General features: G+C 38.0%; 1 non-coding gene across 1 annotated transcript; it reads right to left on the reverse strand.

The window, feature by feature from the left end:
• Positions 1-32,910: 32,910 nt before the first annotated feature.
• On the reverse strand, positions 32,911-33,018 carry LOC112752173 (small nucleolar RNA R71). The gene has a single exon (XR_003176620.1). It is a non-coding gene; the product is annotated as a small nucleolar RNA R71 (small nucleolar RNA).
• Positions 33,019-72,089: the final 39,071 nt, after the last annotated feature.

The following is a 72,089-nucleotide window of genomic DNA, read 5'->3' on the forward strand; positions in this document are numbered from 1 at the left end:
TTGTTCATTACTATCTTCCAATAACTTATAAAATTATGCATTTTTTCATTGTGCTCTTCATTTTGAATTCCATCTTCATCTTCTGCATTGTCACCATCTCCATCTATTGGATCAAAGAGTGAACATGTTCATTCAAGTTAGGACCAGCAACCCTAAATGCGTCATTGAGCATTGTTACCATTGAATACTGAGATGTCAAGTCATCTTGTACAATGACTAGTTTGATGAACTTGTGACCCAACTCCAATTGCCTCTTTACCATGCCAATACCAAATTTTGTAGTTTTCTAAAAATGGCTTGATTATTAAATGTTAAAGAATCTTCTCTCTTGTTTTCCACTTGTCAAAACCACACACCAGACAAGAGAATTTAATTTGGCAACTCCGAAAGATTAATGCTCAAAAGCAAAATCCAAAAACTTGTTTAAACCATTTTTATACTCATGCATAGTTCCTAATTTTTCAATTCATGACTTATCAATTGACATGACTAAGAAAAAATACAATTAGTTATTATAAAAATATATTCATTAACAATTTATATATTTTAAAGATAATAAAATTATTTTTGTATGTGAAAATTAAAAATAAAAAATATTTAAATAGTATTCTAAAAAAAACTATAAAAAATTATAATTACCTCTTTTAACAGATAATTTTTTAATTGGAGTAGTAGATTTGTAATTTTTTTCTTATCAAATAATTGTGTATACACAAATTATATTCTCCGTGCAAAGTAAAAGGAGAAAAAGCAACTTTAGACAGTGACGGACCTAGAAAATTTTAAGAATGGGGGCAAAAATATATATCCTAAAATAATTTTTTTGAACATTGCCCATTATACTAAAAATATAATAGAGATATAAAAATTAAAGAGAGTTAGTGAACACTTTTATTTTTAAAATACTTTAATTTAATTTTGATATACTGTCATCAGATTAAAGATTTTATGGATCTATTTAATTATGTATTATAATTAAAAAACTACATTTTACAATCATCACCTAAATAATTATCTAAAAAATATACATATTTTAACATATTAAAATTAACTTCTATTCTTTTAAACAATTGTTCTTGTAACACCCTACCACACAGAGCTTTACGTTTAAGTCGTAAAATAGAGGTGGTGAGGTATTACGACCTTTAAAATAAAAGATATATATGTATAATACTTGAAAGAATATAATATACGATGAGCCTTGAAGGATTGGTAAAACAAAATTGCAAAATTTAAAAGCGCAACGTTCAAGAATAAGGATTACTTGCATACGAAGAAAGATAAGATTTATATATATATATATATATATATATATATATATATATATATATATATATATATATATATATATATATATATAAAACAAGAGTAGAGGGTCAAGAGTACAAAATAACAAGCTCCTAACTCAGCCTGCGAAGCTAGGGTTGGCCAGAGAATATTTACATACATATATATATAACCCATGACCCAAAATACATATATGAAACCCTAGTTCTCCATAGACTTCTAAGAGGTACAAAAGTAAAACAAGTCATTCGGAGAGTTCTATACATATGGTCATGTACAAGCAGTATACAAAACAGTGTCCCAAAAGATCTACTTCACTGTAGAACTCCAGACGCCTAACGAGGTGCCTCTCGACCTACATATGAAAAACACAAATATCTGTATGGAATGAGAACCGGGGATTCTCAACATGGTAAAGGTGCCGCATACATAAGATATATGGTCCCGAGAAAGCCAGAGGCAATCCTAGAACTCCGACACTTAGATTATAAAACTTAAGGAACTAAAACAGAAACCATAAACAGGTGGTTCTCTAAGGTTTTAAACTCATACAAAACCTAACTAAAACCCTCAGTCTCTCCGTCTTTCCTCCGATCGTCTCAACTCTGGTGAAACCACATAGACAAATAAGCAGGCAATGGCAAACACAGGTAGATTACAAGTATTACAGTTAGCAAGTATCACAATAAGCATATTAAATTCACTTAGGCATTCCCAGTTAATGCACAAGCAAGCAATTCAAATAATATGCATATGATATATGCCTGTCTTATGGATGATGAGTCTCATCTGTCAGTTATCAAGCCATCCCAACAAGTCCGGCTGCTAAACCCTGAACTGCCCCCCGTCACGCATCCCAAGAGTCTATGCATAGCTTTTTCTCATATATCAAATCTGCTTATTGGGGGTATCCTTCCCAGGAATTTATACGTGCCCGGTCACCCTTACGAAGTAGGGCCAACAGAGTATCGAGTCTTGACCTGGAACACGTGGTGGCAAGCTACGGTACTTTACCCAGGAAAACTCGTATCTCAGATAAATAAAGAGGATAAGCCTAAAAAACATTCATATTCATTCATACTTATTGCACAATCATTCATAATAGCCATGGCCTTACATATACTTCATTTCTTTAAACTTTTCATACATAATTCATCATTTTTCAACCTTAATTCACCTCCAAGTTACCACCTTTTCTTAACTTCATCTCATTACTAGGTATACCACTAAGGTCTAAGGCTAAAAGAGTAAAAATAGAGGTTTAGAGGTTCAAAATTAGGTTTTAAAACACAAAAGTCATTTTGCTATGGGCTTGCATTTTTCCTTCCTCGCGTATGCAAGCAACTTGCTCGCGTACGCGAGATCCCTAACCCGAAAAGGTTGGTCGCGTCGCGTGCAGGTGGTTGCGTACGCAACCCCTCAAAAATCACTGCTCGCATACGCAAGATGCCAAACACGAAAGGGTTGGTCGCGTTGCGTGTAGTGGTCGTGTACGCAAGACATGCAGGATGGCAAAAATGTTGAATGCTCCAGAATTTTTTGTTTTGCACTCCAAACTTCCGATGCAAATAACTTTTTTGTTTCAAAATATTTTTCATCTGTTCTTTCAACGGCATAAACTTCACGGATCCAATATTCATATGAAACAATTTTGAACAATTTGGGTGTCTAGAAGCCGAGTTATGGCTCACCGAAATTCGGCTAAAAATAAGGTTTTCACAAAAGTTCTTAAACCTCTATTCTTACCAAAACCAAACTCAAAATCAACCTGCCATACACAAAAGCAGCACCACAACACATCATTTATAGCACCACAATCTACAATTTCTACCACAATCAATCATACCTCAATATCACACAATCTCATACCTAAATTCCTCAATATAACTAACAAAATCATCAACAATCCATCATCTATGCATATTCAATATTATCAACTTGTCAATCATCATTCAATAACCATTTATCATTCTATTTCCATCATAAATAATAATCACCAATAATTACTCAATCCATATCAACAATCATTATCAAAAGTACTAAGTACTTAACATACTCTATCATTCCAACCTATCCTATGGTCATCTAGCTTAAGTTTTCACAAGACATTATATATTAAATACGAGAAACCAAAATCATACCTTGACCGATTTTCTCATATAACCCAAGGCAACCTACTTAGACAAGATTGCAAGACTTCAACATAAAAAATCAGCAACCAAGATCCAAACCAATCTTCCAATTTCCACAAATAAGCTCCACTTTACATATTTACACACCTAATTCATATTACTACATATATATGTATTCAAAATTTTATATCCAACACACATAATCAATGAATTATCTAGGGTTCTAGGATTCTCACCTTACTCAAACACCAATGAAGCAAGGTTAAGTGTTTTCCTCAAGCTAATCGGATCCTATAACATAAAAGGATCAAAATCTCAACACCGACCTATAAAATTTTCAAATATTTGGGGGAAGGAAGAACTAAGATTAAAACTAAGACTTCCTTACCAAATTAGGCTCTGGGCTTTGTAGAGCTCGTCACTGCGGATACGCGGCCGCAAACGGTGCGGCGATCAGAGCTCGGTGTGAGAAGATATGATGGTTTGAAATCAAAGCCAAGGGTTTGTTCTTGCTCCCCTTGTCTTGAGCTTGCTTCAGCGTGATTTTGCTGAATGGAGGAAGAAGAATAATTCTTCTTTAAGTATATTGGGCTGATGGGTTGGGCCTTGGGCCCAATAGGGCCCGGTTTGCCTGGTTCGGCCCATTCGGCCCAATCTTGGGCCAAATTCTTTAAAATTAGTGTCAAAATTATTATTTTAATTAGCTCTATCTTATTAAACTATAAAATTCACATTTCTAATTTCTTTTATTAAAAATTTATTTGTTGATTAATTATTCGCTAATTTTACGGAGTTTACATCCTACCCACCTAATTAAGAATTTTGCCCTCAATATTCAGATTCAGTTACCTGAAAAGAGGCGTGGGTAATCCTTCCGCATATCTGATTCAAGTTCCCAAGTATGTTTTTCGATTCCAGCTCGACTCCAAGCTACTTTCACCAATGATACTTCCTTTTCGTGCAATCGTTTGATGCTGGTGTCATCAATCCTAACCGGGATTACTGGAAGCGTCAGATATTCTCTTACTTGAACTGATTCTGGTTCCAGAATATGACTTGCATAAGGAGTATACTTCCGAAGCTGCAACACGTGAAACACGTCGTGTAGGTTCAAAAGATGCGGCGATAAGGCAATTTTATAGGCTACCGGCCCAATCCTCTTCAGAATTTGAAATGGACCGATGTAACGGGAATTCAGTTTCTTTGTTTTGATTACTCTACCCACTCCAGTTGTTGAAGTAACCTTCAGAAACACATGATCTCCTTCCTCAAACTCTAAAGGCTTCCGCCTTTGATCAGCATAGCTCTTCTGACAGCTTTGAGCGACAAGCATTCAAATTCGAATTTTCTTTATCTGCTCAGTAGTTTCTTCTATCATTTCAAGCCCTAACAAGCTCTTCTCTCCAGCTTCATACCAGCATAGCGAAGATTGACAATTTCTTCCATACAGAGCCTCATACGGAGCCATTCCAATGCTCGCATGGTAGCTATTGTTATATGCAAACTCCACTAGCAGCATATACCAATCCCAGCTTGCCGACTGGTCCAGAACACAAGCCCTCAGCATATCCTCTAGGGTTTGAATTGTTTGTTCCGATTTACCATCTATTTGAGGGTAATACGCCGTACTTAAACTCAACTGAGTTTCAAATGCTCGCTAGAAAGCCCCCCAGAACCTAGAGGTAAAACGAGGATCTCTGTTGGATATAATTGTAGTAGGCACGCCATGCAGCCTCACAATCTCTTTGATGTACAAGCGTGCCACCTCCTCCAACTTACAACTCATCTGAATGGGGAGACAATGTGCCGATTTTGTCAGTCAATCCACAATCACCCAAACAGCATCATATCCAACTCGAGTTCTTGGTAATCCTGACACAAAGTCCATCGCGGTGCTCTCCCATTTCCACTGGGGAATTTCTAAGGGCTGAAGGATTCCTGATGGTTTCTGATGTTTAATTTTGACTTTTAGACAAGTCAGACACTTAGATACATGCAATGCTACATCGTTCTTCATTCCCGGCCACCAGAACATTGTTTTCAGATCTTGGTACATTTTAGTGCTTCCCGGATGAATAGAGAATCCGCTTTTCTGCACTTCCTTTAAGATATCCTGCCGTAAAGTTCCAACATCAGGCACACAATCCCACCCTTAAATCTCCATATCCTGTCATCGTCTCATGATACTCTCCACTGTTTCCCTTGCTCAATTACCGGCCACACCTTCTGCAATTCCTTTTCGTCTTGTTGAGCTTTCTCGATCTTGGATTTAAACTCACTTGAAATTTACAACTGGCTTAGACATAGAGTACCAGACTCTTTTCTAACCCCCCAGTTTTAGACTTTCGAATGCTTTTAGCAATTCTTCCTGTCTTAGCATCATCCAAGCAGCACATAGAGACTTTCGACCCAAAGCGTCCGCCACAACATTTGCTTTCCCAGGGTGATAATTCAACTCAAAGTCATAGTCCTTTAATAGCTCAATTCACCTCCTTTGACGCATATTCAGTTCTTTCTACTCAAAAAGGCACTTCAAGCTCTTGTGATATGAGAAAATTGAAACTTGATGCCATAGAGATAATTCTTCCAAACCTTTAAAGCAAACACGACGGTAGCAAGCTCTAAGTCATGAGTTGGGTAATTCATCTCGTGCAGCTTTAACTGCTGTGAGGCATATGCCACGATATTACGGTGTTGCATCAGCACGCACCCCAGACCCTTTAGTGAGGCATCACAATATACCTCAAATGGTTCATTTGGCTCAGGCAACACCAATACAAGTGCAGTGGTCAGTTTTTAATTTAACGCTCGAAAACTCTCCTCGCACTCAGAAGTCCAGACAAATGGCGCATCCTTCCCGGTCAATTTGGTCAAAGGCAAAGCGAGTTGCGAAAACCCTTTGATGAACCTTCGGTAATAACCTGCCAATCCAAGAAAACTCCTAATCTCTGTCACAGAAGTTAGTCGCCCCCAGTCCATTACTGCCTCAACTTTAGTAGGATCTACAATAATCCCTTGTTGACTTATCACATGACCAAGAAACTTCACCTCACTCTTCCAGAATTCACATTTAGATAACTTAGCATACAATTTTGTGTCCTTCAAGATTTGTGGCATAGTCCTCAAGTGATCCGCATGCTCCTCATTGTTCTTAGAATAATTCAGTATGTCATCAATGAAGACGACTACAAACTTATCCAGATACTGTCGGGGCATTGGTTCACCTGAAAGACATTACTCTGTATTCGTAGTGACCATATCACATTCTGAAAGTAGTCTTTGGAATGTCCTCCTCTCTAACCCTTATCTGATGATAACCGGATCGCAAGTCAATTTTGGAAAATACTCCTGCTCCCTGAAGTTGGTCCATTAGATCGTCGATCCTTGGTAATGGATACTTATTCTTCACGGTAACCTTGTTCAGTGGCTGATAGTCAACACATAGGCGCATGCTTCCATCCTTCTTCTTTACCAGTAACACTGGCGCTCTCCATGGAGAAATACTCGGCCGAATGAAACTCTTACTCATTAGTTCTTCTAACTGAGATTTGAGTTCATTTAATTCCAGTGGTGACATTCGATAAGGATCAATTGAGATTGGCCCGACTCCAGGTACCAGCTCAATCGCAAACTCGATTTCTCGAGCAGGAGGGAATTCAAGAATGTCGTCTGGAAATACTTTAGGAAATTCACATACAACCGAAATTTGCTCTAAGCTCTGTTCCTCACCCGACACATTTGCCGCCAATGGCACAACACCCTCGCATTCACACCCACTACAGTTCACAACTACTGAGTTCAGATAATAATCCTTCGCCACAACCGGCCCTTCCGACCCTTTCGTCATAAAGTGCAACGTCCTTTCAGAACAGTTTAACAACACGCGATTCTTAGACAACCAATCCCATCCCAAGATGAGATCAAGACCAGTCATCGGCAGACAAATCATATCATAAACAAAATCACGCTGTTTAACTCGGAATGACACTTGTGGACATCCTAATCTAGTTAAAACGGCTTCAGAAGTGGCATTATGTACCTTCAGATCATAACCCAAGACTACAATCTTCAACCCTAGTTCACTAGCCTTGTCAAATGCTATAAATGAATGCGTCGCTCCAGAATCAAACAAAGCAATTAAAGATTTATCAGCTACTTCACAATTACCTCTAATCAGTGTCTCGGATTCCTCAGCAACTGCTGTAGAAGAAGTAAACACTCTTCCCGGTTGATGTACTCTGCCGGTCTTATACTTCTTCTTCTCTGGACAATTCTAGGCCAAGTGCCTGGGTCATCCACAAAAGTAGCATACCACTGATCCCAATCTGCATGAAACTCCAGGATGATACTTCCCAAACCTCTGACAACTTAGATCGGTTTGTGGCTGCTTTCCATACGTTCTCCCTTGATTAGCAATGTTATTCGGCCTCCTGAAGCTGTTCGGACCCTGATTGTACCGTGGGACGAAGCCTCCAAGCTTAAAGTTTCTACCTCTCGGTGCGAAACTCCTTCTTTGAGCCCTTTGAAAAGGCATCCTCTGACTTTTTCTTTCCACTACTACCTTCCTCAAACACTCCTCAGCCACCCAGCTTTTGTTTACAAGCTCAGAGAGTACTCTAATTTCCATTGGCCCAACAGAGCTCAGAATATCACTCTGGAGTTCTCCCTCATATTTTATGCACTTTCATTCAGCAAAATCCTCTGGAGCACCTTGACAAATGCAGAAAAATCGGCACAGTTCTTTGAACTTGTTAGTATACTCAGTAACAATCATCTGTCCTTATTTTAATTGCAGCAAATCAAGCTCCTCGGCATTCCTAACTAAACTAGGAAAGTAATTTCTATAGAACTCTGTTCGGAACACTTTCCACGGTACCACAACACCATCTAGTTTCAGGATACGTCGTGTTTCCTGCCACTAGTACTGAGCCTCACCTTGTAACTGATAGGTCCCGAACTCGATCCACTGTTCCTCAGGAACTTGCTAAGCCTGCAGTGCCCGCTCCATTGCCTGAAGCCAGTTATTCACTTCAGTAGGGTTTTAGGTCGGAGGGTGCACTTTCAGAAAAGAAGCTAGCGTCATTGGCCCCTCATCACCGTTGTTCCCATTATTCCCGTTGTTCATCTAATTTTCCAATGCCTCAGCTGTTGCCTGCATAGCCGCAACCATGTTTCCCAAGGCAGCCATAAAGTTATAGGGTTATTCCCTGCTGGTTTAGAGTTTGCATTGCCTAATCTACCTCTTCCTCGCCTGCGACCGTGTCCGTGAGTCGACATCTAGTTCCTATACACACCAAACAAGTGATATCAAGTTGTTGAGTCTCAATATCGCAGGTCTAGTATTTCAAGTCCCAAATGCACACTCATGAACATTTATGCCACATATATCAGTTAGATATCCTAATAGCACATAAACACACACACAGAGAATGCACAGAAGCATAGTCAGTCCGTCCTTCAGGCTCCACAGGAACAAATTTCTCTGATACCATAATATAACATCCTACCACACAGAGCTTTACGCTTAAGTCATAAAACAGAGGTACTGAGGTATTACGATCTCTAAGGTAAAAATTATATATACGTATAATACTTGAAAGAATATAATATACGAAGATTCTTGAAGGACTGGTAAAAAAATTGCAAAATTTAAAAGTGTAACGCTCAAGAATAAGGATTACTTGCGTACGAAGAAAGATAAGGTTCATAACATATATATACAGAAAACAAGAGTAAAGGCTCAAGAGTATAAAATAATAAGCTCCTAACTCAGCCAGCAAAGCTAAGGCTGGCCGGAGAATATTTACATACATATATATATAAACCATGACCCAAAATACATATATGAAACCCTAGTTCTTCATACACTTCTAAGAGGTACAAAAGTAAAACAAGTCATTAGGAGAGTTCTATACATATGGTCATATACAAGTAGTACACAAAATAGTGTCCCAAAAGATCCACTTCACTGCAGAACTCCAGATGCCTAGCGAGGTGCCTCTCGACCTGCATATGAAAAACACAAATATCCGTATGGAATGAGAACTGGGGGTTCTCAGCATGGTAAAGGTGCCACGTACATAATATATAAGGTCCTGGAAAAGCCAGAGGCAATCCTAGAACTCCGACACTTAGATTATAAAACTTAAGGAACTAAAACGGAAACCATAAACAGGTGGTCCTCTAAGGTTCTAAACTTATACAAAACCTAACTAAAACCCTCAATGTCTCCGCCTTTCCCCCGATCCTTCCAACTTCGGTGAAACTACATAGACAAACCACCAGGCAATGGCAAGCACAGGTAGATTACAAGTATTACAGTTAGCAAGTATCACAATAAGCATATTAAATTCACTTAGGCATTCCCAATTAATGCACAAGAAAGTAATTCAAACAATATGCATATGATGTATGCCTTTCCTATGGCTGATGAGTCTCATCTATCGGTTATCAAGCCAACCCGACAAGTCCGGCTACTAAACCCTGGACTGTCCCCCATCGCGCATCCCCAAGAGTCTATACATAGGTTTTTCTCATATATCAAATATGCTCATTGGGGGTATCCTTCCCAAAAATTTATACGTGTCTGGTCACCCTTACGATGTAGGGTCAACAAAGTATCGAGTCTTGACTTGGAACACGTGGTGGCAAGCCACGGTACTTTACCCAGGAAAATATGTATCTCAGATAAATAAAAAGCATAAGCCTAAAAAAACATTCATATTCATTCATAATTATTTCACAATCATTCATAATAGCCATGGCATCACATATACTTCATTTCTTTACAATTTGCATACATAATTCATCATTTTTCAACCTTACTTCACCCGCAAGTTTCCACCTTTTCTTAGCTTCATCTTATTACTAGGTATACTGATGCGTGAGCATCTTTCCTACCTTTTTCTAGTGAAATTGCATTTAATTTGTTGAGTTTAATTAAGAATTAATTATCTTTTAGCCACTATGGATGCTACTTTGAGTCTTGTGCAATTCTGTTTATTTTAGGAAATATTCGGATGGATTTTGATGGAGTTTCTGCAGAAAAAAAAGAAGAAGGCTATATAGGGCAAGAATGGCTTAGAGGATGGAGAGGAAGCTTGCACAAATGGAAGGAGCACAAGAATTAAAGGAGATGACCAGCGAGGAGCGACGCGTGCACGTACCTAATGCGTGCGCGTGATTTGGAGATTTGTACAGCGACGCGTGCGCGTACCTGACGCGTACGCGTGACACGCGAAGAAGACCGTCGACGCGTACGCGTGATTGACGCGTACGCGTGACATGCGCCACATGCAGAAAATGCAGAAAACGCTTATTGCTATAATTAATTCTGATTTAAACTTTAATTTTTAAAAATAGGATAAGATATTATATTAGTTTTAGAAAATAGATTTTAAATTAATTAGGATTAGATATAAAAGAGAAAAGGAACTTCTCTTCTGGGGATTCCCTTTTCATTCCACCTCAGCCCAATTTACAGTTTACCAGAATCCTAGTTTTCACTTTTTTCCATGAGCAACTAAACCTCCACTATTAAGGTTAGGAGCTCTGTCTATTGTATGGATTGATTCTATTGTTTTTCTATTTTAATTCATGTACTGATTTATAATTTAAGAATTGTTTTCGTTCTTTATCTTATGAATTTGGGTGGAAAGGAAGTATGACCTTCTTTCTAATTGAGTTCTTGTATAACTTGGAAAAGCTCTTTACTTGAACAACAGCTTGAAAACAATTTCTCCTAAATTCTAATTATCTGGACTTAACGGGATACTGACATATAATCCTCTTATATTTGGATAATTAGAATTTTTGTGGCATAATAACTAGAATTAAACTTCACCCCCTAATTGGAATTAATTGACCAAGGAATTGGCAGTTGATGAAAGTAAGAGGAGACTAGAAAGGTCTAAGGAATTAGGGTCTAGTCACATATAGTTTGCCATGAATTAAATCTTGCATGATTAAAATAAATTAATAAGAAAAGTCAATCTGAAAAATAGATAACTCTGAAGCCTTAACTGCCTTCTCCATATTGTTTTTCCAACTTATTTACTTGCCTGTCTTCTGATATTCTGAATTTACTATTTAATGATTTTGAACTCTCAAAACACTATTTTCTACTTGTATAACTAAGCAAATTAATCAACCATCATTGCTTACTCCATCAATCCTCGTGGGATCGACTCTCACTCACCTGAGGTATTGCTTGGTACGACTCGGTGCACTTGCCGGTTAGTTTGTGGTTATAAATTCTGCACCATATACCACTAAAGTCTAAGGCTAAAAGAGTAAAAATAGAGGTTTAGAGATTCAAAATTAGGTTTCAAAATTATCGAGTGGATGGAGGTCAGAATCCAACAGCATCTGCAGTCCTTTCTCAGCCTCTGAATCAGATTTTTGCTCAGGTCCCTCAATTTCAGCCAGAAAATACCTGAAATTACAGGAAAACACACAAACTCATAGTAAAGTCTAGAAATGTGATTTTTGCATAAAAACTAATAAAAATATAATAAAAAGTAACTAAAACATACTAAAAACTACATGAAAATATCACCAAAAAGCGTATAAAATATCCGCTCATCACAACACCAAACTTAAACTGTTGCTTGTCCTCAAGCAACTAGACAAATAAAATAGGATAAAAAGAGGATCAAGTTGCAATAGAATCCCAGTGTTTTAAGTGAAGCTCAAATTCTAATCAGATGAGTGGGGCTAGTAGCTTTTTGCTTCTGAATAGTTTTGGCATCTCACTTTATCCTTTGAAGTTCAGAATGATTGGCATCTATAGGAACTCAGAATTCAGATAGTGTTATTGATTCTCCTAGTTTAATATGTTGATTCTTGAACACAGCTACTTTATGAGTCTTGACTGTGACTCTAAGCATCTTGTTTTCCAGTAATACTACAGGATACATAAATGCCACAGACACATAACTGGGTGAACCTTTTCAGATTGTGACTCAGCTTTGCTAAAGTCCCCAGTTAGAGGTGTCCAGAGTTCTTAAGCACACTCTTTTGCTTTGGATCACGACTTTAATCACTCAGTCTCAAGCTTTTCACTTAGACCTGCATGCCACAAGCACATGGTTAGGGACAGCTTGATTCAGCCGTTTAGGCCAGGATTTTATGCCTTTAGGCCCTCCTATCCATTAATGCTCAAAGCCTTGGATCCTTTTTACCCTTGCCTTTTGGTTTAAAGGGCTATTGGCTTTTTCTGCTTGCTTTTTCTTTTTCTTTTATATTTTTTTCTCCATTTTCTTTTCGCAAGCTTTGTTCTTCACTGCTTTTTCTTGCTTCAAGAATCAATTTCATGATTTTTCAGATTATCAATAACATTTCTCTTTTTTTCATCATTCTTTCAAGAGCCAACAATTTTAACATTCATAAACTTCATTATCAAAAATATGCATTGTTCAAGCATTCATTCAGGAAACAAAAAGTATTGCCACCACAATTAAATAATTTTGAATTCTTCTCTTAAAAACTCGAAATAATTGCATCTTTACTCAAAGGATCCACTATTTTATTCATGTTTAATGATGAAGAGAAAAATAAATTATAGCTTACTTGGAGATAAAAATAAAATTAAAAATAAAGACCCTAATTACTAATATTCATATAATTCTTAAGATAGGTTTCTAATAATAAAAGTTATCACAGAGTTAAGATTAGGACTCAACAACCTTTATTTTGGGAGATGGATGCTCCTTCAATCTGTGGGGTGTCTGGTCCCTCAAGGGAGAGCCTCTGGCGCTTTAGCTTCTGTAGCTCACGCCCTTGCTTTTCTTGCTCCTTAAGCAGTTTGCAGAGCATGCTATTTTGATTTTGCTGTTATTCCTTAAGTTGATCCATAGCTTCTTGTAGCTTGGTGACAGATACTTCTAGGCGGGTCCAGTAGTCAATCTGAGGAATTTCTGGGAGGAACTCCTGCGCCCTCCTTTTGATGGAGTTATCTTGCACTTGTTGTCCTTCCATTGACTTCTTGGTGATTGGGTGCTCGACTGGGATGAACTCATCTACTCCCATCTTCACCCCACCATCTTTACATAGCAGAGAGATTAAGCTTGGGTAAGCCAATTTGGCTTCAGTGGAGTTCTTGTTTGCAATTGTGTAGATCTCACAAGAAATCAGATGATGAATCTCCACTTCGTTTTCCAGCATAATGCAATGAATCATCACTGCTCTTTTGACAGTGACCTCAGAGTGGTTGCTAGTGGGCAGTATAGAATGCCCAATGAAGTCCAACCCCTAGCGACTGGTTTGAGATCTCCTCTCTTGAGTTGGTTTGGGACACCTTTTGAGTTGGTTATCCACTTAGTTCCAGGGAGGCATATGTCCTCTAGAACTTGGTCCAACCGCTTATCTACTTTCACCATTCTCCTATTAAAGGATTCTGGATCATCTTGCAGTTGAAGCAGCTTGAATACCTTTCTTATTTTGTCAAGGTGGAAGTAAATAATCCTCCCTCTGACCATAGTTTGAAAGGTATGGAAGGCAGTTCTAGTCATTCTCTGCTTGTCTGTCAGCCACAGATTTGAGTAGAATTCTTGAACCATGTTTCTTCCCACCTTTGTCTCAGGATTAGCTAGAATTTCTCAGCCTCTGTTTCGAATCTGCTCTTGGATCTCCGGATATTCGTCTTCTTTCAGATCGAATTTAACTTCCGGGATCACTGACCTCAGACCCATTATTTTGTGGTAATGGTCTGCATGTTCCTTGGTTAAGAACCTCTCTTGATTCCAAAGTGGCTTTGGAGTATTCTCTTTCTTACCTCTTGAAGTGGTTTATTTTCTCTTAGGAGCCATGATCTTAATGAGTCTTAGCTCGATGATCACAGAAAAATACACCAAACTTAGGGGTTTGCTTGTCCTCAAACAAAAGAAAGGAAAGGAGAGGAATAGGAGGAGAGTCTAATTCGAGGTGTGGGGGAGAGGGATGGCCGAACGTGTATTTAAAAGTGGAGGGGTGGGGTTTCGAAAATTTTGAAAAAGATATGATAGAAAGATCTGATTGATAAAAAATGAATCATGATATGAAAAAGATGAGATTTTAAAATTCAAAAGATATGAAAAAGATATAAAGAAGTTAAATCTGAACATTTGTTGATGCATCTAAGAATTAAGAGAATATATGATGAGTTGGAAAAGATTTGGAAAGAAATTGAAAAGATAAATGAGTTTTTAAAAAAGATTTGGAAAGGATTTGAAAGAAAATTGAAAAAGAATTTAGAAGATTATTAAATTTTTGAAAATTGAGTGTGAGTGATGAAAATTTGTAACATGTTTATGCAGAAAATTATGAATTAAAATATGAAAGTTTGAAAAATTTTGTAGTGGAAACAAAATCTCCTCCCCCTGCCTTTTCTGGCGTTAAACGCCCATATGTTGGCCATTGTGGGCGTTTAACGCCCAGCCAGGTACCCTGGCTGGCGTTAAACGCCAGAAATCTTTTGTCACTGGGCATTTTTCTGAACGCCCGGGATGCTGCAATTCTGGCGTTAAACGCCCAGAATGGTACCCATTTTGGCGTTTAACACCCAGAATGGTATCTTTACTGGCGTTAAATGCCCAAAATACCCCTTACTGGCGTTTTCGTGCCAGTGAACTCCTTTTCTCTGCTTTATGCTCTGAATCCTTTTGTAACTCTGTAAACTTCTGCATTTGGACAAATAACCTTAAAGATAATTGATATCAAACTCTTATAATTATTATTTAAATAATAAGAACCTATGCTAATGACTGGGTTGCCTCCCAACAAGCGCTTCTTTATTGTCTTTACCTGGACCTTTACTGAGCTTTAGTCTAGTATCAGTTTTGAGCATTCTTGCTCAACATTGCTTTCAAGATAATGTTTGACTCTCTGTCCATTAACAATGAAATTTTTGTGAGAGTCAGCATCCTAAAGCTCTACATATCCATATGGTGACACACTTGTGATCACATATGGTCCCCTCCATCGGGATTTTAATTTTCTAGGGAATAATCTGAGCCTAGAGTTAAACAGAAGAACCTTCTGTCCTGGCTCAAAGACTCTGGATGATAGTTTCTTGTCATGCCACCTTTTTTCTTTCTCCTTGTAAATTTTTGCATTTTCGAAAGCATTGAGTCTGAATTCCTCTAGCTCATTCAACTGGAGCAATCTTTTCTCTCCATCTAACTTGGCATCAAGGTTTAGGAATCTGGTTGCCCAATAGGCCTTGTGTTTCAATTCCACTGGCAGGTGACAGGCTTTTCCATACACAAGCTGGTATAGAGAGGTCCCTATAGGAGTTTTGAATGCAGTTCTGTATGCCCATAGAGCATCATCCAGACTCCTTGCCCAATCCTTTCTACGGGTACTTACAGTCCGTTCCAAGATTCATTTTAGTTCTCTATTTGAGACTTCAGCCTGTCCATTTGTTTATGGATGATATGGAGTTGCCACTTTATGGTTAATTCCATATTGGATCAGAGCAGAGTCAAGCTGTTTATTGCAGAAATGAGTCCCTCCATCACTGATTAGTATTCTAGGGACACCAAATCTGTTGAAGATATGCTTCTGGAGGAACTTCAGCACTGTCTTAGTATCATTAGTGGGTGTGGCAATTGCCTCTACCCATTTAGATACATAGTCTACTGCCACCAGAATAGAAGTGTTTGAGTATGATGGTGGGAAAGGCCCCATGAAGTCAATACCCCATACATCAAACAACTCAATCTCTAAGATCCCTTGCTAAGGCATGGCATAACCATGAGGCAGATTACCAGCTCTCTGGCAACTGTCACAGTTACGTACAAACTCTCGGGAGTCTCTATAGAGGGTAGGCCAGTAGAAGCCACATTGGAGAACTTTTGTAGCTGTTCGCTCACCTCCGAAATGTCCTCCATATTGTGATCCATGGCTATGCCATAGATCTTCTGTGCCTCTTCTCTAGGCACGCATCTATAGATCATTCCATCTGCACATCTCTTAAAGAGATATGGTTCATCCCACAAGTAGTACTTTGCATCAGAAATTAATTTTTTCGTTTCTTGTCTACTGTACTCTTTGGGTATGAATCTCACAGCCTTATAGTTTGCAATGTCTGCAAACCATGGTATTTCCTTAATGGCAAAGAGTTGCTCATCCGAAAAGGTTTCAGATATCTCAGTTAGGGGAAGAGACACCCCTGCTACTGGTTCTATCCGGGACAGGTGATCAGCTACTTGGTTCTCTGTCTCTTTTTTGTCTCTTATTTCTATATCAAACTCTTGTAGAAGCAACACCCATCTTATGAGCCTGGGTTTTGAATCTTGCTTTGTGAGTAGATATTTGAGAGCAGCATGGTCAGTGTACACAATCACTTTTGATCCTACTAAATAGGATATAAACTTGTCAATGGCATAAACCACTACAAGCAGCTCTTTTTCTGTGGTTGTGTAATTCTTCTATGCGTCATTTAGAACATGGCTGGCATAGTAAATAACGTGCAGGAGCTTGTTATGCCTTTGTCCCAATACTGCACCAATAGCATGGTCACTAGCATCACACATTAGTTCGAATGGTAATGTCCAGTCTGGTGCAGAAATAACTAGTGCTGTGACCAGCTTAGCTTTCAGAGTCTCAAACGCCTGCAGACACTCCGTGTCAAAGATAAATGGTGTGTCAGCAGCTAACAAATTGCTCAGAGGTTTTGCAATTTTTGAAAAATCTTTTATAAACCTCCTATAGAATCTTGCATGTCCCAGAAAGCTTATGATTGCCATAACATTGGTGGGTGGTGGTAATTTTTCAATTACCTCTACCTTAGCTTGATCCACCTCTATTCCTTTGTTCAAAATTTTATGCCCAAGGACAATTCCTTCAGTCACCATAAAGTGACATTTTTCCCAGTTTAAAACCAGGTTAGTCTCTTGGCACCTTTTCAGAACAAGTGCTAGATGATCAAGACAGGAGTTGAATGAGTCTCCAAATACTGAGAAGTCATCCATGAAGACTTCTAGAAATTTTTCTACCATATTAGAGAAAATAGAGAGCATGCATCTCTGAAAGGTTGCAGGTGCATTGCACAGACCAAAAGGCATCCTTCTGTAGGCAAATACTCCAGATAGACATGTGAATGCTGTCTTTTCTTGATCCTGAGGATCTACTACAATTTGGTTATAACCTAAATAGCCATCCAAAAAGCAGTAATAGTCATGACCTGCTAGTCTTTCTAGCATCTGGTCTATGAATGGTAAAGGAAAATGATCCTTTCTGGTGACTGTATTGAGCCTTCTGTAGTCAATACACATACGCCACCCTGTAACTGTTCTTGTAGGAACCAGTTCATTCTTTTCATTGTGAACCACTGTCATGCCTCCCTTTTTGGGTACAACTTGGATAGGGCTCACCCAGGGGCTATCAGAAATAGGATAAATAATCCCAGCCTCTAGTAACTTAGTGACCTCTTTCTGCACCACCTCCTTCATGGCTGGATTTAGTCGCCTCTGTGGTTGAACCACTGGCTTAGCATCATCCTCTAATAGGATCTTGTGTATGCATCTTGCTGGGCTAATGCCCTTAAGATCACTTATGGACCACCCAAGAGCTGTCTTGTGTGTCCTTAGCACATGAATTAGTGCTCTCTCTTCCTGTGGATTTAAGGCAGAGCTTATGATCACCGAAAAAGTGTTACCTTCTCCCAGAAATGCATATTTCAGGGATGGTGGTAGTAGTTTGAGCTCGGGTTTATGAGGCTTATCCTCTTCCTGAGGAGTTTTCAGAGGTTCTTCTGTTCTCTCTGGTTCCTCCAGATCAGGATGAACATCCTTAAAAATGTCCTCTAGCTCTGATTCGAGACTCTCAGTCATATTGACCTCTTCCACCAAGGAGTCAATAACATCTGCGCTCAGGCAGTCTTTTGGTGTGTCTGGATGCTGCATAGCTTTGATAGCATTCAACTTAAACTCATCCTCATTGACTCTCAGAGTTATCTCTCCTCTTTGGACATCAATGAGGGTTCGTCCAGTTGCTAGGAAAGGTCTTCCTAGAATGAGAGTTGCACTCTTATGCTCCTCCATTTCCAGCACTACAAAGTCAGTGGGGAAGGCAAATGGCCCAACCTTGACAATCATGTCCTCAATTATGCCTGATGGATATTTAATAGAGCCATCAGCAAGTTAGAGGCATATTCGGGTTGGTTTGACTTCTTCAGTCAAGCCAAGCTTTCTGATAGTAGATGCAGGTATTAGGTTGATACTTGCTCCAAGATCACATAGAGCTGTTTTGGTACAAGTGCCCTCTAATGTGCATGGTATCATAAAGCTTCCGGGATCTTTAAGCTTCTCTGGTAAGGTTTTCAGAATGACTGCACTGCATTCTTCAGTGAGGAGAACTTTTTCAGTTTTCCACCAATCCTTCTTATGACTTAAGATCTCTTTCATAAACTTAGCATAAGAGGGTATTTGCTCAAGTGCCTCTGCAAACGAGATCTTTATTTCAAGAGTCTTGAGATAGTCTGCAAAGCGGGAAAATTATTTATCCTGTTCTACTTGGTGGAGTTTCTGAGGATAAGGCATCTTGGCTTTGTACTCCTCAACCTTGGTTGCTGCAGGTTTATTTCCTACAGAAGTGGTTAGAGAAGCTTGCTTAAGGGAGTTGTTATCAGCACTTGCAGGTGTCTGATCCTCTATTGGCGTTTGAACGCCAGGATTGGGTGCTTTGTGGGCGTTTAACGCCAGATTGCCACCCTTTTCTGGCATTTGAACGCCAGATTTGGCTGCCCATTGGGCGTTTAACAGCCACTTTCTTATCCTTTTCTGGCGTTTAAACGCCATAATCATTTCTCTCTGGGCTCTTACTGTCCTCAAAAGGATTTTGGGCAGTGGGTTGGTTATCCTCTGTCAGTTGTTCCTTTCTTGGCTTTCTGCTGCTTTGAGTTGAGACATTCAATGTCTTCCCACTCCTTAATTAAATAGCTTGGCATTCTTCTGTTATCTATTTAGATAGCTATTGTCTTGTCTGATCCAATTGTGCTTTCATATTCTGGTTGGTATTTTTAGTGTCTTGGAGCATCTCTTTGAATTCTGTGAACTCTTTTGTTATAATAAGCAATTGCTGATTGAGTTCAACAACTTGTTCTTGAGGACTAAGTTCAGTGGATACTGCTTTGGCCTCTTCTTTCAGGGAGGACTCACTGCTCAAGTACAGATGCTGATTTCTAGCAACTGTATCAATGAGCTCTTGAGCCTCTTCAATTGTCTTTCTCATGTGTATAGATCCACTAGCTAAGTGATCTAGAGATATTTGAGCTTTTTCTGTAAGCCCAGAGTAAAAGATGTCTAACTGCACCCACTCTAAAAATATTTCAGAGGGGCATTTCCTTAGCATCCCCATGTACCTCTCCCATGCATTGTAAAGAGATTCATTATCCTCTTGTTTAAAGCCTTGGATGTCCAGCCTTAGCTATGTCATCCTTTTTGGAGGGAAGTATTGATTCAGGAATTTGTCTGACAACTGTTTCTATGTTCTTATACTTGCTGTGGGTTGGTTATTTAACCACCTCTTAGCTTGATCTTTTACAACAAATGAAAACAGTAATAATCTGTAGACATCCTGATCCACTTCTTTATCACGTACTGTGTCAGCAATTTGTAAGAATTGTGCCAGAAACTCAGTAGGTTCTTCTTGTGGAAGACTGAAATACTGGCAATTTTGCTGCACCATGATAATGAGCTGAGGATTTAGCTCAAAACTGCTTGCTTTGATGGGAGGTATACAGATGCTACTCCCATATGTAGCCGTAATGGGGTTAGCATATGACCCCAGAGTCCTTCTAGACTGTTCATTTCCACTTAGATCCATGATGGAGAAAAGAGAATTGATGTGAATTGCAAATAAAATATATTTTTATTTTTTATTTTATTTAATTAAAAACAAACTGAATAAATAAAAAAAGAAATAAGATAAAATAAAATAATTAGAAATTAAAATATAAAATTCGAAAACTAGAAAAAAGAAAAATAAATTCAAAAACTAAAATAATTACTTAATTAAGAAGATTTGAAAAACTTTGGATATGAATTTTGAAAGGGATTTTGAATTTAATGAGGAAAGAGAAAAATCATAAAATGACACCAAACTTAGAATTTTTAGATCAAAATAAGGAAAACAAACAGGAAAACCTTGAATATCAAGATGAACACTGAGGGCAACTTTTGAAAAATTTTTAAGAGAACAGAAACACAAAGGACACCAAACTTAAAATATGAAACTAAACTCAAACAGAAGACTAAATTATGAATTTATTGGTTTTGAAAATTTTTGAAAATAATTTAGAAAAATAAAATAAGGATTTTAAAAATTTTAACCAAAAACAATAATAGAAGACTCTAAACCAAAAAGAAAAATTTTTCCTAATCTAAGCAACAAAATAAACCGTCAGTTGTCCAAACTCGAATAATCCCCAGCAACGGTGCCAAAAACTTGGTACACGAAATCATGATCTCAACACTTCTTCACAACTCCGTGTAACTGACCAGCAAGTGCACTGGGTCGTCCAAGTAATACCTTACGTGAGTAAGGGTCGATCCCACAGAGATTGTCGGCTTGAAGCAAGCTATGGTTATCTTGTAACTCTTAGTCAGGATATAAATAATAATTCTCAGTTTTAATTGGAATGAGTAAAAGAACATGGATTAAATAATACTTGTTATGCAGTAATGGAGAATAGGTTGAGGTTTTGGAGATGCTCTGTCTTCTGAATCTCTGCTTTCCTACTATCTTCTTCTTCACGCACGCAAGGCTCCTTCCATGGCAAGCTGTATGTTGGTGGATGACCGTTGTCAATGGCTACCATCCGTCCTCTCAGTGAAAATGGTCTAGCTACGGGTTTCGTAGGGCTAATCATCTGTCGGTTCTCACTAGTGTTGGAATAAGATCCATTGATCCTTTTGCACACTATCACTGCGCCCAACATTTGTGAGTTTGAAGCTCGTCACAGTCATCCCTTCCCGGATCCTACTCGGAATACCACCGAGAAGGTTTAGACTTTTCGGATCTCAAGAATACTGCCAATTCATTCTAGCTTATACCACGAAGACTTTGATTTCACAGATTTGAATGCTCTGTTGTCAGGAGAGGCAATCAAACTCGTGAACCAGGAACCAAAGAGATACACACTCAATCTAAGGTAGAACGGGAGTGGTTGTCAGGCACGCGTTCATAGGCTGAGAATGGTGATGAGTATCATGGATTATCACATTCATCATGTTGAAGTGCGAGTGAACATCTTAGAATAGAAACAAGCGTGATTGAATGGAAAACAGTAGTAATTGCATTAATCCATCAAGACACAGCAGAGCTCCTCACCCCCAACCATGGAGTTTAGAGACTGATGCCGTAGAAGATACAAATTTCATATGTAAAAATGTCATGAGGTACAAAATGCATCTCTAAAAGTAGTTTTTATACTCAACTAGTAACCTAGGTTTACAGAGAATGAGTAAGCTAAGATAGATAGTGCAGAAATACACTTTCGGGGCCCATTTGGTGTGTGTTTGGACTGAGCACTGAAGCTTTCACATGCATAGGCTATTCCTGGCATTGAACTCCAGCTTTTGTGCCAGTTTGGGCATTTAACTCCAACTTTTATGCCAGTTCTGGCGTTTAACGCCAGAAAAGGGTAAGGAGCTGGCGTTTAAACGCCAGTTTGCGCTACCAAATCTCGAGCCAAGTCTGGACTATTATATATTGCCGGATAGCCCAAGATGTCTACTTTCCAACGCAATTGAGAGAGCATCAATTGGATTTTTGTAGCTCCATAAAATCCATTTCGAGTGCAGGGAGGTCAGAATCCAACAACATCTGCAGTCCTTTCTCAGCCTCTGAATTAGATTTTTGCTCAGGTCCCTCAATTTCAGCTAGAAAATACCCAAAATTACAGAAAAATACACAAACTCATAGTAAAGTCCAGAAATGTGATTTTTGCATAAAAACTAATAAAAATATAATAAAAAGTAACTGAAACACACTAAAAACTACATGAAAATATCACCAAAAAGCGTATAAAAGATCCACTCATCAACCTGCTAAAAAATTTAAAACATTTTCAACTCCAAGACTCTTAAGCCAAAAAATCAAAAAATGATAAGTACTATTATTTTCTATCACTGCGTCCAAAGAAAAAGAAAAATTTAAGCTTTGTTTTCACAATCTTTACCCTAATTTTTAGATAATTAAATTAATTTCAATTTTTATTTTTTGTTATTATTTGATTCGAGAATTTCTGTTTTAATGTTTTTCTACAGATTTTATAACAAGAGTGACAATGATGCTAAAGAAGGGGTGAGGATATGCTTGTGCAATTGTGCACAAACAAGAATTTTTGAAACAGGCCCAACCGGTTGAACCAGGCTCAACCGACCCAGCACGTAAGTGAGCCAAAGCTTCTTTTCTTCCGCAATTCAGCAGAAGCAGCACTGAAAGCACAACAGGGGATAGGAGAAAAGAAATTTTTCTAACCCTTTACGGTAATTCAAATCACCGTATCTCCTCCGTCTGAGCTCTGATCGTCGCACCATTTGCGACCACACGACCATCGCGTCGAGCTCTACGTTTCTACTGGAACAATTTCATAGGTAATCTATTTAATTACTGTCACCCACTCCTTCTCCCAATTTTTGAAAATTATTTAGAGGTATTGTATTTCTTTGCTTTTTGATGTATTAGGATCCGATTAGCTTGAGGAAAACGTTCACTCTTACCTATACGAAGCTTGGGTAAGGTGAGGATACCATAATTCTATTTAATTTTATGAATTTATGATTTGGGTATTAAATTGGGTGTATATGTGTTATGAATGTGTATTAGGTTGTGAATAAATAAACGGTGATTGAAATTGTGGATGTTGGAACTTGGAGGAAGCTAAGAACTAGTGTTTTATTGAACTTTTGGGGGGTTGTGTTTGTTTTGGTGAGTTGCCTTGGACAATACGTGGAAACCAGCCAAGGTATGGTTTCGGTTTCACGCATTTAATATATAATATTCTGTGAAAACTTAGGCTAGAGAACCATATGATAGGTTGGAATGATTATGTATGTTGGATGCTTGGCATTAGTAACTTGATTAGTAATATAAATTGTGTATGTGTTGGTTGTGTTGTTGGTAAGTTGGTGGTAATGATTGCATATGTATGTATGGCAAATAGTGGGGGTTTTGTTGAAAGTAGTATGGAATTTTATTGATTGGTGGTGATGATTGTTTATAGATAGTAGAGTGATTTAAAGATGTTATATATTGTGTGTTTGTGCTGAATGTAGGTAAAGCACGTGAACATTGCAATTGTTTAAAGAAAATTGAGGTTTGAAGTATGATGAAAATTGGTTTTTGACTGAATTTTGGTGAGCTATAATTTAGCCTCTGGAACCTCAAAAGATTTCAAACTTGTTTTGATAAAAAATTGGGTTCATGAAGTTTATGCCGTTCGAAGAATGGATGAAAAAGGATTTAAAATGATTAAGTTATGCACGTCGAAAATTTTGGTTTGGAATATGTAAATTCTGCAGCTTTCTACTTAATCAGATTTTTGAAAAATGTGTGTCCACGCGTATGCGTGGCCTGGAATTTTTGGCTGACATTCTTATATACGTACGCGTGACATAAGGTGCTCACATACGCGTACGCATGATAAGGGGATGCGCGCGCGAGCTGCCTTTTTACACTCCCATGCGTACGCGTGGCCCCTATTCCAGCAAATATGGTTTTCTGAGTTTTAAACCCTATTTCAAACTTCTAAACCTCTATGTTCATTCTTCTAGTCATAAACAATAGTATTAAGTTTGATAATCAAGTGAAGTTAGGAAATGGGGATAACTTGGAGGTGAAGTAAAGCTGAAAAGGTGATGAATTGATTATGAAATGTTATGAATATTTATGTATGATACTTGGCTTGAATAATCAAATGATCTGAGATACGAGATTCTCTGGATAAAGTACCGTGGCTTGCCACCACGTCAAATCACCGTATCTTCTCTGTCTGACCTCCGATTGCCGCACCGTTTGCATCCGTATGACCACCGCGTCGAGCTCTATGTTTCTACTGGAACAATTTCATAGGTAATCCATTTAATTATTCTCAGGCACTCCTTCCCCCAATTTTTGAGAATTTTGTAGAGGTATTGAATTTTTTTACTTTTGATGTATTAGGATCCGATTAGCTTGAGAAAAACGTTCACTCTTACTTACACGAAGCTTGGGTAAGGTGAGGATACCATAATTCTATTTAATTTTCTGAATTTGTGATTTGGGTATTAAATTGGGTGTATATGTGTTATGAATGTGTATTAGGTTGTGAATAAATAAACGGTGATTGAAATTGTGGATGTTGGAACTTGGAGGAAGCTAAGAACTAGTGTTTTATTGAACTTTTGGGGGGTTGTGTTTGTTTTGGTGAGTTGCCTTGGACAATACGTGGAAACCAGCCAAGGTATGGTTTCGGTTTCACGCATTTAATATATAATATTCTGTGAAAACTTAGGCTAGAGAACCATATGATAGGTTGGAATGATTATGTATGTTGGATGCTTGGCATTAGTAACTTGATTAGTAATATAAATTGTGTATGTGTTGGTTGTGTTGTTGGTAAGTTGGTGGTAATGATTGCATATGTATGTATGGCAAATAGTGGGGGTTTTGTTGAAAGTAGTATGGAATTTTATTGATTGGTGGTGATGATTGTTTATAGATAGTAGAGTGATTTAAAGATGTTATATATTGTGTGTTTGTGCTGAATGTAGGTAAAGCACGTGAACATTGCAATTGTTTAAAGAAAATTGAGGTTTGAAGTATGATGAAAATTGGTTTTTGACTGAATTTTGGTGAGCTATAATTTAGCCTCTAGAACCTCAAAAGATTTCAAACTTGTTTTGATAAAAAATTGGGTTCATGAAGTTTATGCCGTTCGAAGAATGGATGAAAAAGGATTTAAAATGATTAAGTTATGCACGTCGAAAATTTTGGTTTGGAATATGTAAATTCTGCAGCTTTCTACTTAATCAGATTTTTGAAAAATGTGTGTCCACGCGTACGCGTGGCCTGGAATTTTTGGCTGACATTCTTATATACGTACGCGTGACATAAGGTGCTCACATACGCGTACGCATGATAAGGGGATGCGCGCGCGAGCTGCCTTTTTACACTCCCATGCGTACGCGTGGCCCCTATTCCAGCAAATATGGTTTTCTGAGTTTTAAACCCTATTTCAAACTTCTAAACCTCTATGTTCATTCTTCTAGTCATAAACAATAGTATTAAGTTTGATAATCAAGTGAAGTTAGGAAATGGGGATAACTTGGAGGTGAAGTAAAGCTGAAAAGGTGATGAATTGATTATGAAATGTTATGAATATTTATGTATGATACTTGGCTTGAATAATCAAATGATCTGAGATACGAGATTCTCTGGATAAAGTACCGTGGCTTGCCACCACGTCAAATCACCGTATCTCCTCTGTCTGACCTCCGATCGCCGCACCGTTTGCATCCGTATGACCACCGCGTCGAGCTCTATGTTTCTACTGGAACAATTTCATAGGTAATCCATTTAATTATTCTCAGGCACTCCTTCCCCCAATTTTTGAAAATTTTGTAGAGGTATTGAATTTTTTTACTTTTGATGTATTAGGATCCGATTAGCTTGAGAAAAACGTTCACTCTTACTTACACGAAGCTTGGGTAAGGTGAGGATACCATAATTCTATTTAATTTTCTGAATTTGTGATTTGGGTATTAAATTGGGTGTATATGTGTTATGAATGTGTATTAGGTTGTGAATAAATAAACGGTGATTGAAATTGTGGATGTTGGAACTTGGAGGAAGCTAAGAACTAGTGTTTTATTGAACTTTTGGGGGGTTGTGTTTGTTTTGGTGAGTTGCCTTGGACAATACGTGGAAACCAGCCAAGGTATGGTTTCGGTTTCACGCATTTAATATATAATATTCTGTGAAAACTTAGGCTAGAGAACCATATGATAGGTTGGAATGATTATGTATGTTGGATGCTTGGCATTAGTAACTTGATTAGTAATATAAATTGTGTATGTGTTGGTTGTGTTGTTGGTAAGTTGGTGGTAATGATTGCATATGTATGTATGGCAAATAGTGGGGTTTTGTTGAAAGAAGTATGGAATTTTATTGACTGGTGCTGATGATTGTTTATGGATAGTAGAGTGATTTAAAGATGTTATATATTGTGTGTTTGTGCTGAATGTAGGTAAAGGAAGTGAACATTGGAATTGTTTAAAGAAAATTGAGGTTTTTGAAGTATGATGAAAATTGGTTTTTGACTGAATTTCAGCGAGCTATAACTTAGCCTCCGGACCTTCAAAAGGTTTCAAACTTCTTTTGATAAAAAATTAGGTTCGTGAAGTTTATGCCATTCGAAGAACGGATGAAAAACGATTTAAAATGATTAAGTTATGCACGTCGGAGGTTTTGGTTTGGAATATGTAAATTCTATAGCTTTCTACTTAATCAAATTTTTAGAAAATATATGTCCACGCGTATGCGTGGCCATAAATTTTTGGCTGACCTCTTTATATGCGTACGCGTAATGAGCCAACATGCATGTCCATGCGTACGCATGATAAAGAGATGCGCGCGCGAGCTGCCTTTTTACAGTCCCGCGCGTACGCGTGGCCCCTTGATAAACCACTATTTTATGGTTTATCTTGTACTCAATTGAGTGGTTTTTATCCAGTCTTTGCACACTTATTCATACTAATTGCATGGTTTTACATTTTTCTTCCTAATTTTGTACTATGATTGAAAACATGCTTCTTTGGCCTTAAATTTGCTATGTTTAATCCTCTCTTATTACCATTCGATGCCTTGATATGTGTGTTAAGTGTTTTCAGGGTTTACAGGATAGGAATGGCTTAGACGATGGAAAGGAAGCATGCAAAACTGAAAGGAATACAAGAAACTGAAGGAATTGCAAACCTGTCTAGCCTGACCTCTTTGCATTCAATCGATTATAACTTGAGCTACAAAGGTCCAAATGAGGCGGTTCTAGTTGTGTTGGAAAGCTAACATCCGGGGCTTCGCAACGATAAATAATTTGCCAAAGTTACCACGCTGCTAGGTGACGCGCACGCGTGACTTGGAGAAAATTCAATCCACGCGTACGCGTGGACGACGCGAACGCGTGATAGAGCCACGTGATGGACGTATCAGAAATCACAGGAGGTGATTTTTGGGCTGTTTTTGACCCAGTTTTTGGCCTAGAAAACACATATTAGAGGCTACAAAGTGAGGGAGTGCATCCATTTATTCACACTTTCATTATTCACAATTTTAGGTTTTAGATGTAGTTTTTCTAGAGAGAGATGCTCTCTCCTCTCTCTTACGATTTAGGGTTAGGATTTCTTCTTCTTCTCAATTCCAGGTTCAATGTTCCTTTAATTTAGTTTCTCTTCTACTTTTATTTGTCTTAGTATTCTACTTTATCTATTTCCCCTATTGATTACTTTATGTTGCTATTTGATTTATGAATTCTCATGTTTAATTTGATTTTCTATTTAATGCAATTTGAGGTATTTCAGATTTATGATTATTTTCTTTAATTTATGTTATTTATGCTTTCAATTTAATTTTGATTTCACCCCTTTTGGCTTTGGTTGAGTAATTGGTGACACTTGAGTTATCAAACTCCTTTGTTGATTGATAATTGGAATTTGCTAATTGATTTGGATTCCTCTAAAGCTAATCTTTCCTTAGGAGTTGACTAGGACTTGAGGAATCAAATTGATTAGTCCACTTGACTTTCCTTTATTTAGTAAGGGTTAACTAAGTTGGAGTAATGAACAATTCTCATCACAATTGATAAGGATAACTAGGATGGGATTTCCAGTTCTCATACCTTGCCAAGAGTTTTTCTAGTTAATAATTTACTTTTTCGTAATTTACATTCCTTGTTCAACCTTTCAAAAACCCCAAAAAGATACAATCTCATAACCAATAATAAATCATACCTCCCTGCAATTCTTTGAGAGACGACCCAAGGTTTAAATACTTCAGTTATAAATTTTATTTGGGTTTGCTTTAGTGACAAACAAGTTTTTGTACGAAAGGATTCTTTGTTGGTTTAGAAACTAACAACGGAAATTTATTTGTGATATTTCTTTACTAGCAAAAATCTGTTCGTCAAAATGGCGCCGTTGCCGGGGAATTGCAAACATGTGCCTTATTATTGGCTATTGTAAATATTTGCTTTTTCGTTTCTTTCTTGGTGTTTCTAGTTTTATAGGTTTATTTTTATTAATTTTTATTAGTTTTTATTTTCTTTAGCTACTATGAATTCTCACCCCTGTCTCTATGAGTTTGGTTCCAATGTTGTTGTAAGGAATGGAAGCTATAATGAGAACAGGCATCAAAGTTAGAACAATCAAAGATGGGAGGAGCCACAAGAATTTGACCAACCCTCTTGGCAACAATCCCCTCCAATGCACTATAACCAACAACCATTCTATGATGCATACCAAGACAATAGTTATGGTGGACCTTTTCATAACAACCAACCTCCACCAAATTACTGTGGTCAAGATCCATTCCAGGGTGCATACCAAGATGATGAATATGGTGGACCCCTTATGGTTACCAACAAGCCCCACCATATGCCTATGAACCCCCTCCTCAATATAACTTTGAACCACCACACTCACAAGCCCTTTTTCACCATTCACCTCCATATGACCCTAACCCTTATCCACCATATCAACCACCCTATGAGCCTTATGAGCCATACATAGATCCACCCCAATTCCAACCCAATTACTCCCAAGAACCACCACCTCCATATATATGATGAGCGGATAATTTATATGCTTTTTGGCATTATTTTTACATAGTTTTTAGTATGATTTAGTTAGTTTTTAGTATATTTTTATTAGTTTTTAAATAAAATTCAAATTTCTGGACTTTACTATGAGTTTCTGTATTTTTCTATAATTTCAGGTAATTTCTGGCTGAAATTGAGGGACTTGAGCAAAAATCAGATTTAGAGGCTAAAGAAGGACTGCAGATGCTGTTGGATTCTGACCTCCCTGCACTTAAAGTGGATTTTCTGGAGCTACAGAAGTCCAAATGGCACGCTCTCAATTGCGATGGAAACTAGACATCCATGGCTTTCCAGAAAGATATAATAGTCCATACTTTACCTGAGTTTAGATGACGCAACCTGGCGTTCAACGCCAGCTCTCTGCCCTATTCTGGAGTTAAACGCCAAAAACAGGTTGCAAAGCAGAGTTAAATGCCAGAAACAGGTTACAAACTGGCGTTTAACTCCAAAAAGAGTCTCTACATATGAAAGCTCAATACTCAGCCCAAGCACACACCAAGTGGGCCCGGAAGTGAATTTCTACATCATTTACTTATCTCTATAGACCCTAGTAACTAGTTTAGTATAAGTAGAACTTTTTACTATTGTACTAGGGGTCTTTTTCCCTAATTTCGAATTCATATGCCATTTGGGGAGGTTGGCCATTCAGCCATGCCTGGACCTTGTTCTTATGTATTTTCAATGGTAGAGTTTCTACACACCATAGATTAAGGTGTGGAGCTCTGATGTCCCTCATGAATTAATGCAAAGTACTATTGTTTTTCTATTCAACTCAAGCCTATTTCTTCTCTAAGATATTTATTTGCACACAAGAACATGATGAATGCGATGATTATGTGATGCTCATCACCATTCTCACCTATGAACGCGTGCCTGATAACCACTTCCGTTCTACATGCAAACAAGCTTGAATGCATATCTCTTAGCCTTCTGATCTATGATCAGAGTCTTCATAGTATAGGCTAGAATTATTGGCAGCCATTCTTGAGATCCGAAAAGTCTAAACCTTGTCTGTGGTATTACGAGTAGGATCTGGGAAGGGATGGCTGTGACGAGCTTCAAACTCGCGAGTGCTGGGCGTAGTGACAGACATAAAAGGATTACTGAATCCTATTCCAATATGATTGAGAACCGACAGATGATTAGCCATGCGGTGACAGCGCATTTTGGACCATTTTTACTGAGAGGACGGAAAGTAGCCATTGACAACGGTGATGCCCTACATAAAGCTTGCCATGGAAAGGAGTAGGAATGATTGGATGAAGACAGCAGAAAAGCAGAGGTTCAGAAGAAACAAAAGCATCTCTATACGCTTATCTAAAATTCTCTCCAATGAATTACATAAGTATTTCTATCCTATTTTATATTTTAATTATATTTTAATTATTAAAACTCTATAACCATTTGAATCCGCCTGACTGAGATTTACAAGGTGACCATAGCTTGCTTCAAGCCGACAATCTCCGTGGGATCGACCTTTACTCACGTAAGGTTTATTACTTGGACAACCCAGTGCACTTGCTGGTTAGTTGTGCGAAGTTGTGAAGAAGAACTAAGATTATGAACGTGCGTATTAAGTTTTCAGCGCCGTTACCAAGGAATGAACGATCACGATTTTGCATACCAAGTTTTTGGCGCCGTTGCCGGGGATTGTTCGAGTTTGGACAACTGACGGTTCATCTTGTTGCTCAGATTAGGTAATTTTATTTTAATTTTAAGCTTTTTGTTTTTGTTTATATTTTAAAAAAAAATATTTTACAAAATCATAAAAACCAAAAATAATTTTGTGTTTCTTGTTTGAGTATAGTGTCAATTCTTAAGTTTGGTGTCAATTGCATGCTTTTATAATTTTCTTTAATTTTCCAAAATTCATCATATGTTCTTCATGATCTTCAATTTGTTCTTGATGATCTTCTTTGTTTGATCTTTGTATTTTTATGTTTTATATCTTTTGTTGTTTTTCATATGCATTCTTGAATTATTAGTGTCTAGAGAATAAAAATTTTTTAAGTTTGGTGTCTTGCATGTTTTTCTTTTCTTAAAAATTTTTCAAAAATAAGTTCTTGGTGTTCATCTTGACATTCAAAGTGTTCTTGCATGCATCATGTGTTTTGATTCATAATTTTCATGTTTTGAGTCTTTTGGTTGTTTTTCTCTTTCTTCATTAAAAATTCAAAAATCAAAAAATATCTTTCCCTTATTTCACTTATAATTTTCGAATGGTTTGATTTAGTCAAAAAGTTTTTAAATTTAATTGTTTCTTATGAGTCAAATCAAATTTTCAATTTAAAAAAATTCTATCTTTTTCAAATCTTTTTCAAAAATCAAATCTTTTTCATTTTTTCTTTCATAATTTCGAAATTTTCAAAATTTATTTTCAAAATCTTTTTCTTATTTCTATTTCATATTTTTGAAATTAATGCTAACAATTAATGTGATTGATTCAAAAATTTTAAGTTTGTTACTTGCCTTGTAAGAAAGGTTCAATCTTTAAATTTTAAATTCATATCTTTTAGTTTCTTGTTAGGCAAGTAATCGACTTTAATTTCCAAAATCAAATCTTTTTAAATTTCTTTTTTAAATCTTTTTCAAAATAAATTTCAATCACATCTTTTTCAAAATCAATTTCAAAATCCTTTCTAACTTCCTATCTTTTCAAAAATTGATTTTCAAATCTTTTTCAATTAACTACTTGACTTTTTGTTTGATTTTAAAAGTTTTCTATTTCAATCATATCTTTTTCAAAACTCCTAACTATTCTCTCTCTCTAATTTTCGAAAATCACTAACCTCTTTTTCAAAATTCCTTTTTAATTAACTAATTGTTTTAAATTTTAATTTAATTTCATTTCATTTTTCTTCTTAAAATTTTCGAATTTTAACTTTAATTTTTATTTTTAATTTATTTATTTTTCGAATTCTTCCATCTCCTTCTAATTATTTATTTATTTACTAACACTTCTCTTCTACTCAAAAATTCGAACCAACTCTTCTCCTCTGTGTTCGAATTCTTATCTTTTCTTTCTTCTATCCTTCCCTTCTTCTACTCACATAAAGGAACCTCTCTACTGTGGCAAGGAGGATCCCTATTATTTTCTGTTCTCTTCTTTTTCATATGAGCAGGAACAAGGATAAGAACATTCTTGTAGAAGCTGACCCTAAACCTGAAAGGACTCTGAAGAGGAAGCTAAGGGAAGCTAAAGCACAACTCTCTGGAGAAAATCTGACAGAAATTTTCAAAAAAGAAGGAGACATGGCCGAAAATAATAATAATGGTGGAGATGCAAGGAAGATGCTTGGTGACTTTACTGCACCAAATTCCAACTTCCATGGAAGAAGCATCTCAATCCCTGCCATTGGAGCAAATAATTTTGAGCTAAAGCCTCAATTAGTTTCTCTGATGCAATAAAATTGCAAGTTTCATGGACTTCCATCAGAAGATCCTTTTCAGTTCTTAACTGAATTCTTGCAGATCTGTGATACTGTTAAGACCAATGTGGTTGATTTCGAGGTCTACAGGCTTATGCTTTTCCCATTTGATGTAAGAGACAAAGCTAGAATATGGTTGGACTCTCAACCTAAAGATAGACTGAACTCTTGGGATAAGCTGGTCACGGCTTTCTTAGCCAAGTTCTTTCCTCCTCAAAAGCTTAGCAAGCTTAGAGTGGATGTTCAAACCTTCAAACAGAAAGAAGGTGAATCCCTCTATGAAGCTTGGGAGAGATACAAGCAACTGACCAAAAAGTGTCCTTCTGACATGCTTTCAGAATGGACCATCCTGGATATATTCTATGATGGTCTATCTGAATTATCTAAGATGTCATTGGATCATTCTACAGGTGGATCCATTCACCTAAAGAAAATGCCTGCAGAAGCTCAAGAACTCATTGACATGGTTGCAAATAACCAGTTCATGTACACTTCTGAAAGGAATCCTGTGAGTAATGGGACGCCTCAGAGGAAGGGAGTTCTTGAAATTGATACTCTGAATGCCATATTGGCTCAAAATAAAATATTGACTCAGCAAGTTAATATGATTTCTCAGAGTCTGAATGGATTGCAAGCTGCATCCAACATTACTCAAGAGGCATCTTCTGAAGAAGAAGCTTATGATCCTGAGAACCCTTTAATAGCAGAGGTGAATTACATGGGTGAACCCTATGGAAACACCTATAATCCCTCATGGAGAAATCATCCAAATTTCTCATGGAAGGATCAACAAAAGCCTCAACAAGGCTTTAATAATGGTAGAAGAAACATGTTTAGAAATAGCAAGCCTTTTTCATCATCCACTCTGCAACAGACAGAGAATTCTGAGCAGAGTCCATCTAGCTTAGCAAATATAGTTTCTGATCTATCTAAGGCCACTCTAAGTTTCATGAATGAAACAAGGTCCTCCATTAGAAATTTGGAGGCACAAGTGGGCCAGCTGAGTAAAAGGGTCACTGAAACTCCTCCTAGTACTCTCCCAAGCAATACAGAAGAGAATCAAAAAAGAGAGTGCAAGGCCATTACCTTACTTGGTGTGGCCGAACCCAGAGAGAAGGAGAAGGACGTGAATCCTAGTGAGGAAGACCTCCTGGGACATCCATTGACCTATAAGGAGTTTCCCTTTGAGGAACCAAAGGAATCTGAGGCTCATCTAGAGACCATAGAGATTCCATTGAACCTCCTTTTGCCCTTCATGAGCTCTGATGAGTATTCATCCTCTGAAGAGGATGAAGACATTACTGAAGAGCAAGTTGCTAAATACCTTGGTGCAATCATGAAGCTGAATGCCAAATTATTTGGTAATGAGACTTAGGAAGATGAACCTCCCTTGCTCACCAATGAACTGAATGCATTGGATAGTCAGAAATTACCTCAAAAGAAACAGGATCCTGGTAAATTCCTAATTCCCTGTAACATAGGCACCATGACCTTTGAGAAGGCTCTGTGCGATCTAGGGTCAGGCATAAACTTAATGCCACTCTCTATAATGAAGAACCTTGGAATCTTTGAGGTACAGGCTGCCAAATTCTCATTAGAGATGGCAGACAAATCCATGAAACAGGCTTATGGACAAGTAGAGGACGTGCTAGTAAAGGTTGAAGGCCTTTACATCCCTGCTGATTTCATAATCCTAGACACTAGGAAGGATGAGGATGAATCCATCATCCTTGGAAGACCCTTCCTAGCCACAACAAGAGCTGTAATTGATGTGGACAGAGGAGAATTGGTCCTTCAACTAAATGCGGACAACCTTGTGTTTAAAACTCAAGGATCTCCTTCTGTAACCATGGAGAGGAAGCATGAAAAGCTTCTCTCACTACAGAGTCAACCAAAGCCCCCACAGTCAAACTCTAAGTTTGGTGTTGGGAGGCCACAACCAAACTCTAAGTTTGGTGTTGAACCCCCACATTCAAACTCTAAGTTTGGTGTTGGGAGGTCCCAACAATGCTCTGAATATCTGTGAGGCTCCATGAGAGCTCATTGTCAAGCTATTGACATTAAAGAAACGCTTGTTGGGAGGCAACCCAATGTTATTTAATTATATTTATTTATTTTCCATTGCTATTTTATGTTTTCTTTAGGTTGATAATTATGTGAAGTCACAAAAACTACTGGAAAATCAAAAACAGAATGAAAAACAGCATTAAAAATAACACACCCTGGAGGAAGAGCATTATGGGTTTAAACGCCAGAAACAAGCATCTGTCTGGCATTTAACACCAGAAACAAGCACCAAGCTGGTGTTTAACGCCAAAAACAAGCATCAACCTGGCATTAAATGCCAGAAACAGGTTACATTTGGGCGTTTAACGCCAAAACAGGCAGTAGTCTGGCGTCAAACGCCAGTATTGCATACAAAGGGCATTTTGCACGCCTAATTAGAGCAGGGATGCTAAGTTTTTGACCCCTCAGGATCTGTGGACCCCATAGGATCCCCCACAGGATCTGTGCACTGGTGCACGAATTGTAAATCACACTTTTTACAACTCGTACCACTAACCAGCAAGTGCACTGGGTCGTCCAAGTAATACCTTACGTGAGTAAGGGTCGATCCCACGGAGATTGTTGGCTTGAAGCAATCTATGGTTATCTTGTAACTCTTAGTCAGGAAGCAATAAAATAATTCACTTATCAAATTTGATTGCAAGGAATAAAAGGACAGAACGCAAATTATACCTATATGCAGTAATGGAGAATATGTTGGAGTTTTGGAGATGCTTTGTCTTCTGAAATTCTACTTTCCTCTGTTTTTTGATTCACGCACGCACGTCCTCCTATGGCAAGCTGTGTGTTGGTGGATCACCGTTGTCAATGGCTACCATCCATCCTTCCAGTGAAAAGGGTCCAGATGCGCTGTCACCGCACGGCTAATCATCTGCAGGTTCTCAATCGTACCGAAATAGGATTTACTATCCTTTTGCGTCTGTCACAATGCCCAGCACTCGCGAGTTTGAAGCTTGTCACAGTCATTCAATCCCTGAATCCTACTCGGAATACCACAGACAAGGTTTAGACTTTCCGGATTCTCTTGAATGCTGCCATCAATCTGGCTTATACCACGAAGATTCTGATTAAGAGTTCTAAGAGATATTCACTCATTCTACAGTGGAACGTAAGTGGTTATCAGGCACGCATTCGTGGAGGAATGATGATGATTGTCACGTTCATCACATTCATATTGAAGTGCGAATGGATATCTTAGATAGGAACACACATGTTTGAATGGAAAACAGAAATACTTGCATTAATTCATCGAGACACAGCAGAGCTCCTCACCCCCAACAATGGAGTTTAGAGACTCATGTCGTCAAAAGGTACAAAGTTCAGATCTAAAATGTCATGAGATACAAAACAAGTCTCTAAAAGTTGTTTAAATACTAGACTAGTAAACTAGGTTTACAGTAAATGAGTAAACTATGATGGATGGTGCAGAAATCTACTTCTGGGGCCCACTTGGTGTGTGCTGGGGCTGAGACTTAAGCTAATCACGTGCATAGGGCTGTTTGGGGCGTTCAACGCCAGCTTTGGATCCTTTTCTGGCGTTGAACTCCACTTTGTAACTTGTTTCTGGCGCTGGATGCCAGACAGCAGCATGGAACTGGCGTTGAATACCAGTTTATGTCGTCTATCTTTGAGCAAAGTATGGACTATTATATATTGCTGGAAAGCCCTGGATGTTTACTTTCCAACGTAATTGGAAGCGCGTCATTTGGAGTTCTGTAGCTCCAGAAAATCCATTTTGAGTGCAGGGAGGTCAGAATCCAACAGCATCAGCAGTCCTTTTTCAGCCTGAATCAGATTTTTGCTCAGCTCCCTCAATTTCAGCCAGAAAATACCTGAAATCACAGAAAAATACAAAAACTCATAGTAAAGTCCAGAAACATGAATTTTTCCTAGAAACTACTAAAAACAAACTAAAAACTAACTAAAATACACTAAAAACTATATGAAATTAACCCCAAAAAGCGTATAAAATATCCACTCATCACAACACCAAACTTAAACTGTTGCTTGTCCTCAAGCAACTAGATAAATAAAATAGAATACAAATAATTTAAGAAGCAATAATATCTCAGAGTTTTTGAGTGAAGCTCATATTCTAATTAGATGAGCGGGACTAGTAGCTTTTTGCTTCTGAACAGTTTTGGCATCTCACTTTATCCATTGAAGCTCAGAGTGATTGGCATCTATAGGAACTCAGAATTCAGATAGTGATATTGATTCTCCTAGTTCAGTATGTTGATTCTTGAACACAGCTACTTTTTGAGTCTTGGCCGTGGCCCTAAGCACTTTGTTTTCCAGTATTACCACCGGATACATAAATGCCACAAACACATAATTGGGTGAACCTTTTTAGATTGTGACTCAGCTTTGCTAAAGTCCCCAATTAGAGGTGTCCAGGGTTCTTAAGCACACTCTTCTTTTTGCTTTGGACCTTGACTTTAACCGCTCAGTCTCAAGCTTTCACTTGACACCTTCACGCCACAAGCACATGGTTAGGGACAGCTTGGTTTAGCCGCTTAGGCCAGGATTTTATTCCTGTAGGCCCTCCTATCCACTGATGCTCAAAGCCTTGGGATCCTTTTTATTACCCTTGCCTTTTGGTTTTAAGGGCTATTGGCTTTTTCTGCTTGCTTTTTCTATTTTTTTTTGCAAGCTTTTGTATTCACTGCTTTTTCTTGCTTCAAGAATCATTTTTATGATTTTTCAGATTATCAATGACATGTCTCATGTTCATCATTCTTTCAAGAGCTAACATATTTAACAGTCTTAAACATCAAATTCAAAAGACATATGCACTGTTCAAGCATTCATTCAGAAGACAGAAAGCATTGCCACCACATGTGAATAATTAGAATTTATCTTATTAAAAACTCGAAAAATATTGCCTCTTATTCTAAAGAATTTCTTCTATTTTATTCATGTTCAGTGATGATGATAAAATTAAATTATAGCTTAATTGGGGATAAAATCAAAAGTATAGATACTAACTACTACTATATGACTCCTAAGGTAAAAATAAAAACAGTTATCACAGAGTTAAGGCTAAGATTGGAATTTAACAACCTTTGTTCTGGGAAGTGGATGTTCCTCTAATCTGCGGGGTGCTTGGTCCTTCAAGAGATAATTTCTGGCACTTCAATTCCCTTAAATCACGCCCTTGCTCCTCCTGTTCTTTAAGCAAATAGCAAAGAATGCTACTTTGTTCCTTCTGTTCTTTCTGTATTTGTTCCATAGCTTCTTGCATCTTGGTAATAGATGTTTCAAGATACTCCCAGTATTCAGATTGAGGGATTTCTGGGAGAATTTCCTGTGTTCTCTTCTTGATGGGGTCATCCTGTGCTTGTTGTTTTTCCATTGATGCTTTGGTGATTGGCCGCTCAACTGAGATATACTCAGTTATTCCCATCCTTACTCCAGCGTCCTTGCAGAGCATAGAAATCAAGCTTGGATAAGCCAACCTGGCATCTTTGGAATTTTTGTTTGCAATTTTGTAGAACTCAGTTGAAATCAGTTGATGAACTTCCACTTCTTTTCCCATCATGATGCAATGGATCATCACTGCTCTTCTAATAGTGACTTCAGAACGGTTGCTTGTGGACAGCAGAGAATGCCCAATGAAGTCCAGCCACCCTCTGGCGACTGGTTTGAGATCTTCTCTTTTGAGTTGAATTGGGACACCCTTCGTGCTGGTGGTCCACCTGGCTCCAGGGATGCATATATCCTCTAGAATCTTATCCAGGCCCTTGTCTGTTCTCATCATTCTCCTATTGAAGGAGTCTGGATCATCTTTCAGCTGAGGTAGCTTTAAGATTTCCCTGATCTTGTCAGGGTGGGTATGAATAATCTTTCCTCTGACCAAGGTCCGATAGTCATAGATAGCAGATCCAGCTAGTCTTTGCCTGTCTGTATGCCACATATTAGCATAGAACTCCTGGACCATATTCCTTCCCACTTTCGTTTCAGGATTAGCTAGGATCTCCCAGTTCCTGATTCGAATTTGCTCCTGGATCTCCGGATATTCGTCTTCTTTCAGATCGAATCTAACTTCCGGGATCACTGATCTTAGACCCATTATTTTGTAATAATGGTCTGAATGTTCTTTAGTTAAGAACTTCCCTTAATTCCAAAGTGGTTTTGGAACGCTTTCTTTCTTGCCTCTTGGAGTGGGTTGTTTTCCTTTAGGAGCCATGATCTTAGTGGTCACGGATAAGCACACCAAACTTAGAGGTTTGCTTGTCCTCAAGCAAAAAGAAAAGAAAGGAGAGGGAGAGAAGGAGAGCTAGGTGCAATGGTGGATGGGAGGGGAGGGAGGCTGAACCCATATTTAAGGGGAGGGAGGGTGGGTGATTTCGAAAATACAAAGAAAGATAAGATAGAAGATATGATTTAAGATTAAAAAGATATGAAAGATATTTAAAAAAGATAGATTTGGATTTTTGAGAAAGATAGTATGGAGATTTGAAAAAGATATTGATTAGTTGAAAAGATTTTTGAATGAAAAGAGATAGATTTGTTTTGAAAATTTTGAAAAAGAGTTGAATTGGATTGAAAAAAGGATTTGTGCTTATGGATTAAGATACATTTGATATTTTTAAAATAGGGTTTTTAGAAATTAGGGATTTTAGAAATCAGGGTTCTTAACATGTTTATGCAAGAAATCATGAATTGAAACATGAAAATTGAGATTAGAATGAAAAATATGAAGAAAAAATGAATTTACCTCCTCCCCACCATCCTGGCGTTTGAACGCCCAAATGCTGCCTCTCCTGGGCGTTCAACGCCCAGCTGTTGCTTCTTTCTGGCGTTGAACGCCAGGAACTCCTTTGTCACTGGGCATTTTTTTGAACGCCCAGGACGCTGTAAGTCTGGCGTTAGACACCCAGAAGGAGCTTCTTTCTGGCGTTCAACGCCCAGATGGCTATCCTTACTAGCGTTCAACGCCCAGTGGATGCTTCTTTTGGGCGTTGAACGCCCAAAACAGATTTTTACTGGCGTTTTCTTGCCAGTGAGCTCTTTTTCTCTGCTTTGTGTGTAGAATCCTTCTGTAACCCTGTGAACTTATACAATTGACTCTTTACCTTAGTATCAGTGAACTTTATATAAACAAATAAAATCAAGAATAGGGCAAAATGCTTAGAGGAAGTGGTGCCCCATGGCTGGGTTGCCTCCCAGCAAGCGCTTCTTTATTGTCTTTAGCTGGACCTTGCTGAGCTTTTAATCTAGCTTCAGCTTTGAGCACTCTTGCTCAACATTGCCTTCAAGATAGTGCTTGATTCTCTGTCCATTAACAATGAACTTCTTGTTAAAATCAATATCTTGAAGCTCCACATAACCATATGGTGATACACTTGTAATCACATATGGTCCCCTCCACCGGGACTTTAGTTTCCCGGGGAATAGCCTGAGCCTAGAGTTAAACAACAGAACCTTTTGTCCTGGTTCAAAGATTCTAGATGATAGCTTTCTGTCATGCCACTGTTTTTATTTTTCTTTATAAAGCTTGGCATTTTCGAAAGCAGTGAATCTGAATTCCTCTAGCTCATTTAGCTGGAGCAATCTTTTTTCTCCAGCTAATTTGGCATCAAAGTTTAGGAATCTGGTTGCTCAGTAGGCTTTATGTTCCAGTTCCACGGGCAGGTGGCATGCCTTACCATACACAAGTTGGTATGGAGAGGTCCCTATAGGAGTCTTGAATGCTGTTCTGTAAGCCCACAGAGCATCATCCAAGCTTCGTGCCCAATCCTTTCTACGGGTACTTACAGTCCGTTCCAGGATTCTTTTTAGTTCTCTGTTAGAGACTTCAGCTTGCCCATTTGTCTGTGGATGATATGGAGTCGCCACCTTGTGGCGAATCCCATACCGGACCATGGCAGAGTCAAGCTGTTTGTTGCAGAAGTGAGTGCCCCCATCACTGATTAGTACCCTAGGAACACCAAACCTGCTGAATATATGTTTCTGAAGGAATTTCAGCACTGTTTTAGTATCATTGGTGGGTGTGGCAATGGCCTCAACCCATTTTGATACATAGTCAACTGCCACCAGAATATAAGTGTTTGTGTATGATGGTGGGAAAGGCCCCATGAAATCAATACCGCATACATCAAACAACTCAATCTCCAAGATTTCTTGTTGAGGCATGGCGTAACTGTGAGGCAAATTACCAGCTCTCTGGCAACTGTCACAGTTACGTACAAACTCTCGGGAATCTCTGTAGAGTGTAGGCCAGTAGAAGCCACATTGGAGGACCTTGGTGGCTGTTCGCTCACTCCAAAATGACCTCCATATTGTGACCCACGGCAATGCCATAAGATCCTTTGTGCTTCTTCTTTAGGCACACACCTACGGATTATGCCATCTGCACATCTCTTAAAGAGATAGGGTTCATCCCACAAGTAGTACTTTGCATCAGTAATTAATTTTTTCTTTTGTTGCCTGCTGTATTCCTTGGGAATGAACCTTGTAGCTTTGTAGTTTGCAATGTCTGCAAACCATGGTGTTTCCTGAATGGCAAACAAATGCTCATCAGGAAAGGTCTCAGAGATTTCAAGAGAGGGGAATGATGTCCCTTCTATTGGCTCTATCCGGGACAGATGGTCAGCCACTTGGTTCTCTGTCCCTTTTCTGTCTCTTATTTCTATATCAAACTCTTGCAGAAGCAACACCCATCTTATGAGTCCGGGTTTTGAATCCTGCTTTGTGAGTAGATATTTAAGAGCAGCATGATCTGTGTACACAATCACTTTTGATCCTACTAAGTATGATCTAAACTTGTCAATGGCATAAACCACTGCAAGCAATTCTTTTTCTGTGGTTGTGTAATTTTTCTGGGCATCATTCAAAACACGGCTAGCATAATAAATGACATCCAGAAGCTTGTCATGCCTCTGCCACAGTACTGCACTAATGGAGTGATCACTGGCATCACACATTAGCTCAAATGGTAATGTCCAGTCTGGTGCAGAAATAACTGGTGCTGTGACCAGCTCGGCTTTCAGCGTTTCAAACGCCTGCAGACACTCTGTGTCAAACACAAATGGCGTGTTAGCAGCTAGCAGATTGCTCAGAGGTTTTACGATTTTTGAAAAATCCTTTATAAACCTCCTATAGAATCCTGCATGCCCCAGAAAGCTTCTGATTGCCTTAACATTGGCAGGTGGTGGTAATTTTTCAATTACCTCTATTTTTGCTTGATCCACCTCTATTCCCTTGTTTGAAATTTTATGCCCAAGGATAATCCCTTCAGTCACCATAAAGTGACATTTTTCCCAGTTTAAAACCAGGTTGGTCTCTTGGCATCTTTTCAGAACTAGTTTCAGGTGATCAAGACAGGAGCTGAATGAGTCTCCATATACTGAGAAGTCATCCATGAAGACTTCCAGAAATTTTTCCACCATATCAGAGAAAATAGAGAGCATGCATTTCTGGAAGGTTGCAGGCGCATTACACAGCCCAAATGGCATCCTTCTATAAGCAAACACTCCAGATGGACATGTGAATGCTGTTTTCTCTTGATCCTGGGGATCTACTGCAATCTGGTTATAGCCTGAGTAGCCATCCAAAAAGCAGTAATAATCATGACCTGCCAATCTTTCTAGCATCTGGTCTATGAATGGTAAAGGAAAATGACCCTTTCTGGTGGCTGTATTGAGCCTTCTGTAGTCAATACACATGCGCCACCCTGTAACTGTTCTTGTAGGAACCAATTCATTCTTTTTATTATGAACCACTGTCATGCCTCCCTTTTTGGGGACAACTTGAACAGGGCTCACCCAGGGGCTATCAGAAATAGGATAAATAATCCCAGCCTCCAGTAATTTGGTGACCTCTTTCTGCACCACTTTCTTCATGGCTGGATTTAGCCGCCTCTGTGGTTAAACCACTGGTTTAACATTATCCTCCAATAAGATTTTGTGCATGCATCTAGCTGGGCTTATGCCCTTAAGGTCACCTATGGACCACCCAAAAGCTGTCTTGTGTGTCCTTAGCACTTGAATAAGTGCTTCCTCTTCCTGTGGATTTAAAGCAGAGCTTATGATCACTGGAAAAGTGTCACCTTCTCCCATAAATGCATATTTCAGGGATGGTGGTAATGGTTTGAGCTCGGGTTTAGGAGGCTTTTCCTCTTCCAGAGGAAATTTCAGAGGCTCTTTCATTTCCTCTGAATCCTCCAAATCAGGCTGAACATCTTTAAAGATGTCTTCCAACTCTGATTCGAGACTCACAGCCATGTTGATCTCTTCTACCAAAGAGTCAATAAGATTAACTTTCATGCAGTCTTTTGATGTGTCTGGATGCTGCATGGCTTTGACAGCATTCAACTTAAACTCATCATCATTGACTCTCAGGGTTATTTCCCCCTGTTGGACATCAATGAGAGTTCGTCTAGTTTCTAGGAAGGGTCTTCCTAGAATGAGAGTAGCACTCTTGTGCTCCTCCATTTCCAGCACTACAGAGTCAGTGGGAAAGGCGAATGGCCCAACTCTGACAATCATGTCTTCAATCACGCCTGATGGGTATTTAATGGAGTCATCAGCAAGTTGGAGACATATCCGGATTGGTTTAACTTCTTCAGTTAAACCAAGCTTTCTGATAGTGGATGCATGTATTAGGTTGATGCTTGCCCTAAGATCACATAAAGCTGTCTTGGTGCAATTACCTTCTAATGTGCATGGTATCAGAAAACTCCCAGGGTCTTTAAGCTTTTCAGGAAAGCTTTTTAGAATGACTGCACTGCATTCTTCAGTGAGGAGAACTCTTTCAGTTTCTCTCCAATCCTTCTTATGACTCAAGATCTCTTTCATGAACTTGGCATAAGAAGGTATTTGCTCAAGTGCCTCTGCAAATGGAATCTTTATTTCAAGAGTCCTGAGATAATCTGCAAAACGAGCAAATTGCTTATCCTGCTCCTCTTGGCGGAGTTTTTGAGGATAAGGTATCTTGGCTTTATATTCCTCAACCTTAGTTGCTGTAGGTTTATTTCTTACAAAAGTGGTTGAAGAGGCCTTTTTAGATGGGTTGTCATCAGCACTTGTGTGTGTCTGATCCCTCACTGGCAATTGAGTGCCAGAGTTAGAAGCTGGAGTGACGTTAGATGCCAGCTCCTCATCTGTTCCTGGCGTCTGAACGCCAGAACTATGCTTCTTTTGGGCGTCCAACGCCAGATCCTTGCTTGTTTCTGGCGTTGAACGCCAGTCCTGAGCATGGTCTGGGCATTCAGCGCCAGCCTTCCACCCAATTTCTGGCGTTTTAGCGCCAGAACTATTTTTCCCTGGGCTCTTACTGTCCTCAGGTGGATTTTGGGTGGTTTGCTCATTTATTGGCTTCTTGCTGCCTTGAGGTGGGGTATTTAATGTCTTCCCACTTCTTAATTGAACTGCGTGGCATTCTTCTGTTATTTGTTTTGACAGCTTCTGCTTTGTTTGCTTTAATTGTACTTCCATGTTTATATTAGCCATCCTTGTCTCTTGTAGTTTATCCTTGAATTTAGCTAACTGCTTTGTTAGAAAATCCAATTGCTGATTGAATTCAGCAGCTTGCTCTGCAGGACTGAGTTCAGCAGTTACTGTTTTAGCCTCTTCTTTCATGGAAGAGTCACTGCTTAGGTACAGATGCTGATTTCTAGCAACTGTATCAATGAGCTCTTGAGCTTCTTCAATTGTCTTTCTCATGTGGATAGATCCACCAGCTGAGCAATCTAAAGAGATCTGAGCTCTTTCTGTAAGCCCATAATAGAAGATGTCTAACTGAACCCACTCTGAAAACATTTCAGAGGGGCATTTTCGTAGCATCTCTCTGTATCTCTCCCAAGCATCATAAAGAGATTCATTATCTCCTTGTTTAAAGCCTTGGATGTCCAGCCTTAGCTGTGTCATCCGTTTTGGAGGAAAGTATTGATTCAGGAATTTTTCTGTCAGCTGTTTCCATGTCCTTATGCTAGCCTTAGGTTGGTTATTTAACCACCTCTTGGCTTGGTCTTTTACAGCAAATGGAAATAGTAATAATCTGTAGACATCCTGATCTACTTTCTTATCATGTACTGTGTCAGCAATTTGTAAAAACTGTGCCAGAAACTCTGTAGGTTCTTCCTGTGGAAGACCGGAATACTGGCAGCTTTGCTGCACCATGATAATGAGCTGAGGATTCAACTCAAAGCTACTGACTCCAATGGAGGGTATGCAGATACTACTCCCATATGAAGCAGTAGAGGGGTTAGCATATGACCCCAGAGTCCTCCTGGACTGTTCATTTCCACTTAGATCCATGATGGAGAAAGGGAGATGATGTAAAATAAATAAAAATAGGTGAAGATTTTCGAAAAAAATGAGGAGAGAGAAAGTGGTCAGGAAGTTTTGAAAAAGATATGAATTGAAAAAGATTTTAAATTTTGAAAAAAAATCTGAATTTTAAAAATAATTTTCGAAAATTTGTTTTAAAAATAGAGAGAAAAGATATTTTTAAATTTAAATAGGAAAGAGAGAAACAATAAGATAGCCCAAGATTTAAAATTTTTTAGATCTAATGCTCCTTGTTTTGGAAAATTCTGGAGGGAAAACACCAAGGAACACCAAACTTAAAAATTTTAAGATCAAGACGCAAGGAAAACTCAAGAACACTTTGAAGACTCACAAGAACACAAGAACATGAAGAAAGAACACTGACGTTAGGATTTTTGCCAGTAAAGAATGTCATAAGAACAGTCGCGTTGTAGATATAGTCTCTAAACCGACAAAAATCCCTTCGTACAAACGTTTTGATTGTCACAAGTAACAAACCCCTTTTATTAAATTGATAACCAAGTATTTAAACCTCGGGTCGTCTTCTCAAGGAATTGCAGGGAGGTGTTCTTATTATTGGTTATGAGTCTTGTAAATTGGGGGTTTTTAATGTATGAGATAAAAAGCAACAATAGTAAATGGCAGAGGAAATAAAGTAATAGCAATAAAAATAAACTCTTGGCAAGGTATTAGAAATTAGAAGTTCTATCCTGGTTATCCTTATCAATTGCGATGAGAATTGGATTTTTCTCCCACTTTGTTAACCTCTAACTATGAAGGTAAGTTAAGTGGAGGAATTTATTCTGATTCCTCAAGTGCTAGTCTTTCCTTGAGAAAGGCTAGAGTTATTGGAATTATGAATTAATGAAATGAAGAAATCCAATTTTCAATCAACAATGAGTTTGATAACTCAAGTGTCTCCGATGATTCAACCAAAGCCAAAAGGGAGAAAAATATCTAAATTAAATTGAAAGCAAAGTAAGATTAAATTTTAAACACCTCAAATAAAGATTTATGAATCAAATGGGCAACATAAGTCTGAAATACCTCAAATTATATTAAATAAAAGGAAAAGTCTAGGGGGCCAGCAGTTTTATTACATTTTGGCCAGCATGTAACCAGCAGAGAAATGTGAGCCATTGGATGATATCTCACATCAATCTCACACCATCAAATCATCATTGATGGCTAGTTGATGGCTACCAATCACAAATGTTGCTGGCCCCCTAGCATTGCTCTAAATAAAATATTCAAATCATAACATGGAAAAGTTCATAAATTAAATTGGGAAAATAAATAAAAATAAAGAACCTGGGATTGAGAGTCACTTCTAAAACTAAGAGAAATCCTAAATCCTAATCCTAAGAGAGAGGAGAGAACCTCTCTCTCTAAAAACTACATCTACTCCTAAAATTGTAAATATGAGAGCCTTCTCATGAATGGATGCAATCTCCCACTTTATAGCCTCTAATCTGTGTTTTCTGAGCCGCAAACTGGGTCAGAAACAGTCCAAAATTCGCTGGTTTTGAATTTTGCCACGCTGGATTTCCGTCACTGCGACACGGCCGCATGGATCACGCGGTCGCGTCACTTAGCGTCAGGGGAACTATAACATATTATATATCAAATCGAAGCCCCAGACGTTAGCTTTCCAACGCAACTAAAACCGCGTCGTTTGGACCTCTGTAGCTAAAGTTATAGCCGTTTGAGTGCAGAGAGGTCAGGCTGGACAGCTTAGCAATTTCTCCAACTTCTTGCATTCCTTCCACTTTTGCATGCTTTCTTCCCATCCTCAAAGCCATTCCTGCCTTATAATATCTGAAAACACTTAACACACATATCAAGGCATCTAATGGTGATAAGAGAGGATTAATAATAAGCAAATATAAGATCAAAGAAGCATGTTTTCAATCAAAGCACATAATCAGGAAGGAGTTGTAAAACTATGCAAATAGTATGAATAGGTGGGTAAAGAGTTGATAAAATCCACTCAATTGAGTACAAGATAAACCATAAAATATTGGTTTATCAAACACCAAACTTAAAATTTTTAGAAAACCAACAAGAAAACACCAAACTTAAAGTTTGGCACGAGATTTAATAGAAAAATTATTTTCGAAAAATTTTTGAAAAGAAAATAAAAGACTCTGACCCAAAAGACAAAAATTTCCTAATCTAAGCAACAAGATTCACCATCAGTTGTGCAAACTCAAATAATCCCCGGCAACGGCGCCAAAAACTTGGTGCACGAATTGTAAATCACACTTTTTACAACTCATACCACTAACCAGCAAGTGCACTGGGTCGTCCAAGTAATACCTTACGTGAGTAAGGGTCGATCCCACGGAGATTGTTGGCTTGAAGCAATCTATGGTTATCTTGTAACTCTTAGTCAGGAAGCAATAAAATAATTCACTTATCAAATTTGATTGCAAGGAATAAAAGGGCAGAACGCAAATTATACTTGTATGCAGTAATGGAGAATATGTTGGAGTTTTGGAGATGCTTTGTCTTCTGAAATTCTGCTTTCTTCTGTTTTCTGATTCACGCACACATGTCCTCCTATAGCAAGCTGTGTGTTGGTGGATCACCATTGTCAATGGCTACCATCTATCCTTCCAGTGAAAAGGGTCCAGATGCGCTGTCACCGCACGGCTAATCATCTGCAGGTTCTCAATTGTACCGGAATAGGATTTACTATCCTTTTGCGTCTGTCACTACGCCCAGCACTCGCGAGTTTGAAGCTCGTCACAGTCATTCAATCCCTGAATCCTACTCGGAATACCACAGACAAGGTTTAGACTTTCCGGATTCTCTTGAATGCTGCCATCAATCTGGCTTATACCACGAAGATTCTGATTAAGAGATCTAAGAGATATTCACTCATTCTACAGTGGAATGCAAGTGGTTGTCAGGCACGCGTTCTTGGAGGAATGATGATGATTGTCACGTTCATCACATTCATATTGAAGTGCGAATGGATATCTTAGATAGGAACACACATGTTTGAATGGAAAACAGAAATACTTGCATTAATTCATCGAGACACAGCAGAGCTCCTCACCCCCAACAATGGAGTTTAGAGACTCATGCCATCAAAAGGTACAAAGTTCAGATCTAAAATGTCATGAGATACAAAACAAGTCTCTAAAAGTTGTTTAAATACTAGACTAGTAAACTAGGTTTACAGTAAATGAGTAAACTATGATGGATGGTGCAGAAATCTACTTCTGGGGCCCACTTGGTGTGTGCTGGGGCTGAGACTTAAGCTAATCACGTGCATAGGGCTGTTTTGGGCGTTCAACGCCAGCTTTGGATCCTTTTCTGGCGTTGAACTCCACTTTGTAACTTGTTTCTGGCGCTGGACGCCAGACAGCAGCATAGAACCGTCGTTGAACGCCAGTTTACGTCATCTATCCTTGAGAAAAGTATGGACTATTATATATTGATGAAAAGCCCTAGATGTCTACTTTCCAACGCAATTGGAAGCGCACCATTTGGAGTTCTGTAGCTCCAGAAAATCCATTTTGAGTGCAGGGAGGTCAGAATCCAACAGCATCAGCAGTCCTTTTTCAGCCTGAATCAGATTTTTGCTCAGCTCCCTCAATTTCAGCCAGAAAATACCTGAAATCATAGAAAAATACACAAACTCATAGTAAAGTCCAGAAACATGAATTTTGCCTAGAAACTACTAAAAACAAACTAAAAACTAACTAAAACACACTAAAAACTATATGAAATTAACCCCAAAAAGCGTATAAAATATCCGCTCATCATGCACCCCACAGGATCCCCACCTCTCTCACACCTTTTCATAACACTCTTCCCCACCTACCCTTCACCAATCACCTCCATACCTCTTCCCCAAATACCCTTAACCACTCACATCCATCCACCCTTCCCCATAAACCCCACCTACCTCCAATATTCAAATTCATTTCCCACCCAAACCTAACCCCATGACCGAACCATAAACCTCCCCCCACTCCTATATAAACCCCTCATTCCTTCTTCATGTTCATACAACACAACCCTTTCTTCTTTCCCTTGGCCGAATACACACCTCTCTCCCTCTCCTCCATTTTTCTTCTTCTTCTCCTTCTTTCTTTCTTCTTTTGCTCGAGGACGAGCAAACATTTTAAGTTTGGTATGGTAAAAGAATTACTTTTTATTTTTCCATAACCATTAATGGCACCTAAGGCCATAGAAACCTCAAGAAAGAGGAAAGGGAAGGCAATTGCTTCCACCTCTGAGTCATGGGAGATGTAGAGATTCATCTCAAAGGTCCATCAAGACCACTTCTATAAAGTTGTGGCCAAGAAGAAAGTGATCCCTGAGGTTCCTTTCAAGCTCAAAAAGAATGAGTATCCGGAGATTCGACATGAGATCCGAAGAAGAGGTTGGGAAGTTCTCACCAACCGCATTCAACAAGTCAGGATCTTAATGGTTCAAGAGTTCTATGCAAACACATGGATCACTAGGAACCATGATCAAAGTGTGAACCCGAATCCAAAGAATTGGCTTATAATGGTTCGGGGGAAATACTTAGATTTCAGTCCGAAAAATGTAAGGTTCGCGTTCAACTTTCCAATGATGCAAGAAAACGCCCACCCCTACACTAGAAGGGTCAACTTTGATCAAAGGTTGGACCAAGTCCTCATGGACATATGTATGGAAGGAGCTCAATGGAAAGTTGACTCAAGAGGCAAGCCGGTTCAATTGAGAAGACCAAAACTTAAGCCTATAGCTAGAGGATGGTTGGAGTTTATTCAACGCTCAATCATTCCTACTAGCAACCGGTCTGAAGTTACTGTAGATCGGGCCATCATGATCCACAGTATCATGATTAGGGAGAAAGTGGAAGTTCATGAGATTATACCTCAAGAACTCTACAAGGTGGCTGACAAGTCTTCCACTTTGGCAAGGTTGGCCTTTCCTCACCTCATTTGCCACCTCTGCAATTCGGATGGAATTGACATAGAGGGAGATATCCTCATTGATGAGGACAAGCCCATCACCAAGAAAAGGATGGAGCAAACAAGAGATCATGGCCTCAACAAGAGCAGGAGGAAATTCCTCACCATGAAATCCCTGAGATGCCTCAAGGGATGCACTTCCCTCCACAAAACTATTGGGGGCAAATCAACACTTTCCTAGGAGAATTAAGCTCCAACATGGGACAACTAAGGATGGAGCACCAAGAGCACTCCATCATCCTCCATGAGATTAGAGAAGATCAAAGAGCTATGAGGGAGGAGCAACAAAGACAAGGAAGAAACATAGAGGAGCTCAAGAGCACCATTGGTTCTTTAAGAAGAGGAAGACGCCACCCTCACTAAGGTAGACCCGTTCCTTAATCTCCTTGTTCTTATTTTCCTGTTTTTCGTTTACTATGCTTTATGTTTTATTTATGCTTGTGTCTTTACTATATGATCATTAGTGTCTAAGTGTCTATGTCTTAAAGCTATGAATGTCCTATGAATCCATCACCTCTCTTAAATGGAAAATGTTCTAAAAACAAAAGAACAAGAAGTACATGGTTTCGAATTCATCCTTGAAATTAGTTTAATTATTTTGATGTGGTGACAATACTTTTTGTTTTCTGAATGAATGCTTGAACAGTGCATATGTCTTTTGATATTGTTGTTTATGAATGTTAAATATGTTGGATCTTGAAAGAATGATGAAAAGGATAAATGTTATTGATAATATGAAAAATCATAAAATTGATTCTTGAAGCAAGAAAAAGCAGTGAATATAAAAGCTTGCGAAAAAAAAGAAAAGAAAAATGGCAAAAAAAAAAGAAAGAAAAAGAAAAAGCAAGCAGAAAAAGCCAATAGCCATTTAAACCAAAAGGCAAGGGTAATAAAAAGGATCCAAGGCTTTGAGCATCAGTGGATAGGAGGGCCTAAAGGAATAAAATCCTGGCCTAAGCAGCTAAACCAAGCTGTCCCTAACCATGTGCTTGTGGCGTGAAGGTGTCAAGTGAAAACTTGAGATTGAGCGGTTAAAGTCGAGGTCCAAAGCAAAAAGAAGAGTGTGCTTAAGAACCCTGGACACCTCTAATTGGGGACTCTAGCAAAGCTGAGTCACAATCTAAAAAGGTTCACCCAATTATGTGTCTGTGGCATTTATGTATCTGGTGGTAATACTGGAAAATAAAATGCTTAGGGCCACGGTCAAGACTCATAAAGTAGCTGTGTTCAAGAATCAACATACTGAACTAGGAGAATCAATAACACTCTCTAAATTCTAAGTTCCTATAGATGCCAATCATTCTGAACTTTAATAGATTAAGTGAGATGCCAAAACTGTTCAGAGGCAAAAAGCTACTAGTCTCGCTCATTTAATTGGAGCTAAGCTTCATTGATATTTTTGAAATTTATAATATATTCTCTTCTTTTTATCCTATTTGATTTTCAGTTGCTTGGGGACAAGCAACAATTTAAGTTTGGTGTTGTGATGAGCGGATAATTTATACGCTTTTTGGCATTGTTTTTACATAGTTTTTAGTATGATTTAGTTAGTTTTTAGTATATTTTTATTAGTTTTTACATAGCTTGTCTGGCAAAGGTTGGATATTCCTTGTCATCCTTTGGATTTGAAGAACTGGTTCTTGTATCATAGCAGAGAGCACCCGTTCAAGTTCTTTTCGGGCCTTTGGTGGATATGGCGAGCAAGGAATAACGACATCTTTAATCCCCATGAAACTTGGCCTCCGGAAAAAGTCATTTGTCTGGCATTAACTTCAGAAAAGGAGCTTAGAAATATTTTTGAATTACAACGTATGTCCCTTCCCTCTACTCTAAATGGTTTTTGGAATCCCCCATCCATTGGTACTTTTAAGATTAATTGTGATGCTAGTTATTTTGGTTCGGGTGATAGTGTTGGTTTTGCTTGTGTTATTAGAGATTGTAATGGGAGCTGGCAAAGGGGGTGTTTGGGAATGATTGAGAGTAATAGTATTCTTCAAGGAGAATTGTTTGCTATTTGGAGAGGATATCTCTTAGCTTGGGATGTGGGTCAACGAGATGTTATTTGTGAGACGGATTGTGTGGAAGCATTTAATCTTGTTACTCAAGATGGTTTTGGGTTTATTGATCCACTGGTGCTCAAAATAAGAGATATCATGCATTGGAATTGGCGTGTTGACTTTCGTTTGATTATGAGAGATGCAAACACGGTGGCAGATACTATGGCAAAGATGGCGATGAAGTTACAACTTTCGCATGTGGAGCTTCTTTCACCTTGGGAGGAGTTTAAGAGTAGTCTTAAACGGGACTGTCCCTCTATTTAAGCAGTTCCTTGTTTTGTTTCTTTTGTTTTTCTTTGTTTAATTTATTTCAGTCACCAAAAAAAAAAATAAAATTCATATTTCTGGACTTTACTATGAGTTTGTGTGTTTTTCTGTGATTTCAGGTAATTTCTGGCTGAAATTGAGGGACTTGAGCAAAAATCAGATTTAGAGGCTGAAGAAGGACTACAGATGCTGTTGGATTCTGACCTTCCTGCACTCAAAGTGGATTTTCTGGAGCTACAGAAGTCCAAATGGCGCGCTCTCAATTTCGTTGGAAAGTAGACATCCAGGACTTTCCAGCAATATATAATAGTCCATACTTTGCCCGAGTTTAGATGATGCAAACTGGCATTCAACGCCAGCTCTCTGCCCTATTCTGGAGTTAAACGCCAGAAAAACAGGTTGCAAAGCAGAGTTAAACGCCAGAAACAGGTTACAAACTGGCGTTTAACTCCAAAAAGAGTCTCTACACATGAAAGATCAATGCTCAGCCCAAGCACACACCAAGTGGGCCCGAAAGTGGATTTCTACATCATTTACTTATCTCTGTAAACCCTAGTAACTAGTTTAGTATAAGTAGAACTTTTTACTATTGTACTAGGGGTCTTTTTCGCTAATTTCGAATTCATATGCCATTTGGGGAGGCTGGCCATTTGGCCATGCCTGGACCTTGTTCTTATGTATTTCAACGGTAGAGTTTCTACACACCATAGATTAAGGTGTGGAGCTCTGATGTCCCTCATGAGTTAATGCAAAGTACTACTGTTTTTCTATTCAACTCAAGCCTATTTCTTCGCTAAGATATTCATTCGCACACAAGAACATGATGAATGTGATGATTATGTGACGCTCATCACCATTCTCACCTATGAACGCGTGCCTGACAACCACTTCCGTTCTATATGCAAACAAGCTTGAATGCATATCTCTTAGCCTCCTAATCTACGATCAGAGTCTTCGTGGTATAGGCTAGAATTATTGGCGGCCATTCTTGAGATCCGGAAAGTCTAAACCTTATATGTGGTATTCCGAGTAGGATCTGGGAAGGGATGGGTGTGACGAGCTTCAAACTCGCGAGTGCTGGGCGTAGTGACAGACGCAAAAGGATTACTGAATCCTATTCCAGTATGATCGAGAACCGACAGATGATTAGCCGTGCGGTGACAGTGCATTTTGGACCATTTTCACTGAGAGGACGGGAAGTAGCCATTGACAACGGTGATGCCCTACATAAAACTTTCCATGGAAAGGAGTAGGAATGATTGGATGATGACAGGAGGAAAGCAGAGGTTCAGGAGGAATAAAAGCATCTCTATACGCTTATCTGAAATTCTCACCAATGAATTACGTAAGTATTTCTATCCTATTTTATATTTTAATTATATTTTAGTTATTAAAACTCTATAACCATTTGAATCCACCTGACTGAGATTTACAAGGTGAACATAGCTTGCTTCAAGCCGACAATCTCCGTGGAATCGACCCTTACTCACGTAAGGTTTATTACTTGGACGACCCTGTGCACTTGCTGGTTAGTTGTGAAGAAGAACTAAGATTATGAACGTGCGTATTAAGTTTTCAGCGTCGTTACCAAGGAATGAATGATCACGATTTTACACACCAATATACCATGTCCATATCCATCAACCCAAGAGCCATATGATCCTAATCATGTTATTCAAGTTGGACAAGAGTCAAGGGATCATCTCAAGAAAGCAATGGATCAACTTCAAGCAATCATACGTCAAAAGTTTGGCCCAAGAGACTCATGCAATGAACAAAGCATTCCCACGGATGAGTGTGTTGAGCAACAAGTGGAAAAGATGGAGAGTGTTGAACCGCCACTTAATGATCTCACCATCCCATCACCGCCCTCCATGGAAGAGTACCCACATCCATCAATCCAAGAGCAACATGATCCCAATTATGCTACTGACATGGAACAAGAGAGAAGGGATCGTCTTAGGGACGCAATGGATCGGTTACATGCAGCTTTATTTCCAGAGGAGCAAGAGGAGGCCCAAAATGTGGAGGTAGGAGAGACCCTTGAAGATGAAGGAGTAGTTGAAGGGAGTTGTCATAGAAAGGAAATCATCAAGGAAGAGTACGATTTTATACTAAAACAACTGGACAAAGCAGCAATTATTGAAGAGGAAGAAGTGGTTGCAGACTTAGGAGATGCTGAACTTCCATGGGAAAGTCCAGTCATAGAGCTTCCTTCCAAGATGTTTGATGTTGATGTTGAGGAAGGTGCACAACCTCCGAGGCATATCATGGTTGCAGACTTTACAGAAGTTGATCAAGAGATGGAGATTAAAGAAGAAGAAGCACAAGGAGCTTGAAATTGGAAGAAGAAGCACAACCTCGCATGCCCTTGGTAAGTAATGAAGAAGAGATTGAATTGGAAGAATGCTACCAAAAGGAAGAGGTTGAACTTGAAGAAGCTTTCAAGGAGGTGGAAGTTGTCAAGGAAGAGCACAAGGGAATGGAGCTTGAAATTACCTTGCCAAAGCTGTTGGAGACCTCTCCCCCAAAGACATTACCATCCAATACGACATTCAAGTGGGTAAAATTCTTATTCTTGACCTTTACTTTCCCACTTGAATATGGTTCACTTGAGACAGATGTTCAGCTTAGAGCTCTTTGTGGCTTTAAGAGTAAGAGGGAGATGGTTAGTGGTTGGCAACACAATCCTAGGTTCGTTGTGGTTGGGAGCTCAAAATCTAAATGCAAGGGTTGGTGTAGAGCTCGAATGAATGGGTCTAGGAAGCTTTTTGGATGCCTTAGTGAGAACTCGGATTGCTTACCACCCGGATGAAATCATGATGATCAACTTGAAGACGGGTGTAGAAATAAGATTTGGGATCCGGGCATACAAGAAGATCAATTTTGGGAGCTCAAAGCTTGTGAATAACTCCATCAAAGCTTGGGGAATTTACTTGGAATAGATAGAGCTTTATGGAAGTCCAAGCATTGGTGGAAATTTCAAGATGAGTTTAAGCACAAGCCACTATAACAAGGAGCTCACCAAATGTCCAACTTAAGGACTTTAACTAAAAGTGCTAGGTGGGAGACAACCCACCATGGTATGATCGCTCTTTTTTTCAGTCTTAATTTTATTTTATCTTGTTCTATTCTTAGTTTTATTTTATTCTATTTTCATTAGTGTTCATTCATAATGTCTGCATCAGCATCTGCATTCTGCATTTTGCATTTTGCATAAAATTAAAAAAAAATGTTCACGACGCCCAAGCGTCGCTGACGCGTACGCGTCATATGTGCATGCGGGAAATATAAGAATTGAGCAGAAAGTTGGGCAGAAGTGGTGCTGGTGGCGTGCCTGGCGCACAAAGCAAGTCCACGCGTACGCGTCCCTCACGCGTACGCGTCGCTTGCGTTTTCACTAGTCCACGCGTATGCGTCCCCCACGTGTACGCGTGACCCTGTGAATCGGCGTAAATGGGTGTATGGTCAGACAGTTATGATGGTGTGGGGCTGGAACTGTGCTAGAGGCACAAACTCAACCCATGCGTACGCGTCCCTGACGCGTGCGCGTCATTTCGCTTTCAGACCTCTCATGCGTACGCGTGGGCAACGCTTACTCGTCGAACGACCAACCCAGTTTTTCACGCGTACGCGTCGCGCCCTGTTTTTAAATTCTTACTTCTTTCTTCTATCCTTTCTCCTTCTTTCTTCCTCCTTTCTTACTTTCTTCTTCTTCATTTCTTTAGCTTCTCATCCTTATTCTCTATCATTCTTTTTTTCTTAATTTATTTGCATACATTCATTCATTACATTTTAATTTTGTGCATATTTTTATTTTCTTTTCTAAAGTTATTCTTTTTCCGTTGGTGTCACATATTCTTATTCAACTGTTGTGTCTTTTTTGGTATTATTTTGGTGCTTAATGACTTGTTTTACATTGATTGGGTGATATTATTTATTTGTCAAATGCCAATTTTTATGATACCTGTGCTCCTTTTACATTGATATGAATTTATACTGCCTTTTTCCCATTGTTGCAACTTTTGCACTATTGATATGCCATTTGCTTCAACTATTTTCTCACTTGCATGTTGTAGCTACCATGTAATTGAGACCCTTATTATTTGGCATTAACACCCATATTTTATTTGTTTTCTATTTGTTTCTGGGTTACTTTTCTTCTTTCCTCTTCTTTCAGGATGGCCATCGGGAAAGGAAAGGAAAAGAACTTCTATATGGGGTGACAGACAAGTCCACCTGCACAATCTTTGGAGAAAAGCATCAGTTGCAGCAGCCTGTACATCTTAGCATACACCGAAGACGGTGCAATCTTTAAGTGTGGGGAGGTCGATACCGACTTCCGTGGGTTAGTTATTGTCTTCTCAACACCAATATTTTACTTTATTTGTTAGTTCATTGTTGCATTTACATGTTTAATTGCATGTTTGTTTGATTTTATACATTTAGCTACTACTTGGTTAAAGTAATGAGTTTCTTTTCAAGACCCTATTTTACAGTATTTCACTAATTTAAATTAAAATCTTTTTGTTAAACTTGTTTGAGAATTGTAATTTGGAACATAAATTATAGCAAAAAACACACAACCTGTGAGATTTTAAGCTTATTTATATGGTTACATTATTTAACCATAAATTTTTATTCTTGTGTGTTTTCTTCCCTATGATTGTAATCTTTGCTTTGTTCCATTCTATATGTCTATTGTTTAGTGTATTTACATGCTTGCATATGATTGAGGCCATCATTTGTTACTATCTCACTTACCCCAAATAGCCTACCCTTTAATCACCTTTGTTAGCCACCTTGAGCCTTTTAATCCCCATTTGTTCTGTATTTTACCACATCACTAGCCTTAAACAGAAAAATAATTAATTATCCCATTGAATCTTTGGTTAGCTTAAGATAGAGATTGTGTGTCAACTAAGTGTGGAGAAACTATGGAAACATGGGTTAATAGGGAATGTGTTATGTTTCTACTTTATTTAAATATTGGAAATTTAGGTACCTACTCATGTGAGACTAGAAAAAAATTAAAAATCCATGTGCGTTGATATGTTATGTTTACTTTTATATTTTTAATAAAAAAAAAGAGAAAAAAAGAGAAAAAATATATATATAATATAAATAAATAAGTAGGAGACAAAATTACCCCAATGCTAAGTTTAATAAAAAAAATCAATGTACATGTGGTGAAACTAAAGAAAAATTTAGTACATGAGTATGTGATACAAAAGTGGGAATTATAGGTAGCTAGGCATGAATTTAGAGTTACATAGAAAGCGTGTGTGTGTGTATAGGTGAGAGCTTAGGTTAGTCAAGGATTCAATTTATAGCTCACTTAGCCATACATATATCCTCACCCTTAGCTTAGCCCCATTACAACCTTGAAAAGACCTCATGATGTTTGCATTGGTATACTAAATTTTTGTTGATTGGTTAGATAAAGAACAAAGTTTTAGAAAGCATGACTAGGGAAGATGTGAGTGAATTAACCCTAGACACTTGAGAGAGTTAGAGTGATATACACTACCAGTGAGGGTTCAATGCTTGATTCTATGTTCCCTGCTTTCATGAGCTATATTCTTATAAGTTTACTTGTCTTTACTGTATGATTTGAATTAGTGGAATCTGATTTATATTTGTCTTGGAGAACTTGTTTATTTTCAACCAAGTATACAGAACCATCTTAGCATATAGTTGCATTCATATATAGGTTGCATCTCATGAGTCTTACTTTCCCCCATTCATTTCTTTTGATCTCCTTGAGCTTAGCATGAGGACATGCTAATGTTTAAGTGTGGGGAGATTGATAAACCACTATTTTATGGTTTATCTTGTGCTCAATTGAGAGGTTTTTATCAAGTCTTTGCACACTTATTCATACTAATTGAATGGTTTTACATTTTTCTTCCTAATTTTGTGCTATGATTGAAAACATGCTTCTTTGGCCTTAAATTTGCTATGTTTAACCCTCTCTTATTACCATTCGATGCCTTGATATGTGTGTTAAGTATTTTCAGGGTTTACAGGGCAGGAATGGCTTAGATGATGGAAAGGAAGCATGCAAAAGTGGAAGGAATACAAGAAACTGAAGGAATTGCAAAGCTGTCCAGCCTGACCTCTTCGCATTCAATCGATCATAACTTGAGCTACAGAGGTCCAAATGAGGCGGTTCTAGTTGAGTTGGAAAGCTAACATTCGGGGTTTCGCAACGATATATAATTTGTCATAGTTACCACGCTGCTAGGTGACGCGCACGCGTGGATCACGCGCACGCGTGACCTGGAGAAAATTCAATCCACGTGTTCGCGTGGACGACGCGTACGCGTGATAGAGCCGCGTGATGGACGTATCAGAAATCACTGGGGACGATTTTTGGGCTGTTTTTGACCCAGTTTTTGGCCCAGAAAACACATATTAGAGGCTACAAAGTTGGGGAGTGCATCCATTCATTCACACTTTCATTATTCACAATTTTAGGTTTTAGATGTAGTTTTTCTAGAGAGAGAGGCTCTCTCCTCTCTCTTAGGTTTTAGGATTAGGATTTCTTCTTCTTCTCAATTCCAGGTTCAATGTTCCTTTAATTTAGTTTCTCTTCTACTTTTATTTGTCTTAGTATTCTACTTTATCTATTTCCCCTATTGATTACTTTATGTTGCTATTTGATTTATGAATTCTCATGTTTAATTTGATTTTATATTTAATGCAATTTGAGGTATATCAGATTTATGATTATTTTCTTCAATTTATGTTATTGATGCTTTCAATTTAATTTAGATTTCACCCCTTTTGGCTTTGGTTGAGTAATTGGTGACACTTGAGTTATCAAACTCTTTTGTTGATTGATAATTGGAATTTGCTGATTGATTTGGATCCCTCTAAAGCTAGTATTTCCTTAGGAGTTGACTAGGACTTGAGGAATCAAATTGATTAGTCCACTTGACTTTCCTTTATTTAGTAAGGGTTAACTAAGTGGGAGTAATGAACAATTCTCATCTCAATTGATAAGGATAACTAGGATGGGATTTCCAGTTCTCATACCTTGCCAAGAGTTTTTTCTAGTTAATAATTTACTTTCTCGTAATTTACATTCCTTGTTCAACCTTTCAAAAACCCCAAAAAGATACAATCTCATAACCAATAATAAATCATACCTCCCTGCAATTCCTTGAGAGACGACCTGAGGTTTAAATACTTCGGTTATAAATTTTATTGGGTTTGCTTTAGTGACAAACAAGTTTTTGTACGAAAAGATTCTTTGTTGGTTTAGAAACTATACTTACAACGGGAATTTATTTGTGAAATTTCTTTACTAGCAAAAATCTATTCGTCACCCCTATTCCAGCAAACATGGTTTTCTGAGTTTTAAACCCTATTTCAAACTTTTAAACCTCTATTTTCATTCTTCTAGTCATAAACAATAGCATTAAGTTTGATAATCAAGTGAAGTTAGGAAATGAAGATAACTTGGAGGTGAAGTAAAGCTGAAAAGGTGATGAATTGAATATGAAATGTTATGAATATTTATGTATGATACTTGGCTTAAATAATGAAATGATCTGAGATACGAAATTCCCTGGATAAAGTACCGTGGCTTGCCACCACGTCAAATCACCATATCTCCTCCGTCTGAGCTCCGATCGCCGCATCGTTTGCGGCCACGCGACCACCGCGTCGAGCTCCATGTTTCTACTGGAACAATTTCAAAGGTAATCCATTTAATTATGCTCAGCCACTCCTTCCCCTAATTTTTAAAAATTACGTAGAAGTATTGAATTTCTTTGCTTTTTGACGTATTAGGATCCGATTAACTCGAGGAAAATGTTCACTCTTGCTTATATGAAGCTTGGGTAAGGTGAGGATACCATAATTCTATTTAAGTTTTTGAATTTGTGCTTTGGGTATTAAATTGGGTGGATATGTGTTATGAATGTGTATTAGGTTGGGAATAAATAATTGGAGTTTGAAATTGTGGATATTGAAACTTAGACGAAGCTGAGCACTAGTGTTTTATTGAACTTTTGGGTGGGTTGTGTTTGTTTTGGTGAGTTGCCTTTGACAATACGTGGAAACCAGCCAAGGTATGGTTTAGGTTTCACGCATAATGTTTTGTAAAAACTTTGGCTAGAGAACCATAGGATAGGGTTGGAATGATTATGTATGTTGGATGCTTGGCATTAGTAACTTTGATTGGTAATATAAATTGTGTATGTGTTGGTTGTGTTGTTGGTAAGTTGGTGGTAATGATTGCATATGTACGTATGGCAAATAGTGGTGGTTTTGTTGAAAGAATTATGGAATTTTATTGATTGGTGGTGATGATTGTTTATGGATAGTAGGGTGATTTAAAGATGTTCTATATTGTGTGTTTATGCTGAATGTAGGTAAAGGAAGTGAACATTGGAATTGTTTAAAGAAAATTGAGGTTTTTGAAGTATGATGAAAATTAGTTTTTGACTAAATTTCGGCGAGCTATAACTTAGCCTCTGGACCCCCAAAAGGTTTCAAACTTGTTTTGTTAAAAAATTGGGTTCGTGAAGTTTATGTCGTTTGAAGAACGGATGAAAAATGATTTAAAATGATTAAGTTATGCACATCGGAAGTTTTGGTTTGGAATATGTAAAATCTTCATCTTTCTACTTAATCAGATTTTTGGAAAATGTATGTCCACGTGTACGCGTGGCCTGGAATTTTTGGCTGACCTCCTTATATGCGTACGCTTGACATGAGGTGCTCACCTACACGTACGCATAATAAGGGGATGCATGCGCGAGCTGTCATTTTACACTCCCACGCATACGCGTGGCCCTTATTCCAGCAAACATGTTTTTCTCAGTTTTAAACCATATTTCAAACTTCTAAACCTCTATTTTCATTCTTCTAGTCATAAACAATAGTATTAAGTTTGATAGTCAAGTGAAATAAGGAAATGGGGATAACTTGGAGGTGAAGTAAAGCTCAAAAAGTGATGAATTGATTATGAAATGTTATGAATGTTTATGTATGATACTTGGCTTGAATAATCAAATGATCTAAGATACGAGATTCCCTGGGTAAAGTACCGTGGCTTTCCACCACGTGTACTAAGTCGAAACTCGATACTCTGTTGACCCTACGTTGTAAGGGTGACCGGGTACGTATAAATTCTCGGGAATGGTACCCTCATTGAGCAATTGATATTTATATAAGAGAAAAAAGCTATGAATAGGCTCTTGGGGATGCGCGACTAGGGACAGTCCAAGGGTTTAGCAAACCGGACTTGTCGGGTTGGCTTGATAACCGACAGATGAGACTCATCAGCCATAAGACAGGCATGCATCATGTGCATATTACTTGAATTACTTGTTTTTGCATTAACTGGGTGTGCCTAAGTGTACTTGTGATGTTAACTGTATATTTGTTACCTGCAGTACTTGTAATCTTCTTGTGCTTGCCTTTATCTGCTTGTTTGTCTGTGATATGTTGTCAGAGATGGAGGTCTGGAGGAAAGGCGATAAGACTTAGATTCAAGGTTAAGTTAAGTTAGGCTTAGATACTTTTAGAAAACCTTTTATGGTTTCTATTTAATACTTTAAGCTTTATAATCTGAGTGTCGGCGTTCTTTGATTGCCTCTGACATTTCCAGGACCTTATATCTTATATGTGTGGCACCTTTACCATGCTGAGAACCTCTGTTCTCACCCCATACTGTGTTTTTGTTTTTTTTTTTTCAGATGCAGGTCCAGAGGCACCTCGTTAGGTGTTTGGACTTCTGAAGCGAAGTGGTTGTCAGGTTACTTTTGTTGTATAGTTATGTATATATATGTACTTAGTTTCCTCTCCGCACGACTTATTCCTTTTGACCCTCTTAGAGGCTTATGGAGAGACAGAATTTTATTTCTGTAAATTTGGGTTTTGGATATGTATATATGTGTAAATATTCTCCGGCTAGCCTTGACTTCGAGGGCTGAGTTAGGAGCTTGTTATTTTGTATCTTTGGCCCTCTATTCTTACTTTTGTTATCTTATACTTGATAGCTATAGTTTTCTTAATACGCAAGTTAACTCGTTTTCTGAGCATTGCATTTTTATTTCACGATTTTTATTTCACCTGTTCTTCAAGAGTCCTAGTTTATTATATACTTTCTGCTATTATATATACACATTTTAATTTAGAGGTCGTAACACCATCCCACCTCTGTTTTACGGCTTAAGCGTAAAGCTCCGCGTGGTAGGGTGTTACAGGAATCCTCTAATATGACGCCTAGACTAGCCTAGTCTTCTAAACTAATTTCTCGAAAAGAAAACGTGAGAGTCTAAAACAAAAAAATACTAAACCAGAGAGCTGCCAAAATTAGATTTTGATGCCACTACTTAATTGCTGTCGAAAGGCAAGTCAACGATCTCTATATCCATCTTAGGATCCTCATCGTCCTCAAAAGTCAGATCTACAATTTCAATCTCCTCAACGTCCTCATCGTCAGAAATAATGATGACCTCTGATGTACTCTGAGAATTACCATCACTACTGTTTCCTACGAAAGCTATACCACTAGAAAAAATATTCAACTGCTAAGGGCTAACCAGACGCCACGGTGGAAGTCCCGATAGGCTCTAATCAAGAAAGACAATTTTAAATACTTTGTGCACCCTTCATACAATTGTCCATTACTATCTTCCAACAACTTATAAAATTATGCATTTTTTCGTTGTGCTCTTCATTTTGAATTCCATCTCCATCTTCTGCATTGTCTCCATCTCCATCTCTTGGAGCAAAGAATGAACATGTTCATTCAAGTTAGGTCCAACAACCCTAAATGCATCATTGAGCATTATTGTTATCATTGAATACTGAGATCTCGAGTCATCTTGTACAATGACTAGTTTGATAAACTTATGATCCAACTCCGATTGTCCCTTCACCATGCCAATACCAAATTTTATAGTTTTTTGGAAATGGCTTGACTATTAAATGTTCAAAAATATTTTTTTGTTTGCCACTTGCCAAAATCACACACAAGACAAGAGAATTTAATTTGTCAACCCCGAGAGATTGATACTCAAAAGCAAAATCCAAAAACTTGTTTAAACCATTTTTATACTCATACTTAGTTCCTAGTTTTTCAATCAATGACTTATCAATTGATATAACTAAGAGAAAATACAATTAGAAATTATAAAAATCTATTCATTAACAATTTATATATTCTAAGGACAATAAGATTATTTTTGTAAGTGCAAATTTAAAATTAAAAAATATTTAAATAATATTTTAAAAGAAACTATAAAAAAATTATAATGACCTCTTTTAACTGATAATTTTTTAATTGGAGTAGTAGGTTTGTGAATTTTTTCTTATCAAACAATTATGTATACGCAAATTATATTCTCTGTGCAAAGTAAAAGGAGAAAAAGCAACTTTAGAATATGAATAATATACTATGTAGCACAAATAAAATTAAAAAATAAAAGTACAATGGACCTTTCAAAAGAAACTTTTTAATTAAAAAATAATTTCTCACCCAAAACAAAATAGTTACAATAATCCTTTTCCCTTTCTTTTTTCAGACCAATTCCAGAATTAATTCAATAGAAGATGTAAGAGTGAATCACTTGTCATGATTATTTTTCTAATTTTTCTTGTAATGTGAAGTGAAAAATATGGTCAACTTTGAGCGTGTATGAAACTATGAATAATTAAAAGCCAAAAGCCGAAAAGCATGGATACCTTATTGGCAAGACGCCACGACGAAAGTTTTGATAGGCTCTACAGTAAAAGAAACAGAAGAGTAAGTAGAAAAGCGACTCTATCAACATATTCAAATCTATTGGAGGAAACTCAAGGACGTAGTCATCGATGACAGGGCCAGACTCAGGTGGCACCTGACCAGACTGACGTGCAGGAACGGGATCTCCATACATGTGATCAAAAGGATTGTGGACAGAATTGGGATGTAACAATGACAGTGGAAAAATATATGGTACATCAAGATCAAGAAGAAAGAAAGTTAGCGGGTACTGAAAGGGATGATCTCTAACTACGTACTTACAGACTCGAGGCTCTGCGCCAACCACATAGAAGATAGGAAGGACATTATTCTCGTACACGTAAGGCTGCTTGAGCTCATAAAAAATGTCACTTGTCTCCATCTAAAGAGGGTAGGAAGTTAGGGGGTAAGAATTGGAGAGTTTTTAGTATAGTCGGGGTGAAACAAGTTAATTTGCTTTTATATAACGGCCACGTGTCCCAGATCGATCAGACCACAACAAAGGAACATAGAGCAAACAACAAACAAGACCAAACAACAACATAACATACAACCACAAGAATGAATTCAAAATACACGAGATATGTGAAAACAAATATGATTCATGTATAGCCCTAGTGCAGGTAATGAGCTCATCCATCAGTTTTCACCCGTGCTCAACATTACATCTTTACAGACGTTGTCTCCTGTTGTCATCGCTTCAGGGTATAGTGTCCGATACACTCTTGGATTATAGCGCCCGCACGCTCTTGGGCTATAGGCCTATAGCGTTCGTACCGCTCCCACGATTAAAGTGACGGATCACACTTTTGGGCTATAGTGCCCGTACCACTCTTCGGTAAATTGCTGGATAAATCGATTACAAGAAGTCATTGATGTAACACTTTCAACCACAATTATTTCATCACATAATCAGCTAATTTCCAAGATATAATAATTGTTTACACAGAATTCCACGATTTCTCTAAAATAATAAACTAAATAGACTGGGTCATGAGATTTAACTTTAGAATCACTTTATCACTTCTATAAAAGAGACCCAGTCTTCACTGGTTATTTTATAAATTATTCAAAATATTATACAATTTTTAAATACCTAAAACTTCATTAAAATAAGTAAATTAGGCACGGTTCTTCCATTTTTAAAATAAAGCCTTTTTCGTTCAATTATAGTCATATTTTTTCAAAAATCGTCTTCCATTTTAAACCCTTTTATTTCAAACCAATTATTTTTTTCAAAATCCAAACTCAATTAATTTCAATAAAATTTATATATTTATAAATAAATAATTCTTATTCATTACATCTTTCTCAAAAGCCAAGTCTCTGCTCCTTTTTACTCGAAACTTCTGTTCAAAATATTCGTTTTAGTTATATTTAATCCCAAATCAACATCCGACCGACAGAATTCAGTCACATACTATTATATAACTTAGATTTCAGCCAATTATTCAACAACAACTTCTCAGTTCTGATTCCTCAACATGGATGACTCACAATAGTAAGTTCAGCAGCAATTCAGCTAAAATTTTAACAACCAACAATCACATATTTGAACAACAGACTTCAACAGACAACAATCCAGCCACATATATCAATTAAATTTATAATTTTAACCGATTAAAGAGTCAAACCCTACCTTTGTGGAGCGCAGAACACACAGAGGATAATAGAGGAGATTTTTGATCGGTCAAACGGAGCGAAAACGTCAAAAACTTGGTGGTTCCTCCCCCTCTTTTGGTTCGGTCAAACTGGTTCCTGACAGGGGCAGCTCTACTTCGTGATTCTACCGAACAAAACATATGTCATTGTGTAGAGGAGGAAGATATAGTCAATTCTATCATATCAGAATTTTTGTGGGGGTCACGGTTCTTAAGAAATCATGCTAAGAAGATCTGAAATCAACAAAATCCTCCCATTTCTCTCCATGCATGACTCGGCTGGTTCTTGAAGAGAGAGAGAATTTTGTGCTTTTATATGAGGTGATTAAGTGGGCTAAGTGTCACTTAATTAAGTTTAATGGCATGCATCGTGACACGTGGCACATTAAGTGCTGTGTCCCACGATTTTATACCACTGAGTCAGCGAGGTTAATTTTTAAATATTATGAAAGGTAATTAAGGTAATTGGACATGGTACAAACTCAAATAATTATCTCAAATAGTGGTAGTAAATTAAAATAAAGATTGGGTAAATTACTAATGTAAATGACATTAGTAAAGCCGAGCTTTTACAATCTTTCGAGCACAATATCAAGTGACTGTCCTTCGTTAAATAAAATTAAATAATAACATAATAATATTACATTATTATTCATTTTATTTAAGAATCACAGAAAACTTATCACAGACGTTACACAAACAAAATGTACAACTTGTATACGCGACTCTGATAAACCCCATTTTTAGGGTTTATCTTCTGCTTAATTTAATAGATTTTATCCACTATTCTCACACTTATTCATTTAATTCACATGTTTTATATTTTTCTTCCTAATTTTGTACTATGATTGAAAACATGCTTCTTTGGCCTTAAATTTGCTATGTTTAATCCTCTCTTATTTCCATTCGATGCCGTGATATGTTTGTTAAGTGTTTTCAGGGTTTATATGGCAGGAATGGCTTAGAGGATGGAAAGGAAGCATGCAAAAGTGGAAGAAATACAAGAAATTGAAGGAATTGCTAAGCTGTCAATCCTGACCTGTTTGTACTAAATCGATCATAACTTGAGCTATAGAGGTCCGAATGAAGCAGTTCCAGTTGCGTTGGAAAGCTAAAATTTGGGGCTTCAAAATGATATGCAATCTGCCATAGTTGCCTTGAAGTTAGGCGACACGAACGCATGGTATGATGCGTACGCGTGACCGGTATGGCAGACAAGCGACGCGTACGCGTGGGCAAAGCGTACGCGTAGGGGTGGCGAACGGGCCTAAACTCGCCAGGGCAGCCCGTGTAACCCGCCAAAAAGGCAGGCCGGGCTGGAAATTTAGGACCGCCAAAAGACAAAAGCCCGCCTAACCCACACCGCTTAAACCGTGGGCTTTGGCAGGGCGGGGCGGGCTTCCCCGGTGGGCTGAGGCATTTTTTTGTTTAAAGGCTAATTGTTTTTTTAGCCCAGACCTAGAACCTAATTAACCCTGACCCGACCCGACTCCCCAATGAAACCCTACTGAATCCCTAATTCCAATTTCCAGATTTGCAGCTTTGAGCTTCCTCGACTTCAATCCTCACCGTCACTCTTAGTCTCTCACTCGGTCACTCCCTTGGTCGTCAACACAACAACACAGAGGACAGAGCTTCAGCCTTCAGCCTTCAGCTTCTCCAGTCTCCAGTCTCCACTCTCCACCCATAGACCATAGTCAGTCTCACTCACACGGTCACACCCGCAGTCTCGCACCGAGTATCCTCACCCTTCAAGATCGCACTTCCGTCGACCTCAGCCCGCACGCTTGCACTTCGGAGTTCTGTCCTCACCCCTGATGCTCGCTGAGTCGCATTCACCGTCGATCTTTAGTCCTCGTGGGTTCTAGCCACTGCTGCTGCTCCGTCTAGCCGTCGTAGCTGCTGGTCTCGGTCCTGGGGTCCTGGGTCTTGTCCTCTCGCTGCTGGTCTCGCTCTCTGGGTCTCCTTGTCTGTCTTCATCACCGCGACACCGCTGCTCCTCGCCTCCTCTGTCCTGGTCCCCACCTCCTCTGGTATGTTATTTTTCTGGCTTAGGGTTTGAGATCAGAGATTTAGGTTTCTTTGTTGTATTTTGTGTTGTTTGATATAGGTAAATTAGGGTTTATAGTTGATAATGGTTATTTGATTATATCTTATGCAGATTCAGAAATTGTTTGCTATTTTTTGTGTTGTTTGATAATGGTTGAGTTTTGATTATGGTTGATAATGGTTGATATTTCGTTGAATTTGATGCAGATTCAGAAATTGTTTGCTTTTTTGTGTGTTGTTTGATAATGGTTGAGTTTTGATAATGGTTGATATTTGGTTAAATCTGATGCAGTCATGCATATTCAGAAATTGTTTACTGTTTTTTGTGTGGTTTGCTAATGGTTGAGTTTTTATTAAATCAGATGAGTTGATACTTGTTTTATTTCAGATTCATATAAATAATTTACATTTGCTTTTATTTCAGAAAATATGAATTCTAAAACTGTGAGTAACCTTGTTACTGCTGGAGCTAGTTCTGAGGCTGCTCCGGTTGAGGTTGATGAACCTAGTTCGAAAAGGCTGAGACCAGCAACATCTGATGTTTGGAATTTTTTCAAAAAGCTCGGTCCAGATAAAAATGGAGTAGAACGTTCTGAGTGTAAAGGATGCAAGAAGGTGTTTAAAGCTGGAGGTAAGCGATATGGCACTTCTACTCTAAAACGACATCTTGATAGTTGTACTCAAATTAAGCATGAAGATATTGGTCAGACTATAGCAGAATTGCAACTTAAAATGGGTGCACTTAAGATTGATTCAGGAGTGGCTAGAGACATGTTTGCTTTTTATGTAGTTGCTGGGAATAAGCCATTCAATATGGTTGATGATAGGAGATTTAGAAATTGGGTGAAATATATAAGTCCAACTTTGAAACTTCCTTCTAAGAATACAGTTAAGGCTGACATAGTGAAAGTTCACAAGAGAGAAGCTGCGAAACTTAAAAAAAATGTTAGTTTCCATTCCAAATAGAATTTGCTTAACATCTGATCTTTGGACTTCCAGTACCAATGAGGGGTTTATATGTTGACTGCACATTTTGTTGATGAGAACTGGAAATTACAGAGTAAAATTCTCAATTTTTGTCATATGCCTCCTCCTCACACAGGATTTGAGTTGTCTTCTAAAATCTTTACGCTTTTGAATGAGTGGAAAATTGATAAAAACATTTTTTCCATTACTTTGGATAATGCTTCTTCTAATGATACTTGTGTTGAACACTTGAAAAGTACTTTGGATGTGCATGGTTCATTGTTGTGTGGTGGTGAATTCTTTCATGTTCGTTGCTCTGCTCATATTTTAAATCTTATTGTCTAAGATGGAATGAAAATATGTGGTGATGCAGTGCATAAGATTAGAGATTCTATTAAGTATCTGAGAAAATCTGAAAGTCGAATGGTTAAGTTTAAAGAATGTTTTCAAGATATTGAGGGACTTGAGTATACGACTGCATTATGTTTAGATGTTCCTACTAGGTGGAATTCACTTTATGCAATGCTTGCATGTGCTATTCCATATAAGAAAGCTTTTGAAATGTATAAAGTAAAAGAAGCTGGATTTAGGGAGTATTTTCCTTCATCATATGAATGGAGAAGAACTGAAAAGATATGTGATTTCTTGTTACCATTTTACGAAACTACTAAGTTGATGTCTGGAACTTCTTACCCAACATCCAACTTGTATTTTTACAAGTTTGGCAAATTCAGCTTATTTTGATGAATAGTTTGAAGAATAATGAAGTGCTTATAAGGAACATGGGAGAACAAATGATGATTAAGTTCAAAAAATATTGGGAGGAATACAGTGTTGTTCTTGCATTTGGGGCAGTTCTTGATCCTAGATTTAAACTCAACACTTTGGTTCATTGCTATAATGAGATTGATCCTATTAGTGCTAAAGACAAAATGGAGCATGTGAAGAGTAAGTTATACAAGCTCTTTCAGGTTTATGACCACAATTTCTCTACAACTGTAGAGAGTTCTTCCCAACTTCCAAGTAATTTTTCTCAAGCAACATCTTCTGCAATTAGAACTCAGCTTATTAAAATTGTTGGTTTAAATATTTTTATCTACTTAGTTATATGTATTTTTTATTTTTCATGCTTTTTGATTCATATATTGTTTGCAATGTAAATGATTTGATGTCCCGTAATCAAGAAGCTGAAGTAAAAAGTGGAAAAAACCAACTTGATATTTATTTGAGTGAGCAACATTATTTTGCAATGATACAATCATTGATGTTTTGCAATGGTGGAAAGACAACCATCATCGTTTTCCAACACTATCACTAATGGCACGAGATTTGTTGAGTATTCCTATTACTACTGTGGCTTCAGAATCCGCATTTAGCATCAGTTCTCATGTTTTGAATAAGTATAGAAGTCGTTTGTTGCCAGATAATGTTGAAGCGGTGATTTGCACCAAAAATTGGATACGTGGATATGATGATTATGGTATAATTATATTTATGACATACATACTTGAGTGATTTTGAACATTGTTATGTACTATTTTTCTAATATATTTATTTACTTTTTTCTAGAGGAAGATTTAGATGAGGAAGATATTGCAAAAGGAGAAGGCTATTCTTCAGGAGTTGGTTCCAAAGATGTTATTGACTTACATGAAGATGAAGATGAAAATTAAATGTTTCGAATTATGTTTATTTTGCTTTGAAGACTATTTATAATTATGTTTTTGGATTTTGGATTATATTTATTTTGTCTATGGGACTATTTATAACTATGTTTTTGTATTTTGGATTATGTTTATTTATTTTGGAGACTATTTATATTTAATATTTGCATTTATATGGATTTAAATAGAAGATATGTCCTTATAAATATTAAAAAAAAAAAAGAATTTTAGGCAGGCTTAGCCCGCCAGCCCGCCATCCCGCCATTAGGCGGGGCGGGCTAGGATTTTGGGACCGCTTGAATAGGCGGGGCGGGGCGGGCTTTCCCGCCTGCCACCCCTACGTACACGTGACCAGAAAATTGCGCAGCGACGCGTATGCGTGAGCGACGCGTACGCGTGACCGAGCGTCATGTGCTGAATTACACAGAAGACGCTAGGGGGCAATTTTTGGGCTCCTTTTGGCCAGTTCCAAGCTTGAAAACACAGAATAGAGGCTGCAGAGTGGGAGAATCATTTATTCAACATTCATTCACATAATTTTAGATTTTAGATGTAGTTTCTAGAGAGGGAGGCTCTCTCCTCTCTCTCTAGGTTTTAGGGTTTCTAGGTTTAGTTCTTCTCAAATTCTGAATTCTATCTTATTTCAATTTAGTTTCTCTTCTACTTTTATTTATTCTAGTACTTTAGTTTATCTATTTCTCTTGTTGATCTCTTTTATGTTGCTATTTTAGTTTATGAATTCTCATGTTAGATTTGATTTCCCTTTTAATGCAATTTGAGGTATTTCATGTTTATTGTTTCTTTCTTCAATTGTTAGTGTTGATTCCTTGCTTTGGTTGTTTAGATTTTATTATTCCTTGTTAATTTTCTATGCTTTTATTTTGCGCCCACCAAGTATTTGATAAAATGCTTGGTTGGATTTAAATTAGCTTTTTATGTTCTTAGCTTAAATTGAGTAATTTGGAGACTCTTGAATTGTCAAAGTCTCTTGTTGTTTGGTGATTGAAACTTGCTAGTTGGCTTGAGCTTCACTAACTCTAGTCTTTGATTAGGACTTGTGAACTCAAGTTGATTTTCTTGCTTGACTTACCTTCAATTGTCAGAGGTTAACTAAGTGATAGCAAAAGGCAATTACCATCACAAGTGACTATGATAATGAGGATAGGAATTCCGATTATCAATCCTTGCTAAGACTTTTCTTAATTATTCTTTTATTTCCTTGTTATTTACATTACTTGTTCCTTATTTCAAAACCCAAAAAGATAAAATCTCATAACCAATTATAAGTACAGTTTCCTGTAATTCCTTGAGAGACGACCCGAGTTTTAAATACCTCGGTTGATTTTTATTGGGTTTGCTTAAGTGACAAACAAATTAAATTTGATTGAGGTTTAGTTGTTGGTTTAGATCTATACTTGCAACGTGATTATTTTTGTGAAATTCTTTACCGACGATTTTCCCCCCATCAATTTTTGGCGCCGTTGCCAGGGAATTGCAAATGTGTGCCTTATTATTGGTTATTGTACATATTTGCTTTTTGCTTATTTGTTAGTTTTTGTTAGTTTTAGGATTTTATTTCTTATTGTTATTAGTTTTTATTTTTATTTGCAACTATGAATTCTCTCCCCTTTGGCTATGAGTTTGGTTCAAATTATGTTGTAGGGAATGGAAGCTATAA

Source organism: Arachis hypogaea, chromosome 15 (assembly GCF_003086295.3).
Source record: "Arachis hypogaea cultivar Tifrunner chromosome 15, arahy.Tifrunner.gnm2.J5K5, whole genome shotgun sequence".
NCBI classification, from domain to species: domain Eukaryota; kingdom Viridiplantae; phylum Streptophyta; class Magnoliopsida; order Fabales; family Fabaceae; genus Arachis; species Arachis hypogaea.